Source organism: Cervus canadensis, chromosome 2 (assembly GCF_019320065.1).
Source record: "Cervus canadensis isolate Bull #8, Minnesota chromosome 2, ASM1932006v1, whole genome shotgun sequence".
Taxonomy (NCBI): domain Eukaryota; kingdom Metazoa; phylum Chordata; class Mammalia; order Artiodactyla; family Cervidae; genus Cervus; species Cervus canadensis.
In genome coordinates this window covers 5,622,495-5,694,583 of record NC_057387.1, presented here as the reverse complement: position 1 = coordinate 5,694,583, position 72,089 = coordinate 5,622,495, and the positions used below count along the sequence as shown (strand labels likewise).

General features: G+C 39.3%; 1 protein-coding gene across 1 annotated transcript; it reads right to left on the bottom strand.

Moving 5' to 3' along the window:
* Nucleotides 1–12,767: 12,767 nt before the first annotated feature.
* RGS5 (regulator of G protein signaling 5) lies at nt 12,768–68,331 on the bottom strand. Its single transcript, XM_043450662.1, has 5 exons — nt 68,180–68,331; nt 38,831–38,941; nt 31,685–31,746; nt 22,681–22,847; nt 12,768–17,732 (listed from the first exon to the last, which is right to left on the bottom strand). Exons 1-5 carry the CDS (start codon nt 68,221–68,223, stop codon nt 17,571–17,573), a joined length of 546 nt encoding a protein of 181 aa, XP_043306597.1. The 5' UTR covers nt 68,224–68,331; the 3' UTR covers nt 12,768–17,570.
* Nucleotides 68,332–72,089: the final 3,758 nt, after the last annotated feature.

Below are 72,089 nucleotides of genomic sequence, written 5' to 3'. Positions count from 1 at the left end.
TACACTTATTTACTGAATTCTATGTGCCAGGTCCTATGCTAGTTATGAACACAAATATGGGTTAAACCTAGCCCTTGTTCTCCTAAGGGCCTGGAATCTAGATGGGGGACAAATGCATTAATAGAGTTCTCAAAGGTGACAAGTGACATGGTAGAGATCATGAATGTAGAATCCTAGAAGAAGGAGCCCCCATCTTGCTATGATAGAGCACAGTGGGTGAATTTGATCGTACATTCATACCACGTGGTCACTATCTTTTATCTTCTACATGAATGAGCTCTTCAAAGAGGTATACACTGCACACAACCACATCCATCCTCTTCAACATAATGCCTTCTCCCCATCTTTACCCAACTGAGCCATTTTTAAAAGACTCAGCTTGAAGGCCACTTATGAGTGGTGTTATTCTGACCACACCTTCTACAAAGTAAGATTAATTCCTTTTGCTTAATATTTTCTAAGACATTGATATTGATAATAATAATAAAATAATTTTTGATAGGCATTTTGCCCAGCTCTTTCTGTCCATTATCATAATAGCCTCAAGAAATAAACAGGAGATATGTGTTAGCATTCCAATTTTGGAAATGAGAGAAGAGACTTAGTAACTTGCCCAAGACTGCAGTCCTTCATATATGCATCTAAACTATGAACTCTATGACTTATTTAATTGTGTAACCCAAGGAACATAAAACAGGACCGTGCCTATGATAAATTATAATTTTAAGAGATGTTTGTGGAAAAAAATTAATGATTGAATGCTAGACAAAAGTGAAGCTCAATTCACCTTCATAGTAACTTTGTGAGGTGGGTGTGGGGAAATTGACAGGATGGTGCCAGTCAGGCTCTGTCACCCCATGCTCTCATGTCTCCTTGCCCCATGTTCTGTAAACAATGACTTTGCACAGTTATGTAACAACTGAGGTCATCTGTAGCCCCGTGCATGTGCATCACAAGGTACTCACTCGGTCGCGGACTGCTGTGTGCCGCTCACCTGTATGAGCTTCACCATGAAAGCCCTGGCTGCTGCTGCTTTGGGGCTACACTGGAGCGACACCATGTTTATGTTATATGAGGTTATGTTATGGCTCCATTATGATTATGTTGTGACTGCTGCTATGGTTGCTGAGTCAGCCAGGAGAGATGCTGTTAAGGCTGCCATGCCAGCCAGGAGAGAATAAATGTGTCTGCAGCTCCTTGAGTCTCCTTCCAGTCTCCGAGCTCACGCCTTGCCTACCCTGGGTTCAGGGAACAGGGCGGACAGTGTGAGCAGAGAGACAATTGGTCCTGTGAGCAGGATCAGCAGTACAGTAGGAAAAGCACATGCCATTATCCCCACTTTATAGTTGAGGGAGATTAAGTAACCTGTCCAAGTCCCACAAGCAGAAAAGGCCAGACATCCATGTCAGGACTCCTAGCCCAAGACCTGCATACCACCATTCCTTCATGCAACAAATGCGTTTTCATTACGTCTTCACATGTCCAAAAGCAGAGTAAAGTTATGCCAACCCTAAAAAGTTAAGCTGAGTTCTAGGATTTCATTATTTGTGATCTCCTATCCACAGAATGTTGAATGTTATATTGATTAATCACAAATATTCATCAGTCACTCACTGCTCTCGGTTCTGGGCTGTTAAGAAACAGTCCTGGCTGAAAAGGATTTCCCTGGTATAGAGCAAATGGCATCTGATCAAAACTCCTTTTGGTCCCTATATCTGTGAGCCTACTTCTTTTTCGTTATGGTCCCTAGTTATATTTTTTATATTCTACATATGAATGATATCATACAGTATTTGTCTTTGTTTGACTTTATTTCACTTAATGTAAGGTCCTTCAAGGCTGCTCATGTTGCTGAAAATGGCAAATTTTCATTTATTTTTATGGCTGAATAGTATTCCATTGACTACAACACATCTGTATTCCTTCACCTGTTGATAAACACTAAAAATATTGTAAACTAGTGAGTATAACAAAAAAGAAGCAGAGTCACAGATATAGAGAACAAGCTAGTTGTCACCAGGGGGAGGAGAGGAAGGGGGAGGGGCAATATAAGGATAGAGTATCTAAAAGGTGCAAGCTATTTGGTGTAAAATCCGCTACAAAGATATATTGTACACCATAGGGAATGTAACAAATATTTTATAATAACTATAATTGGAGTATTTCCTTTAAAAATTGTGAATCACTGTATTGTACACCTGTAATATAATATTATACATCAACTCCATTTCAGTGTAAAAAAAAAACTCCTTTTAGGTTTTTCAGTTCTTGATACTAGGTCATCACTAAAGGATGGTTTAGAAAATAAGTTTTTACCACTTTTAATAGACTTTTAATAAGTAATAATTGATTACTATTTCCTTAAGTTAGAGAGACCAAACTCCTCAAGCAGCGGTGGAAGAACATGTTTTACTAGTGAGAAGGCTCAAGCAAATTTTGATGTTCAAGTCTGTGACTTCATCATTCATGATGATGGGGAAACACTGGAAACAGTGACAGACTTTATTTTGGGGGGCTCCAAAATCACTGGAGATTGTGACTGCAGCCATGAATTTAAAAGACGCTTACTCTGTGGAACAAAAGTTATGAACAAACTAGACAGCATATGAAAAGCAGAGACATTACTTTGCCAACAAAGGTCCATCTAGTCAAGGCTATGGTTTTTCCAGTAGTCTTGTACAGATGTGAGAGTTGGACTATAAAGAAAGCTGAGCGCTGAAGAATTGATGCTTTTGAACTGTGATGTTGGAGAAGACTCAAGAGTCCCTTGGCCTGCAAGGGGATCCAATCAGTCCATCCTAAAGGAAATCAGTCCTGACTGCTCATTGGAAGGACTGATGTTGAAGCTGAAGCTCCAATACTTTGGCCACCTGATTCGAAGTGTTGACTCATTTGAAAAGACCCTGATGCTGGGAAAGATTGAAGGTGGAAGGAGAAGGGGACAACAGAGGAAGAGATGGTTGGATGGCATCATCAACTCAATGGACATGAGTTTGAGTAAACTCCAGGAGTTGGTGATGGACAGGGAGGCTTGGCATGCTGCAGTTCATGGGGTCGCAAAGAGTCAGACACAACTGAGTGACTGAACTGAACTGAACTGAAGAAGTCAAAGAGAAAATCCAGACATTCTTCAGGATAAATCAACCTGATTTGACGTAAAAGGAGGGAGAAGAAAACTAAAGAAGAAAGGGAAGGGAAAACACCAAGCTCAGTATTGACAGCTATCATCTATCCCAATGTGGTCCCTTTCTAGCTGTGTGACCACAAACATGACTGACTCTCCTTGAGTATTATTAGTTCCTCATAGGAAAAAGTGGAGTAAAAGTTCTGATATCATAAAATCATATATATATTCACCAAGAATATAAGCAAATTAAATTTGGGGTAAGATGAAAGTTGCATTATATTGCATTTTTCAAACTTTTTATTGAAATGTAGTTTATTTACAAAGGTGTGTTAGTTTTTGGTGTATAGCAAACTGATTTAGTTATATTCTTTTCCCTTATATGATATTACAAAATATTGAGTATAGTTCCTTGTGCTATACAATAATTCCTGTTGGTAATCTACTTTATACATAGTAGTGTGCAACCTTCTAACTTCTCCTTGCCCACCCCTCCCCCCTTTGGTAACCATAAGTTTGGTTTCTATGTCTATGGGTCTATTTCTGCTTTGTTAATAAGTTCAATTGTATCTTTTTTTTTTTTTTTAAGATTCCACATATAAGTGATATCATATGATACTTGTCTTTCTCTGTCTGGCTTACTTCGCATAGTGTGGTCATCTCTAGTTCCATCCATGTAGCTGCAAATGTCATTATTTCATTCTTTTCATGGCCGAGTAATATTCCATTGTGTATATATGCATACACAATGAAATATGTATATTAAGATATATATCACATCTTCTGTATCCATTCATCTGTTGATGGACATTTAGTTTGGAAAACTGTGTGATAGAAATTAAAAAGAAGTAGTAGAAAGGAGTCAAAGAAGAGGAAAAAAGAGCAAGTTCAAAAAAAGACAAGAAGAAATTAATCCCAACAATGAATGATATAATCTGATCTCAAAACAGAATTGCTCACACCAGAGATAGAGTAAGATATCTCATATGTAATGTGACCATTTAAATTCTACCTACTTTAACCACTTCACAGAGTTATGATGACAATCAAGTGAAATAAGGTTTAGAAAATCTATACAAACAGCATTTATTATTAGGTCATTGAGTAGAGTATTGTACTGAAGAGGTTAAAGTATCTCATGTAGATATTTGGTGAGCCTGATTATATTCTAGACTCTCAAGACACAAAGATGCTGAGGAATAAGATATGGCCTCAGCCTTTATGCAGCTCACAGGAATTGGCTGGAAGAAGGAAGCAATGCAATGGAGATAAGGACATATTATTGTTTTTTCTTCTGGCTATCCTACAGAACTGCTTACCTCCTCTGCTCATGCCTCTGATGATTGACATTAGCAAGACATATCAAGGAACAAACTAACCTGAATGAGAACAGGAGAAAAGAGCCTTAGTTTACAGATTTCAAAATCTTTTCACCCATAATATTTTATTTACTCCTCATCACCTCTTTGTGTTATAGAAAATCTAGGTAGTCCTGCTTTTGCACACAAGAGCCTCAGGGAGTTACTTCTGCTGCCCAAGATGGTATAAATGAAGAACCTAGCCTACAGCTCAAATTTTGTGATTCTAAACCATATATATTGAGCCCACAAGAGAGAAATGATGGTTGTAACTAGAAAAGCCACTTTTTCATTTCTAAAACCTAATATTATCTACACACAATTTTCTGAAGTTTGCATTCATAGTTTAAAAAGACATTGATTTAGGTTTTATCAAAATATGCCATCTGTATCTTTAAAAACCTCTTGAAGTCTATTGCCTATCTTGAGGAGCTAAGATCAGAGTAAATACTTTCATTTGGATTTCAGATGCTTTTATCTTCACGATGCAGACACTCAGGAGGTAGCCAATAAATAAAATAGAAGGTCCCTCACCCAAGCTAAAAATATACACTCTTTTGCTTCTTCTACCTATTTTTGTTCATCCTCAAAAGACTCAGTTGAGAATATTTGTCAAGATAAGAAACATGCAACCCTCAAATGCCACTAAGTGTTTTTAGAGGAATGAAGTGTAGTTTTAAAAGGGTGAGATTAGCCTGCTCTTCCAGCTTCTCTCTTAAAGTGAAACAGAAATGTTATTAGAATGAAAAGTCACAACAGCTATCCACCATTAAAAAATCAATAATTACCCATTTCTTTTCTCTGTTTTTTTAAAACAGTTAGCAAATTGTCTGAGATTGTGGAGAAATAAAGAACCTAAGAGATGTCTGACCTGCTTATACGGAAAATGAGCAAAGCCAGAGAGTCAAGGAAATTCAATGCATAGCTGCCTTGAAAGAGATGAGTAGGCGGCCACTTATCTGGAGGGTCTAAGGTGACAGGTTCCACAGACTTCCTGTCTGTCTTGGTGCCAGCCTCCCCTTCTCTCAGACTTGGTATTTATCACATTGGACACCAAAAGTGATGGGTTTTGGGAGGAATACTGTTTCTGAAGGGCATAATTAAAAGCCAAATCATTTCCTTTCATGGATTGTCCAAGGAATTTGGGGAGAAAGGGGTATCAGGAAGTTTTCATGTCCATACTTTTTCAGAAGCTAAAATACCAGACCTTTGCTTTTCCAACACTTGTCAAAGAGGAGAATCTCCTAACTGTTCCACATGATTACCCTATCCAGTGGTTAGGGATGTGTCTTTGATGGGTGTAATGGAAGTCTCCCAGGGAAGATGGTATCTCTACTCTAATTCTTTAAAAACATGTACGTGGTAACCAGGTGATTCAGAAAGAATCTGAGAAAAATACTGTCCCATAAGCCTACAGCATATGGAAGCACGGTGAACTGGAGCTCTGCAAGATGTCACCTAAGACTGGCTGGTCTAGAGAATTTTGTGTATTAGGCTAAGGATTCAGGATACTCTTCTTTAGGGCAGTGGCAAGCGAAATTTTAGAGTTACAACACATTTTTAAGAGTAAAAGCAATGTGTAAAGCATCCATATGAGAGAGGATGTAATACCATATGGATGTAATACCATTACCTATTAATTTAAAATATTTGAAATGACAAGCTAGGAAACTCAGGTGTGTTTCTAAGTGAACTTGCATTTGCTTTTAAAACTTGAGTATTTGAAATAGCTCAGCAGATAAAGAATCCGACTATAATACAAGAGACATAGGAAACATGGGTTCAATCCTTGGGTCAGGCAGATTCTCCTCCTAGAAGAGGAAATGATAAGCTACTCTAGTATTCTTGCCTGAAAAATCTCATAGACAGAGGAGTCTGGCGGACTATAGTTCAAAGAGTCACAAAGAGTTGGACATGACTGAGCGACTAAGCACAAATTTAAAATATCACATGAATATGGAGGTGTAATTCAATCAATGAATAGTGAACAGGGCACATGTGTCTAAAAACTCAACAAGACTCCTTCTGTGCCCTGTACCCTGGGGCTGGAACCCAAGAGCATGGAAAGTCACTGAAAGGTTTTAGAAAGAGGATGAGATGGTTGGATGGCATCACCGACTCAATGGATATGAGTTTGAGCAAACTCTGGGAGATGGTGAAGGACAGGGAAGCCTGGTGTGTGGTGGTCTATGGGGCAGCAAAGAGTTGGACACTACTTAGTGACTGAACAACAACAAAGAGAGGAATAGCATAGCATGATCAGATAAATCATGAGAGAAGTAATATGATCAGATAAATACTCTAAGCCATTAAAGAATTTTTATTACTCTTCCTTGGAGAATCTACATTTAAGAAGGAACAATGATGGACATGCTTAATGCAATGGGATAAATTGAAAATGGTAGTTTGCGATTGGTAGTTAAGGAATTTGGCAAGAGAATTTTGCAAGTTCTTCAAACCTCAGTAAACAGTAAGTCAATACTTAATAGTTGCTAGAATAATACATAGGATAAAACACTTGTATGCTGGGTAATAAGAAAAGAATCATCTTCTCTTATTACCCAGCACTGTCAGGGAAGGGGGCCATATATAACACATATGGATGATCAGGTTTCAAAAAATGTTATAGAGACAGACCTCTATCTCCCTCAGTCAATGCTACCATTTTCTGAATCAAAACACCCTTTTCCCCTGGCTGTCTTCAGGAAAGTCAAGAATTAAACAACATGTATCATCCTATTGAATTTAGTCACATTAAAGTATGAATAGCTAATAACTCTCTAACAGGATATCTTACTTTTAAAGGAGTTGTTCATTCATTCAGTCATGTCTGACTCTTTGCGACCCCATGGACTGCAGCACGCCAGGCCTCCCTATCCATCACCAACTCCCAGAGTTTACTCAAACTCATGTCCGTTGAGTCAGTGATGCCATCCAGCCATCTCATCCTCTGCCATCCCCTTTTCCTCCTGCCTTCACTCTTTCCCAGAACCAGGGCCTTTTCTAAAGAGTTAACCCTTTGCATCAAGTGGTCAAAGCATTGGAGATTCAGCTGCAGCATCAGTCCTTCCAATGAATATTCAAGACTGATTTCCTTTAGGATTGACTGGTTTGATCTGCTTAAGGTCCAAGGGACTCTCAAGAGTCTTCTCTAACACCACAGGTCAAAAGCATCAATTCTTTGGTGCTCAGCCTTCTTTGTGGTCCAACTCTCACATCCATATATGACTACTGGAAAAATCATAGCTTTGGCTATATGGAATTTTGTAGACAATATAATGTCTCTGCTTTTTAATACGCTGTCTAGGTTGGTCATCGCTTTTCTTCCACGAATAAAGTGTCTTTTAATTTCATGGCTGCAGTCACCATCTGCAGTTATTTTGGAGCCCCCCAAAATAAAGTCTGTCACTGTTTCTATTGTTTCCCCATCTATTTGCCATGAAGTAATGGGACCAGATGCCATGATCTTTGATTTTTGAATGTTGAGTTTTAAGCCAGGTTTTTCACTCTCCTCTTTCACCTTCATCAAGAGGGCTTTTAGTTTCTTTTTGCTTTCTGCCTTAAGGGTACTGTCACCTGCATTTCTGAGGCTACTAGTATTTCTCTCCCAGCAATCTCGACTTCAACTTGTGCTTCATCCAGCCTGGCATTTCACATGATGTGCTCTGCATATAAGTTAAATCAGCAGGGTGACAACATATAGCCTTGATGCACTCCTTTCCCAATTTGGAACCAGTCCATTGTTTCAGGTCCCATTCTAAATGTTTCTTCTTGACCTGCATGCAGGTTTCTCAGGAGGCAGATAAGGTGGTCTGGTATTCCCATCTCTTAAAGAATTTTCCAGTTTGTTGTGGTCCACACAGTCAAAGTCTTTAGTGTAGTCAGTGAAGCAGAAGTAGATAGCTTTTCTGGAATTCTCTTGCATTTTCTATGATCTAACAGCAATTTGATCTCTGGTTCTTCCCTCTTTTCTAAATCAAACTGAAACATCTGGAAGTTTTTGGTTCACATACTGTCGAAGCCTGGCTTGGAGAATTTTGAGCATTACTTTGTTAGTGTGTGAAATGAGTGCAATCGTGTGTTAGCTTGAACATTCTTTGGCACTGCCTTTCTTTGGGATTGGAATGAAAACTGACCTTTTCTAGTCCTGTGGCCACTGCTGAGTTTTCCAAATTTGCTGGCATATTGAGTACAGTAGTTTATTAGCATCACCTTTTAAGATTTGAAATACCTCAGCTGTAATTTCATCACCTCCACTAGCTTTGTTTATAGTGACGCTTCCTAAGGCCCATTTGACATCACACTATAGGATGTCTGGCTCTAGGTGAGTGATCACACCTTCGTGGTTATCCAGGTCATGAAGATCTTTTTGTATAGTTCTTCTGTGTATTCTTGCCACCTCTTCTTAGTTTTTGTTAGGTTCATACAATTTATGTTTATTGTGCCTTCTAACCTTTTGTTAGGTTCATACCATTTATGTCTATTGTGCCCATCTTTGCATGAAATGTTCCCTTGGTATCTCTAATTTTCTTGAAGAGATCTCTAGTCTTTCCCATTCTATGTTTTCCTCTATTTCTTTGCATTGATCACTTAGGAAGGCTTTCTTATCTCTCTTTGCTATTCTTTGGAATTCTGCATTCAGATGTTAAAGGAGTAGTTGTTAAGCATGAAGGATATCTCTTTGGGAAAATTATTATAGGGATAATGGAAAGGAGTATAGTGGCTCATATGGTAAAGAATCCGCCTGCAATGCAGGAGACCCAGGTTCAGTCCCTGGATTGGGGAAATCCCCTGGAGAAGGGAATGGCTACCCACTCCAGTATTCTTGCCTGGAGAATCCCATGGACAGAGGGGCCTGACAGTCTATAGGCCACAGGGTCACAAGAGTCAGACATGACGGGGCAACTAACATTTTCACTCTTTATACTTTTGAAAAGTAGTTTTTCTGGACTAATCCTACCCTACCATTTCTCTAGTATCTTGCAGTTCTTTGATAGCAACTTTAAGAACACCTATTATTATAGACATGTGAATAAGGCATAACATGAATACTGTTCCAAAGAAAAAATACCACAGAATGCAAACCAGATCCTTCGTAAGTAGTATGTTGTTATCCAGACCCATAACTTTGGACAAATCATTTCAGCTTAATGGGCCTCAGTTTTCTCATCTCTAGAACAAAGATGGAGAAGAATAATTTCTGAGGCCAGCAGGGTGGCTTTTAGTGTGTGTGACGTGTATTACTGGACTGGTTATCGCAGGCAGTTCATTGATCTGACTGACCAGGCAAGGGGATGCCCCCTCTGCCCCAGGGCTTCAAGTGCTTTTGCTCCCAGCCTGCTAGCTGCTGGTATCTCTGCTGAAGAGAAGCTGTGTGGAGAGAGGAGGACTGGATCTTTTTTAATAATTTATTTTAATTGGAGGATAAGTACCTTACAGTATTTGTGATCGTTTTTGCCATACATCAACATGAGTCGGCCATAGGTATACAGGTGTACCCTCCATCCTGACCGCCGCTCCCATCTCCCAGCCCACCCTACCCCTCCAGATTGTCACAGAGCACTGGCTTTGTGTGGGCTGCATGATACATCAAAGTCACACTGGTTATCTGTTTTACATATGGTAATGTATATGCTTCAATGTTACTCTCTCAAATCATCCCACCCTCTTCTTCTCCCACCGAGTCCAAAATCTGTTCTTTACATCTGTGTCTCCTTTGCTGCCCTGCACCTGGGACTGTTGGCACTATCTTTCTAGAATCATGTATAGATTCATATCTATACATGAATATATGGTATTTGTCTTCTTCTTTATGACTTACTTCACTCTGTATCATAGGCTCTAGGTTCATCCACCTCATTAGAACGGACTCAAATGTGTTCCTTTTTATGGGGACTGGACTTTCATCCTGAGCATGTGAGAGGATTTGTAATGTCTGTTCCAGTTCTGACATTTTCTGAACCTGGATTTTTCTTGTCACCCTGAAACCATGCCTCATAGACATGACAGAAGCTGATGGATAACAGGCATTCTTGAGCTGGTCTTGCAGAGCAACAGATACTTGTTAAAATTCCACAGAGGAATCTAGAGCCTGTTATACAGAGTGAAGTTAGAAAGAAAAAGACAAATATTGTACACTAATGTTTATATACCAGCTTCCCAAATGGCTCAGCAGGTGAAGAATCTGCCTGCCAGTGTAGGAGATACAAAGCAGGCGGATTTGCTCCCTAGGTCAGGAAGATCCCTAGAGTAGGAAATGGCAACTCACTCAATTATTCTTGCCTGGAAAATTCCAAGGACAGAGGAGCCTGGTCAGCTACAGTCCATGGGGTCAAAAAGAGGCAAAAACTCATATATAGAAATCTAGAAAAATAGTACTGATGAATCTACTTGCAGGGAAGGAATGAAAATGCAGAACAAACTTATGGACCCGGTGGGGGAAGGAGAGGGTGTGATAAATGGAGAAAGTAGGATTGACATATATATACTATCAAGTGTAAAACAGGTAACTGGTGGGACTGTCTGTGAGGTTTTCAATGGTACAATCTGAGGTAAGCATCTATTTCTCATAGGTCACAGACAGGTCCTTCCTGTGGCAGACAAGACACCACTTCTTCAAAATATAATGAAGTCTTCCAAAGTCTCCTGCAGGAGGTGACTGCCTGTCTGTCTCACACCTAGGATTCTCTCAAGGTGAGAGCACTTTGAAAATGTGACCTCATTAAATGAGAGACCTGGCAGCCTGGCCATGTGGGGCTGGCTGCCAAGGATTGAGCAAAGACTGCCTCCTCATAAGCTTGATGTTCTAACATAATTTTAATCCGTGTTTTTTATTTGTTTCAATACACTTAAACACTTGAGAAAGTAGAAATTGACTGAAAAGTGGAAAAGCATGGAATTTGAGGCAGGAATTTGCCAAATAAGAACTAATTTAAATGTAGAATGCACTGAGGCATTGGAAAGCCATCTGAAGAGTTAAAGGTGTTTGGAAAGTGGTTTGTGAGCAAAATAATTTTCAAAATACTACTGATTCAGAAAATGTAAAATTAGCAAAAGATCTTGGAGATCACATAGCTTGGAGAATATGGCTTACATCACTAACAGGTGATAGAATGGACTCCCACTAGGGCAGGGGTGAATTTAGCCAATTTTAGTCAAATTAGAATCAGTGATCTTAATGTTTTGAGGAGTCACGTGTGGTTCCTTTGGTCTAGTGAACTGACGGGTATCTGAGAGGCAATCTGACCTCTAAACTTTATCCTGCCACTGATTCACATACTGACCTGAGACTTCACTTATTCTCTATGGGGGAGACTAAAGGATTAGTGATCTTTGCTCTAATAAATGTTTCTTAGTGGAAACTCTCAGAAAATCATCCAAGATAATGACAATAAAAAAAAAAGAGAATAGATGGTACGGAAATGATTCAGAGTGCTAGCATCTACATTCAAGCATCTACAGTAAATATACCTAGGCTTTATTGGAATTGTTAATGAGAACTTACAAAGCAGACATTCTCTAACCTCTCAACTCCCCCTCCCACTCTCCCTTCACGTGAATTCTCATCAGTGTCTCTCTGTAAACTAATTTTATTTATGCCCCTTTTCTGCATGAACAACTTCCCTGGTGGCTCAGAGGGTAAAGCATCTGCCTACAATGCTGGAGACCCAAGTTCGATCCCTGGGTTGGGAAGATCTCCTGGAGAAGGAAATGGCACCCCACTCCAGTACTCTTGCCAGGAAAATCCCATAGACGGAGGAGCCTGGTAGGCTACAGTCCATGGGGTCGCAAAGAGTTGGACACGACTGAGGGACTTCATTTTCTGCATACCAATTTTCCCTTTCGCCCAGTCCCAGTCTCACTTGTATAATCTGAGCCCATTACGTAAACTATCTGAGCACCAAATCTAAGGTCATAGAACTAAGCTGTTTGCAGTGGCTCATGGATTTCAGGTCTTTCATAAGTTCAGGAAGAGAAAGGAATAAATATGCTCACTATTTCAGGATCCAAATGATATAATGAGCTGAGCCAACGCTAACAGAGAATACCTACATCAATACGTTGTTGCCATCTGAATCCAGGGGAATGTAGTGAACAGTGTATGAATATCAGACACTTTGTTATCTCCCTTTCTGAGTTTTGCATGTCAAGCTATATTACAGTTGAGGTTTACTAGGAGAGGGATCTTCCCACCTGTTGTTGTAAGGAGCATAGTGAATAAACAAGCCTATCTTAAGGGAGAGATTCACATCAAGAATGTTCAGGAGTCAAGAAGGAATCAGAGATTGTTATGTAGATCCATATTTAATATAATAAATGTGATTGTGGTTACAGATACATATTTGGTGCTTTATCAAGTAGCATGGGTTACAGAGTACACAACACATTGGATACAAAATTTGAAGATAAACACAATTATTCCTAAATGAAAAACATGGGATACATGCTGATGAATGGACTTCCAAACTTTCATTTCCACTCTTTTCTCCAGGCTGGTCTCCTGAAGATGAGTTGCGAGTTGTAGCAGTCTGAAAAAAGCTCAGTCTCCCAAATTCTGGTAACATATGATATGAAAAGATCTTTTGGCAAAAATTATCCAGATTACTTCTCTCCATTGGAAAAATGTTCAACATTTCCCATTATTTTGTTTATGCCTTAGTTTATACATGTTTCTAGATAGGGAGTTAAATGCTTTAATTGTATTCATTAGTAGATAGATGTGGTTAGACTCAACTATTTTAAATGTATTCTCATGCTGGAGGAGAAGAGAAATGGAGACAGGTGTGAAAGAGAAAGGAAAATTTTCTCAGGTGAGAAAAGAAGAGACTTAGCAAACTAGATATAAATGTTGAGTTGAATTTGTAGCTTCTCTACTAGACGATAAGATTATTGTTAAACTGTGAGGTGAGGATAGTACTCCAAAGTTTGGTTATCTGTCTTTTCCCTTTACTCTCTGCTGTGAGTTTCCATTCAAAGCTATTAATGTCTTAGTTGGAAGACTTGATCTTCTCAGTTACAGGATGGTGGGGGAAGCCTTTCTTTCTATGGCTCTGATCTGCCACATGACCTGTTTGGGTGAAAATACGTTTAACACAGGGAGTGGTTGCTAAATTGCTAAGGAGCCTTGTCCAAAGCAACTATTAAACACACACTTATCTAATAGAATGGAAAGGCTGGAAAACCCATAAACCGAGATATAGTAAGACCTCATGTCCAGAACCTACAGAGTTGTCTGGCCCTTGGGTTTGGACATTTAGATATTAGAAACTGCGTTCTCCATGCTCTGCTCTCTGGCACATGCAAACCCTCTGGGGAAAGGATGGCCTCCGTGTTTCTTCTTTTATCTAATCAAGACTCCCTAGGATTTTAAAGTGGAGTTTCATATCTAGCTTCCCTTTTAGTCAAGAAATGCCTTCCTGCAGATCTTGGTGGTGACGCCAAAAGGCTGTTTGATTTTCAATCAAGTGGAGATGCTCTTAAATGTTTCCTAGTGAATGGACTCACTTTGTAGCTAAGTCTAGGCACTTACTTCTCAACACTTCTCACTCCTCCTTTCTGCCCTTTCTTTTCTCATGACCCTATTTCTACCAAACTTGCTAAATTACCAGGAAACAAAGAAAATGGCTATGAGAAGGAATGATTTCAAGAGTAAAAATCATTTCCCTGAAATACAAATAGCCTTTGAAATGATTCTCAAATTATCAAATTTGTGATGGGACAGATAGCTTGACAAATTCCTGACAAAGAATTTTTATTAGTTTACCAACTGATTTATTATACTTTTTGAAATAATAATAACTCCACCGTATTGAAAAGGAGTGTATACAAAGAACAACAACCAAGCAAAATCGATGGCTCTGTAGAAGGCAAAAATTAAAGCAATTTCTTTAACAAATTCTTCTCCTTATGCACTGAAAACTGAAACCTGCTTAAAGAATAATTTTACAGTAGAGAATGAGGACACGGGTGGTTTTGGGAGTGGGGCGCAAAATGTGTTTATAAATTTGCTTCTACTGATTTGAAAACAAAATTACTGAAACACATCAGTTCTACATTTCAGAAGGTGTCTATTTGTGTGTGTGTGTATGTGTGTGTTGGTGGTTGCTCATATGAACAAGCACTGCTTTAGCAGATAAACATGGAACACAGCCTCCTAACTTACTCTAGAATAGGTAGTGTTCCTCTTTGTTCTGGTCAGATTTAAATACTAATCTGATGCCAAGCTCAAACTATATCAGACACAAGCAAAGAAACGGCATGGCGGTTACCCGGCCTCCCTAATCTTAGGTTTCTCTCAAGGATGAGAAGCATGTACTCCTGTTCCCATTGACCACCTCCCTACATCCCAGATCTACACAGGGCTGTGTTACATTTTCTCAAGCTAGGAACACATCAGCGCCAAGGGCTCCTCCACTGAGCTTCGTACTTGCCCAGGCAATTTACTCAAGGGAGACTGGGGAGGAAGGGGAGGAGGGAAAGGGAGTGATAACAGACATTACACATTCTTTTCCTGGAAAGATCACCCTAGTTTTCCTAACTTCCCAAAATTTAAAAGAATGCTGTTTTGTTTGTTTTACCGTGGAAATTTTTGGTAGCTCAGGTTTTTCTCTTCAAAGTTTAAAAACACTCTCAAAATATGTCAAAGAACTTTCTAGGACAATGTTTATATATTTGCTTTTTCATTTGGGGCTGTGATATTTATATTCCTTTTAATTTTTTACTTAGAAGAGTGTCTAATGTGTATGTTCATACTGCTTTCAATTTAAAATCATGTTTACTTATATATTACACGTCACCAGTTGACTGCAAGGCATTCATGCTTCTTGTAGTCTTCACAACTCTGCCCTCCTGGTGCTTTTCCTGCTTTTTCTGCCTCCTGTGTTTTCAGCTTATGAAAAGGCAAAGGACCTTTTTATCCTCCACTGACAAGTCTACCCACTTACATAGGATGTGCAGTCAGTTTGTGAATACGGTAAGCTTGAGTCTTTGTAACATCAACCATCTTGGTGAACTTTCTAGTCTCTAGTCAATTCTCTGGGTATTTGTAAACATTTGGTTAGTTCAAATAATACGAATAAAATATTTGAAATTTTAATGACATTCAAATTTTTCTTAAAAATGTTTTAGCATTTAAGAAAAGACAACTCACCTAGATTCTTTGGTTCTTAAATTTTCTAGCTGCTTGAGCAAGTATAGGGTTGGTGGTTTTATACCCCTTTGGGGCAACATAGACAGATGCTGAGAAAGGTTGTGCTGGGCATTCTTGCTGTGAGTTGCTTGTCACTCCTACACAAATAGACACGGTGAGAACTTCTCTTATATGCTCACAATGTTGACCTGGCCTGTCAACCTCTTGACAATGCAGTTTCTTTGAAGTGAGCAATATTGACAAATATGAAGGAACTCATACCAGACTAGCAATTGTTGGCACTAGACCCAGTCACATTTTCAGAGTTTGAAATGGCAAGTATTCAGGAAGGGCACATTAGTCTTTGAAATAACAAAAATAAGAAAAACCCAACAAATGTGGTCAGTGTTTACTCAAAGAATACAGCCATATAGTTGCTTTACTTTCAATATTTTTGGGAAATAACTGAATTAATAGGTTACAGACATGTGAAACTAAGAGCCTGTAAATGAAAGAAAGAAACAAAAGGAGGAAATACAAGACTGAACAATGTAATCTTCTACTTAAACATTTAAGATGTTTATTAATCCCTTAAAAATCACTTTTTTAATTAACTCAGTATCCTCACTTGGTTACCCTCATACACAGTTGGACTCTTTATTACTAGATTATGTATTGCTTAATCAAATCTACTAAAGATAACAAGAAATGCTAGTAAGACTTATAATAATGAGATACAGCATTAAAAGTTTAAACCTACTCAAAATTGGCTATGTGTAAGGCATGTTAGGGGTATAAATGTGTGTTTTGACTATAATACAATTCATTACTATGGTGAGCAAAATAAGGAGGGGAATGAGCAGTTGCTAGAAGATCAGATCATTTTGCAAAATGCAGGGTACTATAAAGCTCTATCTCACTCAGAAAGTCTCTGCATTTTGTCAAATTATTTTCTGAAGACAATTTGCTATTTTGAAGGTAATCATCATTTACTTAACAAACTGATTGCACCGTAGGACGACTACCCCTTTTAGGTCTGACAAGATCCCCCATTGTAGTGGATAGCCCTCTTGATACGGAGGTGGAAGACCACTGCAATGAGCAGCATGTTTTTGGTTTACATGATTGGAGTTAGCAATTTTGGAATTTTACACTCACACAAATTTTAACTAATTTGAAAATGGAAACTTTGGGCCTACATATTAGAGGCATAGATACATTTATAAAGTAGTCCATTGTCAATCTCAGGTTACTGATTTAGTACAGAATTTGGTAACTTTATGTGTGGGAAGGTCTGAGGGAATTATAAGAAACCCCATGGATTGTGTTCAGATTGATTTTATACAAACACAATATATTCTTGGCTGTATCTCTTGTTTATAATCTCTAGTTAACACAAAGATGGTGTCAGAGGAAGACCAATGTTTTGAACAATGTATTTGCTTAAAAATAGTGGTTGCCTCTTTTATAAAGTGCTTACCACCTTTTACTAACCAAATTCAGAAAATAATGAGTGGCCTCCCTGGATCAGAATTAAAGCAACAAATGAGATCAGTTAATCTCACTTGAAATTGGTTTTTCCATGTCCATATTCTTTTTCATCCCAATTTAGATGGCGATCCATTACTAAGTGGAGCCACATTCAATGATATCATACTTCTGCGTTATATTTCCCTAAGTAGAGTTTTTCTGTTGTTCTGACTGAGTTTCACAACAACCTACAAGAGTAGAGCTTAATTGAGAATGGGGGCAGGAAGGGGAAACTGGAAAAGGAAGACATTGGGGCAGTAGATAATCATCCAAAACAACGTGGGCAAAACAGTAAGCAGCCCTCCCTGGGGTTTTCCGTCTCAGAATCTTTGAGCAAGTTGCTACAGGAAGATACGTGGGTTGCTGGAAAGTGCAGGGTGATTATGGACGAAATAACTCTCAGGACGATTCTCACGGCCTGACTGCATTGCTACTTGATGAACTCCTGGTAGAATTCAGAGCGCACAAAGCGAGGCAGAGAATCCTTCTCCATCAGAGCATGGACTCTCTTCTGGGCCACATCAAAGCTACTTGTGGAAGGTTCCACCAAATTCTTCACTGTGATTTCCTTCGTGAAGTGATCAATATTCACCTGTGAGCCAGAAAACAGGGTCACTGAGTCAGCCCACGTTGTGGGATTTGAGGAGGGGTAGGGAGAAAAGTGTCTCTCACATAACACATGAGGGGAAGAGAGGCATAGGAAATTAGAATAGCTTATCACTTCTATTTTATATACAGTAGGGTAAGGCAACTGGTGCTTCAACAAATGCATGACTCAGATTACAATCTAACCAGTATTAGGCACCCAGTGTTAGAAATAAACAACTGATTCAGACAGACCTCATATAAGCTTCTCAATAACCCTAAAAAAATGAGTCTTTCCTTTTCTAGGTGAAAGGCAGATAGATAGGGACTTCAAGATCACAGAGCTAATAAATGTATTTGAAGGCAGAGACTCAGAATTTGAATCTAGGTATCCTGACGCCTAATCCCATAGTCTTCCTAACACAGCATTTGGTTTCACCCCTAATGGGGAGAATGAAGAGAGAGAAATTCTGATCAGGGATCCAAGACTTTATGCATGTCTCTAGAAGAATAAGGAAACTTGTTTTTTTCCTGAAACAAACAAAGACACAATGGTTTTAGCACCACATTCATAACAATAGCAACTAACATTTATTGAGTGCTGAGAACTTTACTTTCACCAGCACTGTGCTGTGCTCCTTGAATCTTACAACTCTGAGAGGCAATACTGACATCCACATTTTACAACTGAGGAGCAGAGGAGTCACAGTGATTTGCCCAAGATCATAAGTGGTAGATAGAAGATTCCAAAGCCCAGCAATGTTGCTTTGCCCAGGAGACTGGAGTGTTGGGAGGCATCATGGCTTATTTGGCCTGAATGCGGGGCTACTACATTGTGTCACTGCCAGGGACACCATCCGTGTTAGGGTCCCTGTGAATGGTCCCCTGGGCTGGTGCAATATACAGCCTTGCTGGGCTTGCCTGAGTATGATTTGAGAAAAATCACTGTTTATCACGTTGTTATACCAATGACTCTTGTATCTGAGTGTAAAGAAGAAGCAAAACCCAAATCAACCAATGGTTCTGAACTGAAACGTTAGGAAGTGCTTGGGTCTCTCCTGGGCTGCTAAAGTTTCTTGATACTGAGAAAAGCTATTTGGGCTCAAAGAATTATGGAGTGTCTTTAGGTCAGAGCCAGGGACAAAGGCGTGACTGGGGACGGCCAGGCCGGAACAGACAGGAGTGACTGTGATCGAAGGTCCAGGACTACGTGAGTTGAGGCTATGATATTTTTCCACAGGTGAGAGCAACCTGTGTGTCTTATGCAGGGATGGTGGAAACTTCACAGGTTGCACTGGAAACAGCCTCACAGGGGAGGTAAGATGTCTGTCTTCACAGGTGAAGACTCCAAGATCCAAAGAGGTCAATTTACATGCCTACAAGCAGCTAGTGAGGAACAGTCTGTTCTTCCTGCCACACTAAAGCAATGCTTCTTTATCTTTCTGGCTTACTTCACTCTGTATGATGGGCTCCAGTTTCATCCATCCCATTAGAACTGATTCAAATGAATTCTTTTTTAATGGCTGAGTAATATTCCATGGTATATATGTACCACAGCTTCCTTATCCATTCGTCTGCTGATGGGCATCTAGGTTGCTTCCAGAAACAGATCACCAGCCCAGGTTGGATGCATGAGACAAGTGCTCGGGCCTGGTGCACTGGGAAGACCCAGAGGGAGCAGGTAGAGAGGGAGGTGGGAGGGGGGATCGGGATGGGGAATACATGTAAAACCATGGCTGATTCATGTCAATGTATGACAAAACCCACTACAATATTGTAAAGTAATTAGCCTCCAACTAATAAAATTAAATGAAAAAAAAAATAAAGCAATGCTTCTTCCTTCTCTTAAATATATACTGAACTAGATGAGCAGTCAGCCTTACTCAAAATAGTTGAAAATTATAAAGCTAAAAATTATAAAATTTCTAACAATTATAAAATTTTCTAACAAAAATAAAGAATTATAAATTTTTAACAATTATAAATTATAAAATTTCTAACAATTATAATTTTTTAAAAGAATTGATATGTTTTTTAAAGAAGTGATACATATTTTAACCTCTGTAATACATAAATAGCAAATAACAGCTATTTTTCTTATTATTTTTATGTACATGGGCTCCTCTAATGAATCATTTTGATATATACTCATCTGTATACTACTGAGCAAAGAAAAAAATTTTTAGTAAGATATGGACATAACAATTTTTAGTATACAAATTATCTGTTTATCAAACTATACAAGGTAAATTCTCATTTTTAAATCTCAGTTCCAATTTTTTACCACTGTATCTCTCCTTCAGTTCCTGATATTAAAGAACTGAAGTGAATATTCAGATAAAGAAAATTTAGATTACTATTTGCCTGGGTAAACTTGTTATACAGGTCATTCTGGTATTCATCGAAATGAAATAGTAGGCCTTCCCTGGTGGTACAGTGGATAAGAATCTGCCTGCTAACACAGGAGACACCGGTTCAGTCCCTGGTATGGGAAGATTCTGCATGCAGCAGAGCAACTAAGACTGTGCATCACAACAATGGAGCCTGTATTCAAGAGCCTGCAAGGCGCAACTACTGAGCCTGTGTGCTTCAACTACAGAAGTCTGCACCAAGAGCCTGTGCTCTACAAGAGAAGCTATCGCAATGCACTGCAAGGAAGAGCTGCTCCTGCTTGTCACAACTAGGGCAAGCCCACACACAGCAACAAAGACCCAGTGCAACCAAAAATAAATAGTAAAAAATAGGTAAATAAATAAAAACATGTGTCTAAAAGTGAAATCTCAAATTTTTGTCAAAATGCAAGCTAATTTTCAAAACAATAGCTACAATTTATTAAACATCCTCTGGGTATACACACACACACCACACACATACATGAAATTATTACAATTAAAGAGAATTGAGAATTAGAAGGCTTTAGCTAGAAACTTGCCCAAAGTCATACATCAAGAAAGGTCTGGAGTCGGTATACCTGTATCCATTCATCTCACAAACATTCACAGAGTGTTTATTATATAACAGGAGTGGGATTTACACCCCTCTGATGCTCAACTCAGAGGCTGGAGGCCAAAGCTATTTTAATTAGAGCCCAGAGGTCCTTATAATGAGGCCATCATTTGTGTGTTCTAGTAACTCAGCAAGGGTTTTATTGATTTTGAAACTCCATTCTTAATTTCTCATATTTTCATGATACCCATGAGTGTTCTAGCAAGGAACTTTGAGAACAGTGTTTTCCTAGAGCTCAGAGCACCTAGCAATAGCCTGGATGGGTCTCCATCATCTGCATATATTCAAATCCTAGACTTCTGTGAAGAGGAATGAAGGTGGTAAGAAGATAGGTTGGAAATGGGAAATCAATCAAAGTTAGGAAATTGTGTCACATTTAATACTAATAGTGCATTAATGTCCTTGGTAACATCACAAATAGAGATTCCTTGCTGACAGAACAGCCCAGCACAAATGGCATCAGAATACATATGCATGGGGTGCGAGATTGAGGCGTGGAAGAGGGGTTCTAGAGAGGATTCCAAAATAATTCCCACAGTAAGACTAAACCCAGGCTCATGATTCTCACTTTCCCCACCTTGACCTGTAGTACTCTATAGTCTCTGCTCCTTACCTCCACCGCCTGTGTCATGGAGGTGGCTCATCTGTTGGCATTAGATATATAATCTAATTTGATTATTAGATTATAATAATCCATTCGGATAAAAGTGAAAATGAAAGTGAAGTCGTGTCCGGCTCTTTGCGACCCCATACACTATAGCCTATCAGGGTCCTCTGTCCATGGGATTCTCCAGGCAAGAATACTGGAGTGGGTTGCCATTTCCTTCTCCAGGGGATCTTCCCAACCCAGGGATTGAACCCTGGTCTCCCGCATTGCGGGCAGACGCTTTACCGTCTGAGCCACCAGGGAAGCCAAAAGTTGCCCTTTAAAAAGGATCAGTGATGAGTAGTGCGTTACCAAAGGAATAAATATCAAATGGTAGACCCTCAAGAGTCTTGAACACCTGTGAGAGAAAAAGGATATGAGGGTTTCCCTCTCTCAAATCATCTTAAGTTAATTACTGCCTGCCTAGAGGGTTTGCTCAGATCACCTCTACCTCACCTCAAATTTTGATGAAATGTTTGATGTCCAGATTGGATTATAGTGTGCAATGTGAAATCAGTGACCTGACCAAAATATGATGAATGGGTCTTGCTGAGGTCATCCTGAATTCCACAAAAAATCTTTTCAATTCAGTTTCACAAGTAGGAAAGGGCAGATAAACTACCCTAAAGCCTCTTTGAAATCAACACACATCTTTAACAGTTAATTAATATTATATTGTCCTCCAACATCTGTAGCACTGTCATCACGTAATCATTTGATTTTCATGAGTAGAAACCTTGTCCAGACCAGAGAATAAATGAAAAAGCCCTAGGGGAAACCAGGGAGTGGCGGAGAATAGGATGGAAAAGAGAGAATTTTCACCAAAAATGAAAAGGAAGAGAGGAAAGGGGAAAAGTGAAAAGATGAAGTGATAGAAACATTCATCATACATTGATTTGTTCAAATGCTGAGATATATATTTTCACATCCACTGTTTAATTTCATTCTCACAACAATCCGGCAAAATAGTCTTCATTATCCTCATTTTCCCAAAGAAATAAACTAAGTTCAGAGAGACTGAGTACTTCATCCGAGATCATACTGCCTGTATTATCCTCATTTGTGATTACATGCTACTGAAGAGAGACCTATACTGCTTAGAAAGTGGTTTAAGCAGAGTTCAAGTTCATATCTGCTTGATTGTACTGCTCTGCTTTTTCAGTAGGTGTTTAAGAAAGGTGGCCCACTCTCAAATAGGAATAACCTTTAGCTGCAAACTGTATTGCAGATGGAAATCCTTCCTGGGAAGTTGTTGAGCTGACCCCCATAGACCACTCTCACCCACTTTCCAATCAGGACCAACCTCTTTAGGAGCCTCCGCTTGGATGAATTCTTCATAAATTTTCTTTGCCATCTCAGCCATCTTGACAGGGGACTTGATCTTCTTGTAATCTTCACAGGCCATCCAGAACTCAAGATTCTCCTCACTGAATTCAGACTTCAGGAAACTTTTGAAGCTGGCAAGTCCATCTAGCAAGGAAAAAGGTTATTTGAGGAAATGTATTCTATCTATCTATCATTATAGCCCATGTTGTAGCCTAGGTTTATTTATAACACATTTCTGTTATCTGTGTAATAACCTTACTAAAGTTAACTCATTTGTTAATCATTACAAACCTAAGAGGCAGAGGCTGCTATATCCTATTTACACATGAGGTCAGAGAGATCAAGTAACTTTCTATTAGTTAACCAACTGGAAAAAGTGGCAGAACTGGGATTCAAATACAGACAGCCTATATGTGGGTGATAAAAGTTTAACCGTACAGAGCATTGAGGAACACTGCGAACACTAACGCCATTCTGGATACTGATCAGTTACCAAAAAGAAAAAACTACACTTAAAACTTGATTTGGTAGTGTAAGTAATATTAATGTTGATTCTTGCATATCAACTATTTAGTTTTTTTCTCTCTAAAGTTGATTTTTGGAGTAAATATTATGTTTGAGGAATTACGGTAAATAAAATAGACATGATACCTGCCCCAGTGAAGATTCTGGGGAGGTAGACAAGAAAATGAAGAAACATACACAAAAAATGTATACACAACAAAAGAAAGCAATATGAAGGATAGTAAGAGTAACAAAAGGGTCCTAACCTGATTTTACATTTAAAGAAAGCCTATATGAGAAAGTGAGACCTGAGACCTGAAGGAGGAGTGGTAGGGGCCTGATGAAGGGGCCCACATGTAGAGCAGTTACTACACCCATCAATGAAGCATCGGTCTTTAGAACATATTAAATTAAGTGTAATTATCACTGCTGTGGTTCTGTTTTCAGAGTACTGTTGCTCATATAGAATATATTTCACTTGTAAACCCAGGTCTCCTGCATTGAGGGCAGATTCTTTACTGTCTGAACCACCAGGGAAGCCCATATATATGTACATCTTATGCAAATATGTATATTAGAGATTCTTGGGTCTGATCCTTTTGTTTTCTTTTTCTTTCTTCTAACCTTGTTCTGCAGCTCTAAGCTCCAAAGTGGTAGGTAAGTTGAAGGCAAGGTCAGGAATCAGGAAGCAAATGAAGAGGAACAAAGGAAAAATCACTTTATATCTTCAATATTTTCCTCCTTTTAAAGCTGACATAGATAGATAGTTAGATATATATCTAGCTAGATAGAGAGAGAGAGATAGATAGATGATAGATAGATAGATACTTCTTTTCAACCTAAATTCCAACAAATCTGTATGTACTGAGAGAGAATCCATGCATATTTATTATGTAAGGTAAGTGGACTTCTAAAGGAAGGAGAGAAAATTTTATTTCTCCACAGACTATATCAGAGTCACAGGCATGCCTGGCCTGGCATTTGCCTCCCAGGCCGAAGGCTGGACTGACTGGTACATCAAGGTCTACATTTCCTCTAACTTGTTCCTCCTCAGAAGACACTTCTACAATTCATTAGTTTTACTTGGAGAACATATTCATGCACTGAATTCATTTCCTTTGACCTAATTTCTATTTCCATTCCTCTTGAATATTTCTCCCTACTTCTTTTTATAGATTCTAATTTTCATTCATTAGTCATTGCTCAAAACAACGATTTCAAACAATATGCACAAAATATAATGATTAAGCCAGAAATATAACATTGTCTTTTTTCAATTTTCCTTCTATACATTTTGTCTTTCTATCCCTCACAGTTCCCAGCAATTGCACTCAGCTTTAAAGAAACAGAATTGCTAAGTTATAATTAACTTGAATTAAGGTCACTGACAATTCTGTATCCAAACAAGAAACTTTGCATTTTAAACCCTTCTCCCTGTACTTAACATAAACACATTTTTTTTTTTTTAATTGAGCAACACTGAAAAATACATTGGGAAGTGATGGTAGGTATGATAAACAATTGTCTCTAGTAACCGACCTAGAAGAACTGCTTTAAAACCACTTGATAATGTTCACCAGGATAAGATCAGATGTATTTTCCCTCACTCCTGCCCATATTTCCAGCACTATGTGCTCTCATAGGCCATTCAGGCATGACCTAAATCAAATCCCTTACAATTATACAGTGGAGGTGACAAATAGATTCAGGGGACTAAATCTGATACACAGAGTGCCTGAATAACTATGGACGGAGGTTCGTGACATTGTACAGGAGGCAGTGATCAAGACCATCCCCAAGGAAAAGAAATGCAAAAAGGCAAAATGGTTGTCCAAGGAGGCCTTACAAATGCTGAGAGAAGACAAGATGGGAAAGGCAAAGGAGAAAAGGAAAGATATACCCATTTGAATGCAGAGTTCCAAAGAATAGCCAGGAGAGATAAGAAAGCCTTTTTAACGATCAATGCAAAGAAATACAGGAAAACAATAGAATGAGAAAGACTATAGATGTCTTCAAGAAAATTAGAGATACCAAGGGAACATGTCATGCAAAGGTGGGCTCAATAAAGGACAGAAATGGTATGGACCTAACAAAAGCAGAATATATTAAGAAGAGGTGGCAAGAATATCCAGAAAACCTATACAAAAAAGATCTTCATGACCCAGATAACCACGATGGTGTAATCATTTACCTAGAGCCAGACATTCTGGAATGTGAAGTCAAGTGGGCCATAGGAATCATCACTGTGAACAGAGCTAGTGGAGGTGATGGAATTCCAGTTGAGCTATTTCAAATCCTAAAAGATGATGCTGTGAAAGTGATGCACTCAATATGCCAGCAAATTTGGAAAACTCAGCAGTGGCCACAGGACTGGAAAAGGTCAGTTTTCATTCCAATCCCAAAGAAAGGCAATGCCGAAGAATGCACAAACTACAACACAATTGCACTCATCTCACATGCTAGCAAAGTAGTGCTCAAAACTCTCCAAGCCAGGCTTCAACAGTACATGATCCGTGAGCTTCCAGATGTTCGGATTTAAAAAAGCCGGAGGAACCAGTGATCCAACTGCCAACATCCACTGGATCATCAAAAATGCAAGAGAGTTTCAGAAAAATATCTACTTCTGCTTCATTGACTACACTAAAGCCTTTCACTGTGTGGATCACAACAAACTGGAAAATTCTGAAAGCAATGGGAATACCAGACCACCTGACCTGCCTTCCAAGAAATCTGTATGCAGGTCAAGAAGCAACAGTTAGAACTGGATATGGAACAACAGACTGGTTCCAAATTAGGAAAGGAGTACATCAAGGTTGTATATTGTCATCCTGCTTGTCTAACTTATATGCAGAGTACATCATGAAAAACACTGGGCTGGATGAAGCACAAGCTGGAATCAAGATTGCCAGGAGAAATATCAATAACCTCAGATATGCAGATGACACCAACCTGATGGTAGAAAGTGAAGAGGAGCTAAAGAGCCTCTTGACAAAAGTGAAAGAGGAGAGTGAAAAAGTTGGCTTAAAGCTCAACATTCAGAAAACTAGATCACAGCAACCAGTCCCATCACTTCATGGCAAATAGGTGGGGAAACAATGGAAACAGTGACAGACTTTATTTTGGGGGGCTCCCAAATCACTGCAGATGGTGACTGCAGCCATGAAATTAAAAGACGCTTGCTCCTTGGAAGAAAAGTTATGACCAACCTAGACAGCATGTTAAAAAGCAACGACATTACTTTGCCAGCAAAGGTCCATCTAGTCAAAGCTATGGTTTTTCCAGTAGTCATGTGTGGATGTGAGAGTTGGACTCTAAGGAAAGCTGAGTGCCAAAGAATTGATGCTTTTGAACTGTGGTGTTGGAGAAGACTCTTGAGAGCCCCATGGACTGCAGTGAGATTCAACCAGTCCATCCTAAAGGAGATCAGTCCTGAATATTCACTGGAAGAACTGATGCTGAAGCTGAAACTCCAATACTTTGCCCACCTAATGCAAAGAACTGACTCATTGGAAAAGACCCTGATGCTGGGAAAAATTGAGGGCAGGAGGAGAAGGGGACAACAGGGGAGGAGATAGCTGGATGGCATCACTGACTCGATGGACATGTGTTTGAGTAAGCTCCAGGAGTTGGTGATGAACAGGGAAGCCTGTCGCGCTGTAATCTATGGGGTCGCAAAGAGTCAGACATGACTGAGCGACTGAACTGAATGAACTGAACTGATGTGTTATCATTTAGTGACATAGGAATCAATAGTACATGCTGAAAGAAGAAACAAAGACTGAGTTCTCTGTCATCCTTAAAGTTTTTATTGTTTCTTAAACAAAAGGTGTTCGTTAGTCTCTGCTGAAATGAGAAAATTTCCAGGCACTTTCTAGCTGCTAGGAAATGATGGTAGGAATAAAGCCTAATGAGCTCCCACACTATCAGGTGTAAGACTGCAGAGGAAGCAATAACTTCACACAATAAGTGTAGGGCCAATTAACTCTCATTAGCCTCATGTCCCCATAACATAGTGATTCAGGCATTCTGAATCACCCTTTCCACATCCTTGAAAAAGGTAGAGCTAAAATTCTAGTCTTCCAAAACATTGTTATTTATGACCTGAGGATACATTCCAGGATGCCACAACAATAACATTTACCACATTACCAAGACATCCTAGCCAAGGAATGAGCTCAGAAAATAATTTCCAGTGTACTGAATCCATTTCCTGGATTCGTATAAGAGAAGTGATTACTTTTTTTTTTCTCATGGGATTATTTGCTACTATGACTCTTTCTCCCAGGATGCTGTTGATTATCTGAGTTCAAGGTTCGAGTTTCATTTATCTTTTCCCCTCTCTCAAAAGCATCCCACCTCTTAGTATAAATCTGTGGACCTAATATTTAATAAAGGTGCAAACTGAATAAAATAAGACTCACTGAGATAAAAATTTCCTCCTACATCTCAAAACTGAACAGCACAACATTAAGGAAAAATAAATTAACTGATTTTGCTATTGCTGTAGTATTTTATTTCATGGGCAAGTTACCTAAACTGTCTCTGTCTCAGTTGCTTTTTCTGAAAAATATAAATTGTTTGCATATCTAAGTGCTAAAATTATTGAAATCATTAGATAAGCTAATATATGTGAAATCTATAGAACAGTGACTGGCATATGATGAATAATAAATGTAAGCTACTGCTTTTTTATAACTATTGCTTTAAAGAAAGTTGTGACTACTAGTGAGTAAGATGATGATAAAGAACAGCCAGACAAAAGAAGGGAGAAAATTGGAAATCAAAGAAGAGAAGTAAAGAAGAATGCAGACAGAAACAAAAAGAGGAGCCCAGATCCAGCCTATTCCATTCCCCATGTGAGAGTCCAAATCTCAAAGATGTTTCAAGAAAATGCTCTGATCTTTTGGAACTCCTGAGGCAAAGAGATTCACATAAAAACTCTGTGGCTACTGGGTTATGCTTCATTCTTCCTCTGCTCTTGAAAATAGTCGCGTGGAAGAGTTTAAGGTCACTGTCTCATTTAAACGCCCACATACAATCTGTGTTTGTGTTTAAAAAGCAATGCATCAGTTATACAACCCATGGACCTTCAAAAAGAAAACAGATGGTTCTGTATAGAAAACTGGAGACGAAAACATAAGAAATTGGTGTTTTTTCGGAACAGAGTCAAATATACTGGGCAATTAAAAAAAGATTTTGAATAGGTTGTTAGGTAAGGCCTATTAGGTTTTAATAGGCTTAATATAATCAGTAAAAAAAAAAAATTATTCTGTACACAACACAATATTGTAAATAAATTATATATCAATAAAGAATATTTTCTTGAAAGAAAAAATAAATAATCTTGTGGAAGAGAAAAGATTGAGTAGCAGCTTAACGGTCTTAGTTTTTTAAAGGTTTGGTACCAAATGATTTCATTTTCACTCAAAAAAATTTAAGTAAAACATGGATTTAAGGAAGGCTTGGGGGACTGTATCAATGATGAGAATCAATATCCTACATTAGCACAAGAGAATGTCAAATGTTCCTCATAAGCCAACAAACATGACACTCTCTGAGGTTAAATGATTTAATTTATCAAACAAACATGCAAGAAGGAGTCATGATGTTTCTAGTGCATATTTTTCAAATGTATCTTTCTTTATTATGTATTCTGAGTCAATCATAGCTAATGTCAGAACCATAATAGTTCTGGTTATAGACCATTAGTTTTTGCAGATTCAAAGAGTATCTCATAAGAACTGAGTTGCCAAAGTTTGGCTTAGTTATCCACAATGCATGAAAGCTAGTGTTTGGGGAAATATGACAAAAACTGTTTCTTTTAGGTGGATGGTGTTGGGGTAGAATTATTTGGGCACACGTCCTTCTTTAGAAATAGACAGAGAGAAGCAGAGACAAAGTGGCAAGAGAGATGGTGTCGTAGAAGCAGAGAGAGGTGGGGAAATGGAAAGACAGAAAGGAAGAGAGGCAGAAACGTGGACAGAGAAACAAGGTGGAGGGAGGCAGAGGCTGCGCTACGTGCCCAGGGCACCACCTCCTACAGGGTCTGGTTCTTTTTAATTTCTGTGAGATCTCTGTGTCCATACCAGAAACCCTTTTTATTATTTGTGCTAGTTTGAATGGATAAATACCCTTTCAAGGAAAGACTTCTGACTAGAGCAGTTATCAAATGTTTTCCCAATTATTACTTGGCGGAAATTGTCCAAATCTTAAAACTCTTAATTACTTAAGAAGATAATGATGTGGAACTTAAGATTATACACACACACATACATACTCAAGACACACACATAGTATATACAATTTAAAAATATTATATATAATTAAATAAAATTTGAATCTTACATATATATTTGCACACACATATATAAGCATATACATATTTCCCCTTTAAGAAGCAGAAAACATTACTGCAAGAATATCAGATCTCAGGCTTACACCATGGAAATCAACTACTTGCAAGCTGAAAAACTTCAGTCCCAAAATGCTAGGTGTTAACAGGAAGTGCCTCTGGCTTAACTTATTCTAATAGTTCTCTATCTCCTAAAAGCCTGAAACATATAAACATGTGGCCCTAAGGATTAGTGTGACTGAAAAGGATAGTGAATGGGCATATAAATTCATATCTTTCTCCTTAATAGTTTTAAAAACATGACAACAGTTCTTCTAATTTTGTTTATTGATAGTAGCAATAAATACATGTACCCAGGGTATGCATAATTCATTTGTCAGGTATTGGCCCTAAAACCACAGGTAACACAATAAATAAGTCAACTGATAAACATAAATATTTTTCTCCTAGTTGACTTCATGAAATTTCTGTGTCCAAGAAGGATAATGAAGTCATTTATTAACCCAGTTATTCAATAAACATTTGTTGAACACTTTATATGCATCAGGGCTGAGTATTCTGTTTAGCATAAGAAATAAAAAGAAAGTCAGATAACTGAATCACTTTGCAGTAAAGCAGAAACACAGCATTATAAATCAACTATACTTCAATAAAGTAAATTTTTTAAAAAAGAAAATCAAAAGTGGATAATATTGAGAGGGAATACATGTAAATCCATGGCTGATTCATGTCAATGTATGGCAAAAACCACTACAATATTGTAAAGTAATTAGCCTCCAACTAAAAAAAATAAATGGGAAAAAGAAAAGAAAGTTTCAAATTAGTGACTTTGGTCACTATCTGCCTCCAGATATTAGATATTGATTCTACTGGGGTAAACAGGTTGCCTCACCAAAAACAAGACAAAAAATGTTTGTATACAGTTCAACATACATCCTTTGCCACCTACTCTATGTCTCTGAATCTTGATGGTCCTGTGGGAAATATTTTCTAAATTCTTATTTTTGCAAAGCATTGAACAAAGTTTCATAGTCAATTTTTATAGTGAAAATGGAAAAATGTGAGTTAGATAATTTACATAAATACTATTTTTAGGGAGAACGATTCAACATTTTTGTATTACTGTGCACTTCATGTTGTGAAATTATCCAGATGAAAAAGACTAAGTCCTGGTTGTTAATGAGTTTATATTCTGTTATAGGAGGAAGATGCTGTGATCAGAGCACAATGTAGCAAATAACAAGTGGCGTAAAAACAAACAAATGCAAACAAAATGCACTGGAAACTCAGAGGGAACATAAATCATTTTGGATGGTCAAGAAAAACTAGGCATTTAGTATTTAGATTCGCTCTAACAGGAGAGGAGAATTTCAACTGATAGAGATATAAATACAAAATATTCTAGTCAAAGGGATTACACATAGAAATGGAGGGGAGAACAGTTCAGTTTGACTGCAGACCAGCAATATAAGTACTATGGAGAATTCTAAGAACTAGAAATTTAAACTTGATACTTCAGACCTTGGGAATCAGTAAGGATTTTGGATTGGGCAAAGGCAAATAGTGCTTAGGTATATTGGTATTAGCTTGGGGAGGAGTTCTTGCTTTCACTTTCGTCATGTCTTGAATGAAGGTATAAAAGGCATGCTGCCAGAAGAGGAAAATAAGGCTCAGTGAGGTTAACAACCTGTGGCTGGTTACAAGAGCAATTAATAGCAATTTGAAATACCACCCAACCCATGCCTCAGAGTTTAGTGATATGTACACTGTTATACCCAATCCATATCAAGCCACTATGAGGCCAAGATGGAAGATGCAGTGTGTCTATTTTACTGATGGAAATTTTAAGAAGAACAGAGGTCGAACTACCAGCTCTGCTCATTCAAGTGAGCAGGACAGATGGGAATACAACCTGCACTCAGGAGCCCTCCAGACAACTCATTTTCACATTCTCCCAAAGTGAGCTAGATAATCATACTCCCTTGGCATCCTTCCAAAGTTGAAGAAATGTCAAAATTTGAGAAGAAGGCACTGGCAACCTAAAGCTGCCTCTTTTTGGCCTCTTTCCCCTGACCTTTATAAAGATAATTCAAATTTACGATTGCTCTTTTTTCCCCAGACTTACAATTGTTCTGCAGGAGCTTGTCCAGGGAATCACGCCACTGCAGGGCCTCGTCCAGCGAGGGTCTAAATTAAGCATTAGGAAAGAAAAAGGAGACAGAAAAAGATGCATTAGAAGGAAGTTAACCACATACACAAACAATGACTTGGACCTGCTTTTCTTTGAAATGTTATAGTTGATGACATTCTCAGAAAAAGAGAGTTACAGTTGTTTTATTCTGATCAAGTGGGTTTGATGAGCTGGGTTTGATTTCCTACATCTATCTTGCATATTTTCATCTTTGTTGAACAATTTGGTTAGGGTTGTCCCTTTTCAGAATTAGAGAGTATTTGTCTTGCAGCTATGTCTTGATATTCTTGAGTATCCCATGACAGTGTCTCCAACTGTGGTCTTTTCCTTCCAGATGTAACTGAATAAAATCCAGTTTTCCTACTATGGGTCTTGAACTCACGTTCTCTGCTTCATCAGGGCTACACTTTATACACCAATTTAACCCACAGAGATCATTTTTTTTCTGATCATTGCAGGATTTATTCATTTCACACATGCCTTTTCTCCCTGGCTTACAAGGAAATCTTATTAAAACTACAGAACTCACAGTGGGAGATTATATGCTGACAACCAAAATTTTAGAATCCAATAAAAAATAGATAAAGCTGAATCTCAAATAATACAAACAAATCATCTCTACAAACTAAAGCATACATTTAGGAAGAAGTTTGTACTGCACATTTATAACCAGGGGCTGTGAGGCTCAGCCCTAACCTGAGGTCACTCAAAGAGCATTTCTTTCACATTGACAGGGAATTGCCATCTCACTGGGGCTGATGGAAGATGCAAGGTGTGAAGTTGCCTCCTGGTGGGAATATTATCATAGCAGGTCTACAATTTTAAAAATCTGGAATTAAAAAAAAATGTGGGGGGTACATCTCTGGTGGTCCAGAGGTTAAGACTCCGTGCTTCCAGTGCTGGGAATGTGGTTCGATCCTAGACAGGGGATGTGGTTCGATCCCTACTAAGGTCCCATATGCTGCATATCATGGCCAAAACTTTTTATAAAACCCAGGTGCATTTTCCTGGACAAACAGAACAGGATAATGGGTTTTTGTTTTGTTTTGTTTTGTTTTTAAAATTTACTCTTTCTGAGAAGAAAAGTGGTGAGACTGTGAATAGGAATGTTGTATACAAACATTCTGGATCCTGATTCAAAGGAGAAGTAATGGTCAACATAGGATTTCCCCTTCAGTCAGTCAGTCAGTTCAGTCTCTCAGTTGTGTCCAACCCCATGAGTCGCAGCACACCAGGCCTCCCTGTCCATCACCAACTCCTGGAGTTTGCCCATCGAGTCGGTGATGCCACCCAGCCATCTCATCCTCTGTCATCCCCTTCTCCTCCTGCCCGCAACCCCTCCCAGCATCAGGGTCTTTTCCAATGAGTCAACTCTTCACATAAGGTGACCAAAGTATTGGAGTTTCAGGTTCAGCATCAGTCCTTCCAATGAACACCCAGGACTGATCTCCTTTAGGATGGACTGGTTGGATCTCCTTGCAGTCCAAGGGACTCTCAAGAGTCTTCTCCAACACCACAGTTCAAAAGCATCAATTCTTCAGTGCTCAGCTTTCTTTATAGTCGAACTCTCACACCCATACATGACCACTGGAAAAACCATAGCCTAAACCAGAAGGACCTTTGTTGGCAAAGTAATGTCTCTGCTTTTTAATATGCTATCTAGGTTGGTCATAACGTTCCTTCCAAGGAGTAAGCATCTTTTAATTTCATGGCTGCAATCACCATCTGCAGTGATTTTGGAGCCCCCAAAAATAAAGTCTGACACTGTTTCCACTGTCTCCCCATGTATTTTCCATGAAGTGATGGGACCAGATGCCATGATCTTAGTTTTCTGAATGTTGAGCTTTAGGCTTTTTATTTTAGCATTTATATTTGCAGAAACTCTGTAGCTACCTTGTTTTAACTACCAGTTTTTCTCTCACAGCAGGATTGTGTCAAGTTGGGCAGGTGACGCCTGAGGAAAATAGCTGACTGTGCTCTCCCGGGGCTCACCGGCTCTAATTTTTGTGTGATGATGTGAGTTTTTCATTGTCAGATCAAAACAGACTAACAAGGCATTTATTAAAACATTAAGGCCAATGAAGGTGTCTTTCCTAAATTGAAATTCCTTTAACTCTTAATTGTTTAGCAATTGTTCAAATAACCCAGGAAGATTCCTGCATCATAAAAATAATATCTTAGGGGTTTAATCACTTAGAATAGAAGAGACGTTGATAAGACAATTGCTGATTCTACTTCTTGTTTGAACCTCTCCAGGCTCAGAGTTAGCCTCGATATTATCTAAGGAGTGCAAGATGGCAGTAGATTTTTTGACTAAAATACTGAGAAATTCCTTCACTTCTCTATTCCTCATTGCAGAACATGTGTAGATTTTGAGTCTTAATTATATGATTTTTCATATTTTTTTTTGTTTTTATGTTTTTAGTATTTGAAGGTTAAAATAAGCCAAAAATGGGAGTAACAAACCTGATTAAATAATCTTTAGTGGTTTCATTTTCCTGACTAGAAACACGGAAACAATGGATCAAAAACTCAACAAGAATTCCTTGGAAATTTATTTTTAACAGGGAGCTACCTCCTTACTTCCCTTTTTCTTTTGGTTAGTATAAAGGAACACAGGAAGGAGAGGAGAAATGACATGAGGAAGGAATTACAAGCATGCCCCTATATTTTTCTGCCTCATTTTATTTCTAACCAGAAAAGGAACTATTTTCTACAGATCAATAAATAACTCCTCTAGGCTCTTCTATACTACCTCATACCAAGAATTTTTCCTTTGCATTTACTATTTTGTACCTACATGTTTTCACATGTGGCCTTATCCATCTTAATTTTTTCACTACAGTGGGTTTGTGGTATGCATATAACACCCACCAAGTCTTTATTGATTGCTGACAGAAACAAGACATTAAATAATTGAACAAAAGAGACAGAACAAAGGGAAGACTGAATTGCCTTCTGATTTTATAAACACCTTTGTGAGATGAAGTCACCTTCCTGTCCTGCATCTCCTCAGGCGAGTGTGGAGGGGCGCAGGGAGAAGAAACGGCAAGAGCAGGCGCACCAAACCCAAGCACGTTACCACGTCCAATTTGTCTCAAATGGTCTTGTTAGAATGAGACTAATGGTCACTATCAGCAGCACATCACAGCCGAGATTAAATTCCTGAAAAGGATGTGTGCAGAACTTGCTTGGGGGTAATATTAGTCCAAATTGATTCAAGGACACAGTCAAGCAGAACACATCCCCCACAGCATGAAGCCCAGCACTCTGATTACCAGCCTAGGAGATGCCACAGGTTCATCCTGTCCTGATTCTCAGAATTTGCCATTAAGTCTGACTTCTCTGAAACAAGATAGGTGCAGATCTAAATGACCAGTAAGTATCCTGGTTCACAGTGTCATTGCTGACCACAGAGAGCAGGCATGGAGTTTCTGTCTGTGGATGTGGAGGAGAGGAGGAAACCAGTCCAAATGAAAGGCAAGATAAACATTTATCGAGATGCTTAACTGTTTTATAATAGCCAGTGTAAATGCCTCTTGGTCCAGGAAGTGATGATCTCAACTGGAAGAGCTCTCTCCCTCTGCTGAACTCTGATCACATTTGCTTTTTGAAAATCCTACACATCAATGATACTCACTGCCTAGATGAGTATACTCACTGCCTAGATGCCATAGCTTGTCAGTCACAGAGAGATTTTTCCATTCTACTTGTCTGGCGGTGCATTCCCTGAAGCATTAATCTACCCTGCAATATGCATGTCAGATTAATGCGTAAATTAATAATGGTTCAGCTGGCCCAAGTTTAGTCTAATTGATGAAAGCTACAAATAACTCAAAAACTTAGAGTACAAATATTTTTACCCCATGAACCGTGACTATAGCTATAAGCAACTCTGGCACTTCCTTAACTAGAACCATGGGAGAATATTTTATTCTAAGCACTCGTGGTTTTCTTCTTTATTTTCTTCATAAAAAAAAAAAAAATCTGCATAGTCCCTGACACGCATTTAAACTTGCTTGATAATGTTCTGGCTCTTGACAAGAAAAATGAAATTCAGGTAATTTATTGGCATTTAAGTGCCTGTTCAGCACTCCCTTCTTTCCTGCGATATGTCTGCTCATGTCCAGCCTCAAGTTCATAGACATTTATTGAGCTCTCACCCCAGGACCAACAGTAACCTGAGCACTGTGGATGGGGATACAAATAAATACACCTGCCACTTTTTGATGTCTATTCATGGGTCAGACATTGTGCATCCATCTTTAATCCTCTCAATAAAGCTCACTCTGCAGTTTACCAGGCTAGAGTATGTATAGGACAACACTTTATAATTATTCTCCCCTATGCAGAGGCTAGGGACTGTTTACATGTACAGGTCATTCTAGAGTTATAAAGTGGTAAAACAATAACAAAAACACAGTTAAAAATTAGTGACCTTGACAGAGAGAAAAGGAACATCTAGAATATAAAATAAACTATAAAAATATCTACATCAGCTCCTGAACATTTTGCAACTGATTATTTCATGAGCCATGATAACAGTTTTTGTAAACTATATTTTCATGGTTTCATAGCATGTTTATTGTTCATTATGAGGACCTATAGTGGAGTCTTAGGGAATGCTCACATATAGAGGGTGCGCAAAAGTGGGCGCCCTTAGAGAGAGAGAGGGCAGGGGGAGAATTTAAAGTTAGAAGTTACGGAAGAGAGATATAAGATGGCCAACTGGTGAGCAGCGTCAAACTCAGCCCACAAGTCAGGAGTTCGACCTTAATGATAACAGTTTCAGTGAAGTAGTAAGTAAGGTTTAGACCTGATAAAGGGAGTTAAAGAAGAAATGGAAAGCAGTAACTTTCCATCCCTAGAGTTATCCAATGAAAGCAAAAGGAAGGGATAAGAATAGAAGAGGTGAAGTGCTTGGGGTTGGGGGTGGCAGGGTGCATAGTTTTCAGACTGGAGCATGACACTTGTTTTTTCTAGTAGAAAACAGTCCAGAGCGGAGGAAAAAGCAGTTAAGAGTACTAAAATGGTAACAGAAGCTGGCCTTGGGCAGGAGGGATATAGGAAACTTTTTTTCTATTTTTTCCAACGGTTCAATTTTCTTTTTCCTAATGAGAGGAATGAAATTATATTTAAAAAAGAGAAAATGCTTTTTTTAAAGGGATTGCTTTTTTTAAAAAAATGATAGGAGTTAAAAATACCTTCCATCCGGAGAAAGTCTTTTTTCTCCTCTGAGATTTATTTTCTTCTCCTTGAGAAGAACGTGGGTAAAAAGAAAAAAATACAGAGAATCTTGAAAGTGAGGAGAACAGAGATCAATTGAGCTCATGCAGAACACAGTCTTCTGCTAATTAAAAGGCATGGAAATGCACCAAATATAAGGTGGTGAATGGGGTTTAGGAGTTTGGAAGAACATGGGAAATCTTTGCAGTGGTCACTGTTAAAAATGCGGTAAGAGACACACAAATATTCTCTAGGGATAAGAAGGATTTTTTCCAAAACAATTCAAACTTCTGGAAGAAGAAGGGGGCTGGAAGACAAGAGAAGAAAATAATCCAGTAAATGTCAGCCTCAGGTTTTCTTCCAAAACTGCCTCTCTCTGAATCCCTGTTCAGCCAAATAATTCAAATATCTATGTGGGATATTAAAGCTGAGAATCAAAGCAGAAATGTAGCACTATATTTATTTTTTTAAAGTTAATTCCAACAGATCAATAACCTCCACATTGTTTATTTCAAAATAGACTTTTTGATCTTCTGTTATAATGAAATATGGTTCTTATTCTCTCCCAGTGCCTGGTTCCTGTTGCTCCACATTAAATTAACTTCCCTTTTTCTAAATGCAGAAAACTCAATTATGCCTCACTTCCGGCTTGGGATCACTTTGAAGTAATAAAAGGAGGAGAGTGGAAATATCCACTTAGGTCGATGAAAAAAAATTTAAAAGGAATAACCCATCTCTCTAGCTCCCAACCAATCCAGCTACATGAGTGTAAAGGTCATTTGGAGAAAAGATTGGCCAATTTATACAAATGCTAAATTTTAAAAGAAATGGAGTTTCAAAGGCATTCCTCTATTTTTACCACACTTCTGTGATCTCTGCAAAGCTTTTAGGTAGTAGAGTGAAGGGTCTTGAATACATTTAGCTCTTCTTCTCACTTTCCTTTCTTGATATCAGGGCTGTCGTTGTTTTAAAGAGAAGATGGAGTGTATTTGTCTAGTCAGTCATGGGCTGTGTAGTTAGTGGACCTACAGTGAACATCGTGAATACTGTGAGTAGTGACATTAAGTTACATTAATGTCAACGAAATTGTGGATTACGATCACTGCCATAACATCTTGAAACTTTGGAATTTTAGTTTCCCTCCATGCCTAAATAAATAGACGTATGTGGGGGCGGTGGGGGAGGACCGCAGAAGTCCTATAGAATATTAATTTATGGACTAGGGAAGAACTGTTTGATGTGCTTTAAATAGAAGCATCTGGTCAAGTATTCGTTCCTGCACCAAGGAACAGTCTTCATTTCCTCTGTTGGACCTTGAAGGGACAATGTGTTGGAGAAGAAACTATTAGACTTAATTGTCTGTCTTGATATCAGCCTCTTCTTGAGGGACCTGTTCCCACTTATATCTCCCTGCTGAGGAAGCAGTCTTGTATTATTTCCTGAGCAGGTGAGCATCCGGTCATTGTAATTAATTGGATCAAGAATGCTCACGTCACCCAAGGACAGCAAGTGAACAGGTATTTTTAACCATACTTTTGGGTCAGAAATAACTGATGAGGTGGCTGGTGCCATTTTATAAGATATGGCCCATCTCTCCAACGATGTCCCAAGATGGGGGTCTTATCTTTTTTTGTTTAAGCATCCTGCCAGTAAGCAATATTATGCTCCATATACAGGAGAGTGTTAAAAAAAAAAAAAAGAAATCCTGTTTATCAATACAAACCAACTCTCTGAGGACTTTTATGATCCTTGATGAGTCACTGAAGGGGGTAGTTCTACAGAGGGATGGTTCTCTCCACTTGAAGAATAGCCATCCTCCAGAGGTAGAAAGTGGAATCCATAATCATGACTCACTTCTGGGTCTTGGCTGGCTTCTCCGGCTTCTCATTGTATGGAATGACAAGGTCAATGGCAGACTCTGGCTTCTGGAGGAGAATTCCCAACTTGATCTTAATCTCCTTCGCCCTGAAAAAAGAGACACACGAGAGGAAAAGGACACTGCATGAACATAGAGATCTAAGAAAGAGATTTCTTTCCACGTCAGAGAAATAAAAATGAAGAAAAAACCATTTCACTGTGGTGGTGGGAAGAATACTAAAGTAGAAATTGGGATACATAAGTTCTAATAACACTTATCAAGCTCTTAATACATCCCTGGATAATATGTGTTCTCTCATTTTAATCTCAATTGTTTCATATGTATTTTTTCACATTCTATATAACAGATACTATAGTATTCCCACTTTACAGATGAAGAAACTAATGACAGAGAATTCAAATAACTTAAGATAACCCAGTCAGTATGTGATAGAAATGGACTTGACCCCAGGCTGTCTGATTTTAAATTCACAAGTGCAACTCACCAGTCTTCTGGGGGCTCTGGTCCTAGCTCTGCCACTAATTAGACACGTAACATTTGGAAAAAGGTAATCTTTTTGTTTATTTTTTTTTCTTGCTAGACCTCAGTTCCCTCATCTGCAAAATGGCAGTTAACCTAGATGCTTCCTTTAGCCATTTCCAGCTATAAAGTTAAATTACTCTGCTTTACGATTAATTCTCTATAAAATGTTCTTCTTTTACACGCATTTGATTTTTTGCAACCCCTTGCCCATTGTTCCACAACGGTTCTGGTAGTAGTATCCTACATGCAGTAAGCCTTCATTAGATGAGTGTTAATTATCAATGGTCTGACTGTAACAGCATTATACTACTCCTTTCCGTCTTCAACATTTTAGTGAATATATGTGGTCAGAAGTCTGGGCACTTCTGCATCCTAGGATACAACTCTTTTTGTGCCCAGTTTCAAAACTAACTTCCTAAATTACTCATTGTTTTTTCACAAGTCTGAATTCATAAAGCACCAAGCAGATCTTAAAAATTAATCCATATGACAAGCCACTGCATATTGGGAGACCCAAAACGCTGTCCTTTCACTGCCATTTAGCACTTCACTCATACTTTTAAGATATGGTTTATCATATTGCAGGACTTCCCTGGTGGCTCACTGGGTAAGAATCTGCCTGCCAGGATAGGAAATGCAGACTTGATCCCTGTCTGGGAAGATGCCTGGAGAAGGAAATGGCAAGCCGCTTCAGTATTCTTGTCCAGGAAAATCCTATGATCAAGAGGAGCAGGGCAGACTACAGTACATGCATGAGATTGCAAAGAGATAGCAAAATTAGCGACTGAACAATTATCATATTGCATTATGGTTACTGACTTATGTGTCTGTTTCCCACACCATAAGACCTCTTTGCAGGAGGGGATTGAGTCTTAAATATCTTTTAACACCTGTGCATAGCATGAAGCTTGGCAGCATAGTCAACTTTCAAAAATATTTGCTAACGTGAACTAAACATATCTTGATTTTTTTTCCTTACAAATCTGCTAACATTTATCTTCCAGTCAATGCTGATCATAATCAAAGTCTCAGAGAGCTGTAATGGGGTTGTGATGTCAAGTTGTGGTCTGATAGAGTTGTGTTACTATAAACACACAAGACTTTCTTCATCCATTCACATGAAGACAGTGCTGAGGCAATTAAAAACTATAAAATGCATGAGATTAGCAATTATGGATACTAGGGAGAAAAAGGAAATATACTATATAACTTTATAAAATCATAGATATTCAATCATATCATAGGTTCCTTTAGTATAGTAAATGTGATTTTGGAACTGTTGGTCACTTCCACAGTGTCTTTTCCTTTTCAGTTCCTCCTGCTTCTCTTCTTTCCCTGGGACCCACTGTTTGGTAGAAACCAACTCGGGTACCACACTATAGCAGATTGAACTCAGCTGTGCCCAACATTATGGCGGAGCTGAGAATGTTCTGCCAAGCGAGCTTATATAAAACAGAAGAAGAAGAATAAGCATCAGTTTGATTCCGGACTTTACAAGTTGCTTAAATTATCTAATGCTTAGTTTTTTGCCTAGAAATTGGGACTAATAAAATACTACATGCTCATAGATTTTGTGATGATTTAATACATTAATGCATGTGAATCACTTAGAGCGGCATGTAATACTGCTTCTTCAAAGTTAGTTCTAACTACACAATCATTCTATTTCAGCCAAATTCAAGCCATGTTCCCTAGCTTTGAGTACCAAAGTAAAACGTTCAAAAACTTCCCACATGTTACTAAGAATGAATACATCCACTTCCTCCCATATTCTACCTCTAGAGACAAGAACTGCCAATTTTATATTTATCTGAAGAAAGAAAACAGTATTTGGCTGTGAAAATGCATGCAGTATGTGTGGCTACCCTCTGCTGGCCAGTGTGTAGAACTGCAACCAGAAACACTAGGCTCACCTTTTCCATCAAGACAGGATAACCGACGTAGACCTTGAAGAGTTCCATCCAGGATACCTCTCCTCCTGGTCCCATACGCCCCTCACTTCTTGACCATAGGAGAAGGCATGACGCTACTGTTTCACTAGACCCAATAGTTCACTGTGCTGTTCTTGTGTCCGACTCTCTGCGACCCCAAGGACTATAGCCCACCAGGCTCCTCTGTCCATGCGGTTCTCCAGGCAAGAACACTGGAGTGGGCTGCCATGCCCTCCTCCAGGGGATCTTCCCAATCGAACCGAGGTCTCCGGCATTGCAGGCGGCTCTGTTCCCATCTGAGCCACCAGGGAATGGTTCTCATGCTTTGCTTTTTCCCCCTCTCAACTTCTATTTCTTTTTCTCTTTAGCCCCACTTGCTTTTGTAAAAGGCAGAGATATTTGTGTTTGATTGCCTAGTGAAAGAGTAAGTTGGATATGAAGAGGTTATTAGAATGAAGGTGTTCAACGTTTTTAAATTTCATTTATTCGTAACTACTTTGCTCCTTGATCGTGTTTACCGTGTCATCAGTATGCAGAAAACACTCAGAGAGTTTTGCCTTTACCTGCCAGGTGCTAACAGCCTATTGACGTCCCAAGCTTGTGAACTAGCACAAGCGGCTGTTGAAGAAGAAGGCAGCAGAGCACTGGTGGAGGAGCCCAGCGCTCGCAGGAGGGGCCAGGAGGGCTTCGCGGAAAAGGCAAGGGTGGAATAGCAGTCAGCAAGGTGGACAAGAAAAGGCTGGGACTTCTGGACTAGGAAGAGAATGTTCATATCATTTGAAAGTGTGAGTCGCTCAGTCATGTCCGACTCTTTGTGACCCCATGGACTGTAGCCCTCCAGGCTCCTCTGTCCATGGAATTCTCCAGGCAAGAATACTGGAGTGGGTAGCCATTCCCTTCTCCAGGGGGTCTTCCTGACCCGGGGACTAGCCTGAGTCTCCCACGTTGCAGGCTGATTCTTTACCAAGCCACTAGGGAAGTTCATTTGAAGGGATGCAAAAGAGCATCTGCATTGCCTGAGTGTAAAGTGATTGGAGAGAGCAGAAAGCAGTATTGATGAAGTCTGTTCACTCTGTCTCCCCTTTCTAATAGAAGGATGGGTGAGGGAGGAACCTCTGCAGCCTTCAGCAAATTCTGTATGAAAGACCGAAAAGAGGTAAAATTATTGAAAGCTGCCTTCAAAGAGGTGGCATCCTATCTTATAAACCCATTTCCAATGTTTCTTTGCTAAGTTTTTCAGATGCATTTACTCATTTAAAAATACTGTCTATAAATGGTGGTTAAATTCTCCAAGACATCCTACAAAAGCCTTTTAAAACCAGAGTGAATCAGAACCCTTGTATAATTTTATCTGCATCATTATTTAAAATTGTCTTTTTGAAAGATACTCTAGAAATCAACTGCCATTTATAACACTGCCTATAGAAAATCATATTTCACTTCCTCAAAGTAGAGAAACACATGCGAACTTAAGATTACTCTTTTCCTCATACTTGCCCTGGGGATGTAAGGGAGAAAGGAAAAGCAGTGCTTCAGAAAATACTTCCTCCTATGGTTCAGTGTAGGTTCACATGTATGACGTTAAAATGTCAGTGTACTTGAGAAGTCCATTTGATTGAATTAGGACTTTGAGAGAATACAGAGAGTGAACAATATTACTGCTTCTCTTCTAAAACAATAAAAGTTTAAAAGCTGAACAGTTTGACTGATGCTAAAGTAGAAACCACTTGAAATACCTTACTCTCTTTGTAAGAATAAACAGCATTATTACATTGGTTTTTCTCCTTAAGACTCCTGGATTACTTTCATTCCACTTTCACCCCTTTCTCCCCACCACAGTGACACATACAGCTATGGGAACGAAAAAACAATAACAACAACAACAAATGGAAAATCAAGCAAAACAAAAGCTCAAACTTTCTATTTATTCTCCCCTTTAAAAACACAAGGCTTCCCTGTGGCTCAGCTGGTAAAGAATCTGCCTGCAATACGGAAGACCTGGATTCGATCCCTGGGTTGGGAAGATCCCCTGGAGAAGGGAAAGGCTACCCACTCCAGTATTCTGGCCTGGAGAATTCCACGGACTGGATAGTTCATGGGGTTGCAAAGAGTCGGACATGACTGAGCAACTTTCACTTCACTTTAAAAACAAGCTTTAATGTATCCGACATTCATTTAATGTCAAAACAACTCCATCCAGAAAAGGAAACTTTCTTTTTTTTTTTTTTTTAATTTTTTTATTAGTTGGAGGCTAATTACTTCACAACATTTCAGTGGGTTTTGTCATACATTGATATGAATCAGCCATAGATTTACACTTATTCCCCATCCCGATCCCCCCTCCCATCTCCCTCTCCACCCGATTCCTCTGGGTCTTCCCAGTGCACCAGGCCGGAGCACTTGTCTCATGCATCCCACCTGCGCTGGTGATCTGTTTCACCATAGATAGTATACATGCTGTTCTTTTGAAACATCCCACCCTCACCTTCTCCCACAGAGTTCAAAAGTCTGTTCTGTATTTCTGTGTCTCTTTTTCTGTTTTGCATATAGGGTTATCGTTACCATCTTTCTAAATTCCATATATATGTGTTAGTATGCTGTAATGTTCTTTATCTTTCTGGCTTACTTCACTCTGTATAAGGGGCTCCAGTTTCATCCATCTCATTAGGACTGGTTCAAATGGATGCCCATCAGCAGATGAATGGATAAGGAAGCTGTGGTACATATACACCATGGAATTTTACTCAGCCGTCAGAAAAGGAAACTTTCTAACATGACTTCAACTCAGTCCTTGGCTCTATTTGACCGCCCACCAGGCAGTTTCCCGTTATGTTACATTAAGGCTTGTTAACAGGAACCAATTCATATCTCCTCTCGTCTCACCCCCAACCTTGCTATCCTTTGGTTTTACAAAGAAAAACTTGTTTTGAAATAAAATCATTGGAAATGCCTGGGTGAAAATTTTAATTAAGTGTTCAGAGGAAGATAATCTTTTCCCTAGATGACTCACATTAGTGATTTCAAACTGAAAAGAGATTGAATAATTGTATGGTTGTGAAATTTTAAATCCGTCCCTTGTGTGGGTATGTTTTCAAAAGGCCCTGGGCCACCTCAGTCCTTCCGACTAATTGGTGAATTGAGGGAAAGCTGTTACCTTTTAAGGTGAATAAGTGTGGAAAACAGTACAGGCAATCACTAAAACAAAAATATAGCAGAATTAAAATTGCATTAAAAATGCACTTATGTTCAAATAAACTTTGTCAATAACCAACTATATATAAAGTCCTGTGCTGGGTGTTTCAAGGGTTGCAAAGACATCCCTTGCCTAAGAGACACGTGGGACAGGTGAGTGTCGGACACATACGTGTAAACTATTTGCTAGATACTTTTCTAATCATGGATAAAAGTGGAGGGCATATATTAAAAAAAAATAAAATTGGGCCCTAGCCTCAAGGAGCGCCAATGTGATGCCATGAAAACAGTGTAGTGGTAGGCACACGCGCTACAGCCGCTCCTCCTATATTCTCTAAGCCCTCTGTGTTCTTCATTTGTGGTCTTTATCCATTTACATTATATCTCTGTATATTTATTAGTCTGTCCCTCTCCCACTAGAATGTCAGGTCCCAAGAAGAGGGTTAATATCTGTTTTGTTCACAGCTTCAGGTTCAGTACTTAGCCCAGGGCCAGGCACTTAACAGGCATGTCATAAGGATTTACTACATAAACTGATGAATCAGCAAATGAATGAATGAATTTCTAGGTTATAGTAAAACTGCATTTTGGAGTGGGTGGGTGAAATACTGGGATGAAGCACAGAATAAGTCATCAAGGACTAGGCTGTCTCTGCTTTGGTTAACTGGGGAGAGGTTAAAGTCATTAAATGACTGAAAGGACTCTAGCTGAATTCAATTTCTGTCTGAGAACTTGGAAATAGACAAGTGAGGACTCAAACTGAAGTGCTCTTCAGTCCCTCACACCAGGGAGAAAAGGCAGACTCATTAACAGTCTGATTAGAATCCATTATGAGGCCAAAATTTATCAGGTTTTACGTAAACAGAAGTAGCCCCGAGGCACGGACTAGTTCTGAGGTTGGACGTATGTTTCGAACAACCAGGGAAGAAGACAGGATGGAAGAAAATCGGGAAGTCTAGGACAGGATTTTACAACACATTTCCGAAAGAAGTGTTCTAACCTGTCCCCTGTCGAGGACAATCCAATTTAAGACCCATCCAACTTAAATCTGTGTGGCTGGACATAGGAAGCTGTGTGCATCAGTGAAGCACATCTGTTCCAGGCTGCTGCCTCCTGAAGAAACACTACAAACCTTGTTTCTACAGGGGCAAAAAGGACATGACCTTTCTTGGCTCAAAAAAAAAAAAATGTAATAAATACACATGAAAGATAAATAAAAATTCCTAAAGCACTCGTTTACAATAAGACCACAGCTGGAGTGTACTGGCAACTGGATCTGAAAAGCAGAGGAAGAAAGGAGCTCTCTGAGTTCTTGCTGCTGAGATCCGAGTCATGTAGACAGAAGCCCAGCAGAGGCTGATGGAGAGAAGGGGGCCCAGGGTGTGTGTGCTCACTGCGCTGGACCCTCCTAGAGAGATTCACTTGGTTCAAGACTGGACAAGCCTCCTTGTTGGCTGTTCATTGAAAACTGGATATCAGTAGAGTTTGTTACTGATAGGTGGCTCATGAGAGACAAGGGTGATCTTGAAAAACCACAGAAGAACATAAGGAAACATCACTGGAAAATCAGGTCAATTCTCAAACTCCACAGGATCCCCCTTAAAATCAAGATTGATTCTCATGTGCGGGGAGAAGGCCCTCCGGGGTCATTTTGGTGGAGAGAGAATGTATAAATTTGGCATCTACCATTTTCCTGAAATAATCTTCTTCTATCTGAACTAAAGAAAATCCACTCATTGCTTATCAGAAAGTGGAAGAGTAATTTACTAACGCAATAAGATACCATGTTAAAGCATGCATTTTTTTTTTTACCTGATATATATTATTAATATGATACATTATGGAAAATGACTCTAGGTTACTTAATGTGAAATACTGCTTAGTGGTCCAAAAGATAGAATGATGAAGAAAATGCTAAAGAATACACAGTATTATTATTACTCATGCATTAGGATATAACTCCAAAACAACAGCTCTGTTTCCAGACACAGTTGAATCATTCCCTGGTGCTTTAAGTTTTCACTTATATTAAGTGAATTAAATAGCTAGCACTGTAACACTATAAGATGAATAAAAAAAATTGAATTGACGATGTCAGTTGCACCCAATGGATGCATACAAGTTACATTTGTCTATTGTAACCTCTCAACATTTAATGTTTTCTGATCTCTTAATTTGGGCTTCCCAAGTGGGGCAAGTGGTAAAGAATCCACCTGCTAATGAAGGGGACCCAAGACATTGGTTCGATCCCTGGGTGGGGAAGATCTTCTGGAGAAGGAAATAGCAATCCACTCCAGTAATTATTGCCTTGAAAAATCCCATGGACAGAGGAGCCTGGCGGGCTGCAGTCCACAGGGTCACAAAGAGTCGAACACGACCGAGCACACACACATGCACACACGCACACAACCTCTTCTTTCAGTAAGTTTTTGTAATAACAGCCACTTTCATTCTTATGTTCAAGTTCTTAACTGCCCAGATTAGCTCAGCATCAGGGCCCCAGACAGGCAACCTGCAGAAAAAGACTATGGATCTCATCTACAAGCTGACTGACTTTATTTCATAGATTCACATTGAGGTAGAAAAGACTGGCCTTAGTAGCTTCTCCTTTTGCTCACGTATTTATTCAACAAAATAAAAGTATGTTTATTAAATGCTTGCCATGTGCCATAGACCATTACAGGTTTTGAAATTCTTGTGAAACAAAAAGACAAGATCTTCTCACAGAGTTTATGTTTCAGTTGGGCGAGACAAACACAACATCAGGAATCCAAACAGTGAAATGAAAACTTTCCGCTGCTTGTAATTGCTACAGTGTGGCACTGTGTAAGCATTAGCTTCAACTGTTTGCCCTAATCACAGTGGTCAGCAGGCTTGTGAAAAAACCACGGTCCAGGGGGCGCTGCTGTAGGTGCCTTAGCGGTCCTTACAGAGAGCAGGCACCACCAGATGCTTGTCAATTACCAGAGCACGTTAGAAGTGAGTTTTCACTCATAGATTTGTTCATTAGAGAATGGGCTCTCTACAGTCACAATGATAGTCAAGTCATTTGCACTGGTGATACTGTTGTGGAAACTCACAACCACCCCATAGAAAGGTTGTAAGGATGTAAATAGCTCTTCACTCTTAGAGATGGCACTTGTGACTTCATTCCTAAGTAGTCCTATATCCCCTTGATTCAGAGGTTTCTTGTTGACTGATACCAGCTACAAAGGTATTAGAATCCCACCTCAGGGGCTTCCCTGGTAGCTCAGGGGTGAAGAATCCACCAGCCAATGCAGGAGACACAGGTTCGATCCCTGGTCTGGGAAGATCCCACATGCTGGGGGCAACTAAGCCCATGCGCTACAAATACTGAGCCTGTATTCTAGAGCCCTGGAGCCCAACTACTGTGCCCTGCATCACAGCTACTGCGCCCTGAACCACAGCTACTGCGCCCTGAACCGCAGCTACTGCGCCCTGAACCGCAGCTACTGCGCCCTGCATCACAGCTACTGCGCCCTGAACCGCAGCTAATGCGCCCTGAACCGCAACTAATGTGCCCTGCATCGCAGCTAATGCGCCCTGAACCGCAGCTAATGCGCCCTGCATCGCAGCTAATGCGCCCTGAACCGCAGCTAATGCGCCCTGAACAGCAGCTACTGCGCCCTGAACCACACAGCTAATGCGCCCTGAACCGCAGCTAATGCGCCCTGCATCACAGCTACTGCGCCCTGAACCGCAGCTAATGCGCCTTGAACCGCAGCTAATGCGCCCTGAACCGCAGCTAATGCGCCCTGAACTACAGCTACTGCGCCCTGAACCGCAGCTAATGCGCCCTGAACCACGACTACTGCGGCTGGTGCACCCTGGAGCCCACGCGTCAGAGTGAGAGAAGCCTCTGTGATGGGAAACCCATGCGCCACAACTAAAGAAAGGCCTGTGCAGCAATGAAGCCCTAGCCAGCCAAACATAAACTTTAAAAATTAAAAATCCCACCTCAGAATTTTATTGTTAGAGTGAAATCTTCCTACAAGTTATAGTCAGAGCACCAAGAATAAGCCTTTATTAAAAGTACAGAATAAGTTGTATAAATATTTTGCACCAATATTAACGATAATATACCTAAGTAAGTATGGAACATTGGGTTTCATTATACATATGGTGATCTTGCTTTTTATAAGCTGGTAGGGAAGCTGTGCAGAAAGAACTAAGCATCATCCAGCACTAAGCAGTAATAGCTAGCTACAATTATCTACAAAAAGAACCTAAGAAGAGTGACAGGAGTAAATTGATTTAGGCTAGTTTTCAATAGCCACTTACAATCCATGACATCTTAGGCAAGTTATACAATGTCTCTTGGCCCCTGTTGCATCATCTGTAAAATGAGGAAAACATTAGTACGTATGTGCTGTAAAAAGTTTCCATGTGGGGTGTATGAGATGATGCATGCAAAAGTTAGCCCAGTGCCTAGCACATAAATAGCATGCAATGCATGGTAACCATCATCATCATCTCTGCTTAACACCCATCTTGTTTCACCTAGTATTACAGTTTATAGCAGTTACTCTCAACTTCTGGGATATTAGTATTTGATTTCATTAAGCTCATTTTCTCTTCATTGGATGAGTGAATTATATGCCCTAAACACTACTTTCTTGGTGAAATCACAAAGATACTAAAGCATGAGAACTGGAAAAAGTCAGAAGCAATTTCTGATGACTCTATACTGGGGAAGATAGAAGGAAAGCTCCATGTTGAAAGCCAAGAAGATATTTGGGCTGCAAAGCAATGATGAAAACAGAAAGTGAGGCCTTCACTCACTTAGAAGCAGTTGGGGAAAGTCTATCTTTGCAGCACCTTTGTTTGTTCCCTGTCGGTCAAATGCAGGCAGATCGATAGAGCCTGATGATGCATTCTCTTCCTCCGTCACTTGAGGGAGAAACACGCTCTGTCTCTCCACACCCCTGATATTTCCAAGTGTCACTGGACTTTGATTGTAATCACACGATCCCTGAGTCTAGGTGCAAAGACTCTAGCTGTGGGCAAGAGTTCCCTCTTCATGGTACACAGGCAGAGAACAAGTGGTCTGCAGCAACTCTTAAAAATAGTGATGATAACATATAAAATATTAATGAATTGAGGTGTTAATTCATGCTTTTCTATACTAATAGTTTTTCTTCTGACTTTCAAGAAGGTAGGTAGGCATTTGTGCTTTCTTACTTCTGAAGGAATTGTGTTGTAAGGCCAAAAGCAGGTATTGATTGAAGATAATATCTCATTTCTGGCTTTTGTTTTCTAAGACCCTAAACTCACTGGGGAGATAACGCTGGCTCGATCCTCAAGAGAAATGTTGCTTTTAATGAGTAATAAAGAAAGAGGCAGAGAAATGGAGGGGAAATGACAGAATCTCTGAGACAAGTTTACAGGACTCTGGTTTAGGGTTCTCTAGCTAATCACCACCCCTACTGTCCCCTGCCTCACACACACTTTTGTGGGACTCCAGGGAAATGCCAGGATCACAGAGAGGGATAGCTATATGGTGCTCATAATGAGACTTGACCTTTTCAGTCCTAAAGCACCCAGCTTCACTCAGGCTAATGCCCAGACACAAGCAACGATTCTTGGAATGACTTCAAGGCATTATGATGCTTCAAAAAAGAGGTATATAAATAACCATGCTGTTGTTGTTCAGCCACTAAATTGTGTCTGACTCTTTTCAACCCCATGGACTGTGGCATGCCAGACAGACTCCTCTGTCCTCCACTGTCTCCCAGAGTTTGCTCAAATTTATGTCCATTGAATCATAAATAACGATATCTGCCTTTTGAAAATTGTTCAAAAGTCATCCTTCTATAAGTGTGAAAAAAAACCATAACAAAAAAACCAGGAAGTGTTCAAGAGAACTTACTAACCATATGGTTGATGAAACCATGGAAACTGAACTAAATGTGGCCAACTTTCCATTGCTGAAGAAAATTCACCAAGAAAAGACAAAACCAGCTGTTTTGGATAAGCTCTAAGTCATATGACATCTGGATCGGTCCAGATGATTTCATAAGATACTTTCCAGATCTCGAGTTCTTTATTGTAGTCACAAGCAACATGTTGGATTGCATTCAATCTTTCCCCTGCCCTTGGCAGAGAAAATGCCCAACTCCTAACTGCAGCAAAACTCGCATCTCAGGTTATATAACTGAAAGAGTTTGCCAAGCAAGTAGGATACCGGTCAAAGAGGCTGTTCTGAGAGAGAAAGTGAAGTGAAACTCTTCCCAGGGGAATCTGGCTAATGCCAAAATTAAGCAATTCTTTTTTTCCTAAAAGGCAATAGCCAGTATAGCACAGTGGTTAAGAGAATGGAGGTTGAAGTCAAACCGACCAGATTTATCTTACTATGTGTGTGACTTTTGGCAGATTTCTAAACCTTACCTTGCCTCAGTTTTCTCATCTATAAACTAGAGATAATAATGATAACCTATCTCAAAAGTTTTTCATGGTGATGAAATTAGTTATTTTATATGAGGTGCTTATAGTATTGCCTAGCACAGACAATGTAATCCATAAATGACAGGGACTGTTATTATTATTATTTGCTAACTCCTGTGCTAACGAAGGAACATGTCTAGCTTATTTACACCCAAAAACGACAACTGTCAACATATAACAGTAGGAAGGAAACTTAAGAAAGAAATAGTAAACAGTAACATTTGCCATTGACTAAACCCTGTTTTCAACTCTGTCACTAATTTGCTGGGTGAGCTTAAGAAATTTGAGTTCTCTTGTCTTTAGTCAAAAATAAGCAGAGAGGAAGGAAGCAAGTTTAGTGGTAAAACCTCTAATATCTTCTTTAGCTATTATAAACTAAGACTTAAGGATTATCATACTCAACATTTTGAGAATATAGACGAGAAAGCAAGGACTTGAGATGTGAAATGACTTGTGAATGGTACCATGGATTCCTTTTCTCTTCCATCCTCCTTCCCAACATCTCATCAGTGCAGTTCAGTTCACTCGCTCAGTCATGTCTGACTCTTTGTGACCCCATGTACCGCAGCACGCCAGGCCTCCCTGTCCATCACCAACTCCCAGAATTTACTCAAACCCATGCCCATTGAGTCACTGATGCCATCTAATCATCTGATCCTCTGTCATCCACTTCTCCTCCTGCCCTCAATCTTTCCCAGCATCAGGGTCTTTTCAAATGAGTCATTTCTTCGCATCAGGTAGCCAAAGTATTGGAGTTTCAGCTTCAGCATCAGTCCTTCAAATGAACATTCAGGACTGATTATCCCATTATCCCATGTTTATCCATAATTAGAATATTCTCCTTCTCATAATTTATAAGCTCTCTGATTCAAATTTGACTGTGTGTCTTCTTCATTTCCAATAGCTAATCTGTCACAAATATTGTTCAGTCTTCCTAGAAAATCCTTTTACATGTGCCTTTTCTTCTCCATATCTAAATTTAGCACCTTTCTCCAGGCCTGAACTAGGATTCCCACCTCACCATTTCCATCTTTCTTCTGGAATGTATCCCATATTCACTATTAGAGTACCAACAATTTTCTCCTTGTTTGTAGTGGCTCTCTAGTATTTACGATGGTTCTCAAACTTGAATATGCAGCCCAGTCACCAGCATGTCTGGTTAAAACACAGATTTCTCAGACCCATCCCAGAATTTCTCATTCAAGAGGTCTGAAGTGTGACCAAATATATAAATTCTCTGCTCCCAGGACCACACTTTGGAGTATCTCTGATCAGCTGTATCAATTTCAAACATCACTTTCTTGCTTCCAAAGTCCTTCACTTCTAAGCTTCTTTCCCTTGGTTCCCCACAACTACTTGTATATCTAACCCCAGTGGCCTACTCTTTAACCCCCAAGCACACAATCTCTGCCTTCTTCCACTCATATGACAATTAAAACTCTTCTAATGCTCTAAGACCAGAACAATCTCATTTTTTAAATCCTGAAACCTCTGTAACTACTCCAGTCTGTAATGATTTATCTTTTCTCTAGCATCAGATCACAAAACAGGCATATTTGATGGACCTTACAGAGCTTTTAATTTGCTCTTCCCTTATTTTAAAAGTAAAAAACTGAGGTTTGTATAAGATCTTATCCTTAGATCTCCAGTAAGTTATGGAGCAAAGGATAGAATGCTTTTCTTCAGCTGAACTTATGGACAGCACATTTTCACCCAATTACCCTAGTTTATCATCAGTGCATATCTAAGAGTTCCATGTATATGTACTCCCAGTGACATAACAAGCTCATCGAGGGTGGGGACCACTTTTTATTTCCTCGGTCTCCCAAAGCATCTTGGATAATAGTTAAGTACTTTAAAGCTGCTTTAACTCCTAGGATGGTGTAAAGGATAAAAGCACAAGTCTATACTGGTTTGTTTATTTATCTTACTTACTAGCTGAGTGACTTTGGGCAAGTTACTTGAAGTTTAAGCTTCCAATTTTCTACATAAAATAGTGATAATATAGTTCTACCTCATTTATGTGTATATACATATGTTTATATATGTTGATCATTTGCTCAGCCGTGTCCTATTCCTTGCAACCCCATAGACTCCAGCACACCAGGCTTCCATTTTTCACTATCTCCCGAGGTTTGTTCAAAGTCCTGTCCACTGAGTTGATGATGCCATCCAACCATGTCATCTTCTGTCACCCTTTCTCCAGCCCTCAATCTTTCCAAAGCATCAGATATATGTATACATATACATATATAGATAGATAGATAGATGCATAGACATATATATATTTATATATATAGGTATATAATGGTGGAGAAGTACTCTTGCCTGGGAAATCCCATGGATGGAAGAGCCTGGTGGGCTGCAGTCCATGGGGTCACTAAGAATCAGACACAACTAAGTGACTTCACTTTCACTTTCATGCATTGGAGAAGGAAATGGCAACCCACTCTAGTGTTCTTGCCTAGAGAATCCCAGGGACGGGGGAACCTGGTGGGCTGCCATCTATGGGGTCGCACAGAGTCAGACATGACTGAAGTGACTTAGCAGCAGCATGTATATAATGGAGCTAAATACATCAAGGCATTAACAAGTTTAGGAGAGCACTTGTGACTCTATGGACATGTAGCCCGCCAGCCGCCTCTGTCTATGGAATGCCCCAGACAAGAATACTGGAGTAGGTTGCCATGCCCTCTTCCAGGGGATCTTTCCGACCCTGGGATCAAACCCACATCTCTTATGTCTCTGCATTGCTAAGAGAGTTCTTTACTATTAGGGCCAACTGGGAGGCCCCTATGAGAGCACTTACCACATATTAAATATTCCTTAAATATTACTTATTACTATTACTGTTCTACTGTGTTTGTTGTACTCTCCTATCACAGCATCTTGCACATGGGTGTTGGAAAACAATTGCTTATTAAATAAATAGAATAGAATAGAATTCAACAAAGATCCTTTTCACTGACATACAAGATAGACTCCTTTCAGAAGCTTTTCACCTTGAAATAATGCAACTCATTCTGAAAGCATAGAGAATATACATTTCTGGGCAACAATCCCACAGAGAGACAAAGAAAGCAAATTTGGAGACCTTTGCTGCTGCCTCCCACAGCTCAGAGTTATATTAGAATATCACCAACCTTGTGCTGCTATTTTAAAATGAAAATAATAACAGTATTGTTTTTCCCAAGCACTGGCTGCGCCCTACCCGAGGATTCCCATGGAAACTGAGATCACTCCCATGCTGTTACGGCCTGCCTCTGACACAGTCGTCGCTCAGAGCAGGTTATGGGGTGATGAGACAGTGGGGGACAAGACAGACAGAGCAGAGGTCTTTTCCCCTTTGACCTTCAGTTCTCTGTCTTACTCGAATGTTGTTGGCAGGATTTCTGGGCTTTTTGTAATTCAGTTCGGAAGCCAGATAATAAACAGTGGGAAAATGGTCTTCAAGTTGAGGAAGACAGAAATTTGTGGTTTATTTTGAGTTCCAAAGGTGGAGGGGTCAGAAGGCATTCCCACGAGAGCCTCTCTGGCTTTTGAATATCTCCATCTCATTCTGCTTTAAATTATAAAGAAGGACTTTCTAGAATGAAATTTTCTAGCTGTCCATGAACTCTAGTGGTTTTATATCTTACAAAAGCAGGAAATAAAAGTGGCAATAAGGGGTACTGGAAAAGAAGAGAAAGAAAGAGAAGTAAAGTAAAATTTACTTAAAACTTAATGAACGTATAAATGACATCACTTAGTAATACTATGATTCTCAGAATTAATGTGTGCTCTGGTAATGAATTTATACAATAGACACAAATTCATTAGCTCAGATTATAAGAACGCTTGGTCAATATTTGTCTTTGCCAAATTATTATGCGTGCAGCAAAGCAATGACAGAACCATGAGGAATAAGAGGACTGTTACTGGTCTGAAGTATAGAAGTACATTTCAGACCATTTCTTCTCTCCTTCCCTCAGTATATTGTAATAGTACCCTATTATTCTCAAGATTTCTATTTTTAAGAACTATCTATTTATTGCTTCACAAATTCGTTTATCCATTCACTCATCAGACTCTAATAGAGTAACCACTGTTTGTCAGGCACCATGCCAGACAGCATGGAGAATGCTTTACAAAATTAAAGAGAGATTGTTCCAGACCTTAAGCAATTCCCATTTTACAAAGAAGATGTCTGTACAGTTGCCCCTGGTATCCATGGAAGATTGGTTCCAGGGCCACCCCCACTTCCCATGGATACCAAAATCTGCAAATGCTTAAGTTTCATATAAAATAGTGTAATACTCACATATAACCTATACACATTCTCCTATATACTTTAAATCATCTCTAGATTACTTACATTACCTAATACAAAGTACATGTCATGTCAATAGTTGTGAATACAATATAAATGCTCTGAAAATAGTTTTCCAGCATGCAGTAGATCCAAGCATTGCTTTTTAGAGCTTCCTGGATTTTTTTTCAAATACTTTAAAAAAATTTATTGGAGGATAGTTGATTTGCAGTGTTGGGTTAGTTTCAGGTGAAGAGCAAAGTGAATCAGCTATCTGTATACACATATCCACTCTTATTTATACTCTTTTCCCATACAGGCCATCACAAAGTACTGAGTAGAGTTCCCTGTGCCATGCAGCAGGTCCTTATTGGCTATCTGTTTCCTATATATCACTGTGTATGCGTCAACCTCAATCTCCCAGTTTATCCCTCGCCTTTAAGCCCGCAGTAATCACGAGTTTGTTTTCCACATCTGCAACTCTATTTCTGTTTGTAGATAGGTTCATCTCTGCTCTTTTTTTTTTTTTTTTTTTTTAGATTCCGTCTTTCTCCCTCTGACTTACTTCTGATCCCTGATTGGTTGAATCTGTAGAACCTCCGGGGACTATGGGCCAACGATGTGCATAGCTTTATTTGATGCAGCTACGACAGGGTGGAATGAGTCCCAGGTTTGAACCTGGGACACCAGAGCTCACTGTATCAGTGTATGCAGTGTCTCATCAGACCTTGGGCCAAGCATTTAACTCATCTGTGCTTCTCTTTTGGTAAAACGGTGATGTTGATAATACCTACCTTGCAGTGTTAGAATAAGAATTAAGTGAGGTCATGTCAAATACACAACCAAAGTTGAATCTGAGGAAAGCTGCTTAGGAAGTGATACAAAATACAAGGAAGATGAAAAAGCTCTGGGAGTTCAATGGATGGAGAATCAGTTTCTCTTTGAGGGAGAAAAGAGAAGGCTTCTCAGAGGGTTGAGGATTGAGGACATATGATTTAGCTGGACTGCTGTATGACCCGGGAGGAGAGGTTATTGGTTTGGATCCCAAAAGCAGGTGCTCACCCCCTGTCCCTCTCCCGGGTCCCCCAGAGACCCTTCCCAAAGTTTAATATGGAAGCCTCCATCTTCCTCATATATTTTCTAAAAGTTCCAAAGAAACTTTTGAAGTCCATGCATATATCACAGGGGCATAATCTTGGAAGCTTTTCTTTTCAGCATCCTTAGGGCATGCCCTCATTTTTCTCCCAAAGAGCAATGAATCCTGACCTGAGGTACTGATACATCATGACTTGGTGAACAGGGATCCCTCCAATTATGTGTTTACTGAGATAGCAGTTACTAAGGTAGAAGTCTATATGTCAACATTTAGTTATCTAAATTTCCTCCCTGGACAAGTTATTCTTCTCTAATCTTGCTCCTTCTCTCCTAGCCCCCAAAGCTCAAACCAGACATAGTGTCCTGTTGGCTTCATTATTATGGCGTAACTCTCTAGGAGTTATTATCTAGGGTCTTCTTTTTCTCTAGAGTCTTGCATATAGCATTTACAGTCAGTTTTTTTAAATCAAATTAATTTGGTAACTATAAAACTATCAGGAAAGTCAGGATAAGGTGTTCTGACTTGACATCATCTAAGATTTCCCAAAGAAGACCAGGTAATACCAGGTAAAGAGGAATAACCTCATTACCTACCCTAGGCAAACATATTCTGTCAATAGTCCATTTGTTCTACCAACCCCAGGCTCGGAGCTGTTACCTGTGGTCCTCCTTCTCTCCTGCTCCCTCTTAACTGCTGTCTCATTTGCTGTCAAATTTTTTTTTTTTTTTTGCAATGTGTTCTTCCATTTGAGTCCCTTTTCCATACTTCTTATCTAACTTTGTAGGGAGATGAAGGTAGTTTTTGGATGCAGACTCTTCTGATTTGGCTGCAAGCGTCTCTCAACATAAAAATAACTAAGAAAAATCACACACTTAGAGAAAGCCCATGTTCCCCAGGTAACTAAATGTTTTACTGAATCCATATAATACATAACCCTATTTGGTGTTTATAACAATCCTGAGGGAAGTATAAATGTTGTTCCCATCTTGCACATGACAAAACGGAGTCACAGAGAGGTTAAATGATCCACCCCAAAATCACCCAGTAAATGAGCCAGACCCATCTCACCTCAACTCCTGAGCTCCTAATTACTATGCAATATCACCTCTCTTGTGAGTTCAGACGTTGTAATTGGCAGCTATAGACATAGAAATTTTTCAGAAATCATTTTTTTCTTAAAGACTATAGTTTGTTTCCTAAGCAACACCTTTTGAAAGATGATGCCTTGTGTAATAATAAATATTTAAAAGTGTAGACACAAAATTTATAAATTAAAGTTCATCAGACAAAGTGAAATGAAGATGATATGTAAATCCAGAGACCTTGAAGTATCTGCCATGTAACTAGCTACGTGGTCTTGGACAAGTCGCCAAAGAGTTTGGTGACATCACATCTCATCTCAAGGGGCAGAATCCATGAATCTGAATCACTAAGCCTTTATTATGTGTGTGTACATAATCAAAATTGTGCCAGACACTCAGTTCTACAACTGTCACAATTGTTGGTTGTCTTTGCTAATCTTGTCTTTTGCATTCTCTTAAGCTGGTATCCATTTGACAAAATATGTTCCTTAAGTAGCTAATGAAAGTTACATATTCCTTTCCTTCAGCTGCAGTCCAGCCATCTGCACTCACATTTCAGCATAATTGCAAACAACAAGACCCTGTCTGAACCAGGAAGGGAGGCAAAGGTTAAGCTATTCTTAGAGGATCTGGAAGATAAAAACTAGAAGGCAATTGGAAAAAAAAAATAATTTAAGGCTTTTCGAACTGTCAAATTTGAATTTTGAGACAATCCCAAGTTACTAAAAGTGTTTTTCTTCACTGTTGCCAGCTAAAGGAAAAAGTGTAAAATTCAACCTGTGAGGAGAAGAAAAAAATCCCGGTTGATCTACAATGAATCTATATGAAAAAAAAAAATTGCTTCCTCTTAGACAATGCAGACACTTTCAAGCTGTCTACATGGATCTCTGATTTCAACCAAGTCATCTTTTCTCCAAGTCATCAAAAAATCAGGTGTGTGTGGGTGTGCACATGTGCACAAGCATGCATGTATGTGTCCAAGTGATATACTGTTTGGTCTTGGGGGATTCAGAAACAAGGTCCAAGACTCTGGAAACTTGTCATCAGAAAGAAAGCATCAGAGCTTAGACAGTGGGCTCTTCTGGGAAAGTCTGCAAGTCTTGGTCCGCATTGCTGACCTTGTCCCAAAGTGCCCAGATCATTCAGTCCCATGCTCCTGTCGACCCAGGTATCTCTTGAAAACTATTACTTAAAATAAGTTACCAAATACAACAAAGTACTTTATTAATGAAGCATCTTGATTCTTTCTGAACTTCCTGAATCCTCACAGACAAGTGCCTCATCAAGAAACACATGGTTTTCACAAAATTTGTCAAACAGCAGCAGCTTGGCAAAAGCACCCCACTCAGTTCACTGCCAACGATGAGCGTGTACGCAGTGTATCACTTCACACTGTTCAAGTATTATATTTTGTCTCTTCTCTTCCTCTGAGTCTAACATGATAGTTCTAACATCTTTCTAGAATGTAGAGTTTAGGAATCTGAGCGGTATTTTATCTAGTGGGTTAGATATTATTTTGAGAAGTGTCTGGAGAAGCAGTTGGAAAATAGAAAGGAAAGCATACAGAATATAGAATAATGGTCTTAGCCTTATTTGCTGTTTATGAAGCCTGCTGATTATCAGGTATCTACGAACAAAGCATTAGCTGAATCTTTTCAATCCTGCAATATTTTCTTTTTGAAAGAGAAGAAATGTCTGGCCAAGGTATTTTATCTCAACGTGTCAACTGAATAGTATGCTTTGTAAGGAAATATCTCATCTGGACTTTCCAAGAGAATGATGGTCAGGGTGATTGAGCCCAAAGTCACATGTGCCTTAGCTCTGTTAGTGATGCATGTATGTTATGATTCAGCTGGCCTTATCTACATATTTTCCAAAAAAGGCCCAATTTCTAATGCCTTGTCTACAGGCAAGGTATATGTCCTCATTCTAGCCAGAAATTGCAGTCACTGGGCATACATGTGCCTGACCTGGATTCATGCAGTCAGAAGTAGTATTCATGCCACTTTAAGAACTGCCTATACTCCATGATCTACTCAACTGGTAGATGAAAATTAGCTAATTATATAAAAGCCAAGAAACCCCAAACACCCTTCTTATTGCAGCCTTCCTAGTGGCTCAGATGGTAAAGAATGCAGAAGACCCAGGTTCGATTCCTTGGTTGGGAAGTTCCCCTGGAGGAGAGAATGGCTATCCACACCAGTATTCTTGCCTGGAAAATCCCGTGGACAGAGGAACCTGGTCTACAGCCCATGAGTTTGCAAAGAGTCAGACACAACTGAGCAGCTAACACTAGACTAACACTTGAACTTCACTTCATTGCAGCCTCAGGATGGAAACTCACTGTGAAGTCAAAGGATGAGTCTCCTTCTGGGCAGCTTTCAGAAGAGCCTGAGTGGACCGCCAGTCCCACTCTCTGGGGGAACATGTGACTCAGTGTGAATGCAGTCAGGAGCACCGCACACCAGAGGCGAGGTGTATCTGTGTCCTCATTTCACTTTTCCTCCCCTGCCTTGAGGAACTTATGCTCCAGAGATGAGACAGAACTAAATTAACTATAAACAAAATACCCTTGAACGACAAGGATTTGAACTGCACAGGTCCACTTAGATGTGGATTTTTTTCAGTAGTAAATACTACAGTACTACACCATCTGTGGTTGGCTGAGTCAGCAAAGAGGCAGATCCATGGATATTGAGGAGCCAGTGGATTTTTCATTCCAAGGAGGTTGGTACCCATAACCCTCGAGTGGTTCAAGGGTCAACTGCACAAGAATTTTAGATTGTTAGAACCCATGATCTCTGATCCTAATTCACCCTTGAAATGTGTCAAAAACTGAAACCATTTGTTTCTTTCATGGAATTCACCAAAGTAAAGACCAAGTCACTTTTCACTACTTATAAATATATGTTTTTCATAAATTAAGAGTTTATTCTGAATTTGGTATGAATTTTTTTAAGAAACATAGGGTACTGAAATTAGTCCATTGAGATTCTAAGCAACTAGAAAAATATTTCATACTTCTAATTGGTGCTTTCAAGGTACAATACATTGAGAAGCTAGTTCCCAGGCCTTTCTGAGGACCTGGGAAGTGTAGAAAATTAGAATAAAAGTACAATCTTTCTTTAGAACACACAGTGTCCAAATCAAGAACAATGAAGTAGTGGAGCTGGAAGGAGTGCAGAGGACTATATAATTGGATTTCTCAGCCTTTTACAAATACAATAATGAGGAGGAGGAAGAGAGGGAACTGATTTCATGACTCGCCTCTGTTATTTAGTAGAACCTAAGGACACAGCTCAGAATCCCTGGATTCCCCACCCAGTATCATTTCCACTTGTTACATGGCCTTTTATATTTAACTGAAAGAAAAAGAGAAATAAAAACAGGAAGCCCACTGATCAGGAGAGACTGAAGAGACTCTGAATCAGTCTCAGTGTGTGACCTCGGTGCCTGGGTGGTGACTTGGGGTTGCTCATTCAGTCTTGAGGGGAGGGTGACTTGTGTGTGAACCTCAGGATTCAACCTCAGTTGAACAGTACCTCAGGGAAGATGGGCTAGTTCCCTCACTGTTCAGAAGTAGAACGGAGAAAGGATCTGTGCCCCAACAGGCTTCCAGCCCTGGGTGTGGTGTGCTGCATGCAGTGGGAGCTTAGTAAACATGATTTGATGTGGAAGAGTCAGTGGGGAGCCCAGGGAGCAGCTTCCTGCAGTTAATAAAGGAATGTGCGAGGTGGGTGAAGGGCACTTGAGACAAACCCCTCAGGTCATCTAGCTAAGAACCATGGATGCCTCACTGCTCGCCACTCTATCAAACCACTCCAAACTAAGGCAGCTAATGTGTCCCTGGCTTCCAGGTAGTGCTAGTGGTCAAGAACCCACCTGCCAATGCAGGAGACATAAGAAATGTGAATTTAATCCCTGGAGGAGGGAACGGCAACCCACACCCACCAGGTAGAAGACATTTGTCTTTCAGTTTCTAGGGGTTCTTAAAGGACATTTGCAAGAAGGGCCTCTCTGCAATTAGGGCCCAATTAATTGTAGGAAGAACACTAGCCTGAGACTTCCCTGGCAGTCCAGTGGTTAAGACTCCATCCTTTCAGTGCATGAAATTACTTACTAGTGTTTATCAGTCTAATAATAAAATTTAATAGCAGTCCCCAAAAATGTGTGACCCTCATTTAAACTCTGAGGGGTCAAACAATCCAACTACCAAAAGATCATTGAGGATATTGGGATACTTACTGAATATTTAAGGATATTAAAGAATTGTTAATTTGTCAGTATAATCATGGTTTTTAATGTTTTGTTAAGAGCTCTGCAAAGGGATACCTGCTAAAAGAATTATGGGTGAAATGGTAAAAATAGTATACTATTATGCAAACTCATCATTATTGTTTTTAAAAGTGAGATTATTATGTTTTTCTGACTACCCATAAAGAAGGAAGGGCTTCCCTGGTGGCTCAGACCATAACGAATCTGCCTGCAATGCAGGAAACTCGGGTTTGATCCCTGGGTCAGGAAGATTCCCTGGAGGAGGGCATGGCAACCCACTCCAGTATTCTTGCCAGGAGAACTCTATAGACAGAGGAGCCTGGCAGCTGAAGTCCATAGGGTCTCAAAGAGTTGAACAAGACGAAAAGACTAATACACATACATACACACAAACACACAAAGGGAAAGAAGGATGGAGGGCAATTTGATAGTTAATAGTTGTCCACCTACAAAAACCTAGTTACCTTATATTATTTCATTTGTTATTTATAGCATCTCTCCTCAACAAGATAAATATCCTCATTTATGGATAAGGATGTGAAGCTCAGAGAGGCTTAGATTTTCAAGTTTATACAACTAAGGAAGTAATAGAGGTGGAGTTACCACATCCATTTTTTTTTCACTCCACTACATTGCTGATGTTAAGGCAGGGAATATAGACTGTGAATTTACATCCTTTCTTATTCTGGGTTTTCTTTAATATCCCTGAAATGTGTAACCTTAGGAGTTATTTTCTCAGTCAAAAACAATCAGGCTTTCATTATCTTTATCCTCTGGGTGACTCAGCCTTTAAAATAGAGTGCGGGTTTAATGTTATCTAATGAACTTTAAAGGAAGAAAGATATAAGAGCCTGTTATCTTCTTAGCCTCCAGCCACATTCCGGTTCCTGTTACTAATGATTGATCCTGACTGAACTAGGTAAAGTTTAGTTCCTTTGCTTTCCGGCCAGCAAGACAGACAAAAGCTATTAACACTGGCCCCAGAAATATAAACTCCTTCCCTAGATATCATCTATCCCATAACAGTCTTTGCTAAAGAAGGAGAAACAAATTAGATTATCTTTCAGGGATCCTTCCAAATTTAAGATTCCGGAGTCTAGAAATGTTGTGTATTGGTGTTTCAACAGGCAAAATGAAAGAAAGACTAGGAAGAGGCAACAGTTAGAATATAGAATAAAATTCCTTAAAGAAGCTGGGACAGGAACTGTATGAGGAACAAGTGTTACAATTTCATGAGGTTTACCAGTAGCTAAAAGCTATCATTAGAAGCAAAAAAAGATTCACCTCTTTAACAAGGTTTTTCCTGATGAAATTATAGAAAAGCTTTTTTTCCCACTTCCTACCTCGTCCACTGCCCCTTCTCAAGAATCCCTCTTTATTTTCCAAGATAGACTCTTTCATCCTATTTCAGCCAAAAAGTCACTGCTATTGCCCTTCTTGATCCTTTGGAAACAGAGAGAGCCAAGACGGCCTGCAAGCAGATCTGTCTCTACTTGCTGCACATTTATTTGTGGATTCTTTTGACAAAATATTTGTTAAGTGCCTACTACTTTCCAAATACAGATTATCTTTTTAGTAATTGAAGTCTTTAGGCAAAAGAAGGAAAAATCTTTTTCATGAACAGATCTTTTCAATCTTCAGATTCGAAGTGGATGGGCACTGGATAAGTCCCAAGGAGACAGTATGAAGGACAAACCGTGCAGGAGGTTAACTGTGATTGTAAATTCAAAACTGTCTCCCTGCTTGCCTGGGAGAGGCAGTACGGACTGCACAAAGATGTTAAACATCAATCAGACTCTCTGGAGCCTCTCACCCCCTGCCTTTGCACATGCTTGGAAAGTCTTCCTTCTCTCTCTTCTTCCTCCTCTCTGGACCTAACCAACTCCTTGGTCCTTTCAGGCTTAGTTCATAAACAGGCATCATCCCCTGTGACTTTGTACACAGTTTTGCATGAATACCCAAAGCTCTATTAGTTTCCTGCCCACTTCCCCTACTTTTGTGCTTCTTGGCACTCAGTTCATTTATTCCTCCATAGCTGGTCTCAACAGAGAATTACTTTATTCTTATTTGTTTCCCTTGTTATTTCTTTGTCACTAAGTCATGTCTGACTCTTCTGTGATCCCATGGACTATAGCCTGCCAGACTCTTCCATACATGGGATTTCCCAGGCAAGAATACTGGAATAGATTGCCATTTCCTTCTCCAAAGGATCTTTCTGAAGCAGGATCAAACCCATATCTGCAGTGGCAGACAGATTCTTTACCCCTGAGCTACTAGAGAAGCCTAGATTTATCTCCCTACCTGAACTGCAATTTCCCAGAGAGATATTTTATCCTTATGTCTATGGCAAGTATGGAGATTTGAAAAGCAATCCAGAGAAACGGTCAAAATTGTTTCATCAGTAAGAACTGAAACAAAGTTTTTCTTAGGCACACCTCCTCCCTATTTTATTATCTACTGTATTCACTTCCTTAAGATTACAGAGTTTCTCTGAAATATTTGCCAGTAAGTGTCACACGACTCAGCAACAGCAAGCTTCAAATTCACACTTGTTCCCAGAGAGCATGATCTCAAACTCTACTATCTCTTTAGGCTTCTTTGATGATCCTGTATTCATTCTGACTCATTTATCATTTATTCAAGCTCATTGCTACAGTGTTTCAATTGTTTATGTACTTATCTTTTCTCTATAATTTGCCCAAGGATTTGCTCATGCCTTTGGAAAAAGCTGTATTTACTTAATTCTGTGACAGAGAAGGCAATGGCACCCCACTCCAGTCCTCTTGCCTGGAAAATCCCATGGATGGAGGAGCCTGGTGGGCTGCAGTCCATGGGGTCGCTAAGAGTCAGACAGGACTGAGCGAGTTCATTTTCACTTTTCACTTTCATGCATTGGAGAAGGAAATGGCAACGCACTCCAGTGTTCTTGCCTGGAGAATCCCAGGGATGGAGGAGCCTGGTGGGCTGCCGTCTATGGGGTTGCACAGAGTCGGACACGACTGAAGTGATTTAGCAGCAGCAGCGGCAGCACTTAATTCTGTGAACCCAGGAGTCTTGATCCATTCTATTTGTTGCTTCTGTGCGGCTTGAAAACCTTAAAATATTACTTGATTAGGCACCTTTCTTCTCTAAATTGTCAGCGCTTAGACCCACATAAATTAAAGAAGATGGGGAAAACTGAATGTTTAGTAAAATGATAATAAACAACAAGATGAAGCACCACTCTCCCCATCTACTTTCTATAGCTCCTGAAATTCCCAGCATTGCCACACATTTGAGACGACCAGAAGCACCTGTGTGAACTATGGATTAAACACACTCATCATTAGCAACCCACAAAAATAAGATGCATGTCAGATATGTCAAACACTTTATTAACAGTTTGGGAAAATTCTTGGTCAGTAGTTGCTGTCTTCATTACTGTTTTACTCCCCTTTATTTAGCTTAGTAGAGACTCTAAATTTGGTATCAGGAGTAATCAACACCACCAGAGTAAATAACCACATTTGTTGCTTTATATAATGGTAATAACTTCTGGGAATCATAATAATACTTTTTATTTCAGAAGACTTTCATGTTTTTCTGAAGAGCAATACTTAAAAATTAAACTTGTTCAGAGACATTCAAGAGACTTAAAATAAATGAATTTTTAAAAGAAGCCTAAAATTCATAGTTGAATATCACTGGTAAAAATAAGTCTTTCAGTTGATTCAGTTCTTTCCTTTTCCGTTGACTCTCTAATATTCCCACCCACACAGTGTTAGGTTTCAGTATAACAGAAGGTAAAAGTTTTGGGGTGGTGGTCATTCATTTCTCAAATGTTTATTATAGGCTTTTTTAGATATATAACAGTATCTGAGGCCAACTGTGAGTTTAAATGAGTAGTAGTCTTAAAAATCTAAATAAATAGTAGAAGAAGTTTCTACAAATACATCAAAGTTGACTCTGGCTTAATGCTTTCCTAAACATTGAGAAAGAACTATTTTCTAAAGCTTCCTTTACATGAAGTAAATGTTACTTTCTTGTAAGTCAGATTCTCACTGAGTAGATTACTTCTGCCACAGCCATGATTTCAAGACAGGGTTGAATTCTTGATGATTTTCACTAACTGACTTCCAAGCTTTCAGAAAGAAAGAAAGAAAGAAAACCTTCCTTCTAATTGTAACTCTTGCTAGTCACTGAAACCAGGTGTATCTCACTTTATTTAAATTACAGAACAACTAATCCAACATTCATTTACTAAGAAAGAAAATAAAATTCCAGGAAAGTGAAATAAATTGCTCAGGGACACAAGTTAGTTAATGACAAAACTAAGTCTGTTCCTTACTCCCTAACCTTTCCGTTACGAGCAGAGCCAAGGAAAGCAGATCTGGAAGGATTTATTCAAGTATCATTTTCCCCTTAGAATAAACAATCTTTCCAAAAACATTTTCTAACAGCTCCCCAGCTCCACAATTCTACTTCTCCAAATCACTCATTACAGGTAGCACTTAATTGGAAATGTGACTGTAATGGTAACAGATCATGAAAAAAAAAGTAATATGACACCATAATTGCAGGATTCTACCATATACCTTAAAAGTTTCCGGTAATCTATGCAAAAAAAGCTTGCTCCTTGGTTGCTCTATAATATTCGATGTGAACATTAGTTATATCCTGAAGCATAAGAATTTACTGTAACTTAAAATAACTATAAAGTGAATCAATAACAATGTAGGTAGTAAATTAGTGAATCAGATATGAAAGTTATAGGAATCAATTAAAGAAATGTTCAATCCATGTGTCTCAGTAAAGACTATGCATATGTATAAGAACAAATAGGGAAATATTAGTAACAGTGCCAAACGTTCAATAAAATTTATTGAGCATTCACTAAATGTGAAGCACTAGATCATAGGATCACACAATGACCAGCAGATCAATGATAAAATCATTCTGAGTAAAGAGTCCATCAATTAGTAAGGTAAGATTTATCCATTACAGGAAAGTACATGATTTCAGACAATAAATGGACTAAAGATATATATTAAAATTGTGGTAAAAGTCAAATATGCAATCTCAGAGTTGAAAAAATGGAAAAGGAAAGAATTATGCATCATGTCATGTTCTAGGAAAAGTCTTTTACCCTGGTGTTGTTCTTTGGGCTTTCTATAGAGGGAGAGGTAGGCTGAGATCAGTAAATGGTATCCAGCATTGAAATCTGTCTCCCTCCCCAGGTTTGGTCCAATGACCAAATGGCCTAGTTACCATCTCACTACTAATTACTTAAGCCCTACTTCTCTCTCTCTTTTTTTTGAAATATCCATATATACTACATCTTTAAAAAAAATAATCTGTGCTTTTGACGGTACAAAGAGTAGGCTTTATTCCCAGTCACTTTTCAGTATTGTTGGAGACAAATTACTTTGTTAGGATGTTATCTCTTTAAAATCATTTTGAGATTATTTCTAAGGTTGAAGTCATCAAAAAGAAAACCTGAGCTTGTTAGAGACAGAGTATAGATCTACCGAACAGCACAACCTTCTTTGGCAAACATTGCCACTGCCTTTAGGAATGATGTTAGGCTGTACAAGGATCATCTTTATTTCCTTCAAATAATATAGGATCAAACAAAATGTAATCAGATTCCTTATTAAGAAAGGAGAACCCTACTTCTTCGGTAGGATTGTTGGGTTAAATTCTCTAACATGTCAGATGTTTCTTCTCCTTCAGTTTACTTAGTCTAGATACTTAGGATTCCCTCTAGGATATTGCCCAGTCTAAGGATAACCACAGAGCCTCAAAGGTGTTCCTCTATATCTAAAAAAAAAAAAAAAAAAATCACAATGTTAGCTAATAAACAATCTCTATGTCCCAAGGACTGTCTTCTGTCCAGCAACCCAGCTGCTTCTGATGGTATCTAGCTAGAAGACAAACAGCAATGAGAAGTCCTCTCTGCTTCATTGCAAATCTGAGTCTTCCTCTCTGAGTTCATGTACATTAATAAAACTTAACATTTATGCAGTTCTAATATGTGCCAGACAGTGTTCTGAGAGTTTCACACACAGTAATTCATTCAGCCCTCATAATCAGCTAGTGAGATAGACACATAGACCCATTTTACCAATAGGGACCCTGAGATACAGAGAGTTCAAATAAGTTACCCAAGACCACACAAATAATAAGTAATGGAAGCAGGATTCAAACCCAAGCAGTTTGATGTTGGAATCCATGCTCTTAACCATACTTTTGAGTCTGCACAAACACCTATAAAATAGGAGGAAATCCTTGGAGGAAGTGATGTTCTGGATACAAACGATGTATGCTATATCTCATATTGTATCAGTCTCCTAGCTCAGATCTTAAACTTTGTCATTTAACAGAGGAGACAATCCCCAGTCTACAATCAACTACCTGTTTTGCCACAAACCGCAGTGACCCCTGAGTGAAGAGTCTCCTTATCTCCATCTCAAACCGAAATCAGTCATTCTCACCTTTCCAGGCATGAGTGGGGCAAGGCTGCAAGTCCTTTGCACATTTTGGCAAGTGGCTTAGCTCCTCAGCTTTGAACACAAGTCCTTATCAGCAGAGCAAGTCTTTGAAAACTTCGGAACCGTCTGAGACTGCCTTTTACTCCGGGGAATATATAGAGGCTCTCTTCCAGCCCTCTGTCCCTCTGTGGGCCAATCCAGAGCCTTAGAGGAAATTGCAGGCTGGAGAGCAACAGTGCTCGTGTGGGAGGAGGGGGCTGGAATCTTTCCTCTGTGGCAGGCACTGCCAGTTAGGTTTTCAACTGCTCTTATCAGAACACTTCTTCTGCCAGGGCAGGGGTAGTCCCTAAACTGTGCACAGGCTGCTCATGCTTTGGCTCATAAATTTGAACCCATCACAGCAAAGATGAGTGATTTTGTTATGAAGCAGAGTGCTTTGGGCTACTTCAGATGTGTCTAAGTCACAAGACTGTTAGGACTACAAGGGCCCTTGCCGATCATGTAGCCCAGCTGTGTTCTGCAGTAGAGGAAACAGTTTTAGAGAACTCTGGGGGACATGTATGTGAATCCCTACGGTGTTCCAGGCACTCAGCTGGATGCTGGAAATTAAAATAAAAAGATACTCTATGCTCTCACGATCCCAAACGTCATATAAATATAGTATAGGTGAGTGATGGAGGCAGGTCCAGAATGCTGTGAGCTTTTAGGCACCAGAAAATATTTTTTTTTGGAGGAAATAACACCTGAGCTGAGTGATGAAAGAGATAAAATACCTTACATGATTCTATCTACTAGATTTTATCCTCTGTTCCCCTAATTCTGTAAATGGTCTTCTGATTGTCCTTTTACTTTGATGACTAGGTTAGGTTATTCTCTGGAGCAACACCCCCGTGGACCCACTGGTCCTTGGCTGGGTTTATCATGCTTTCCCCTTCAACATTTTCCTGTTTCCTATCATTGAAGGATTATTTTCACCAAAATTTACCGTGCTTGTGTTTCACCCTGTTAGGATTCAAGGGGCTAATACATTAATAAGTGCATGCCTGCTAAGTTGCTTCAGTCATGTCTGACTCTTTGCTACCCTCTGGATTGTTGCCTGCCAGGCTCCTCTGTTCATGAGATTTTCCAGGTAGGAATACTGGGGTGGGTTATCATGCCCTCCTCCAGGGAATCTTCTGGACCCAGGGATTGAAGCTCTGTCTCTTATGTCTCCTGCATTTGTAGGCAATTTTTTTTTCTTTTTTTCTTTTTACCACTAACGCCACCTGGGAAGCCCTGAATTTATCATTAGTATATAATGATATTTATCATTAATGTAATGATATTTATCATTAGTATGTAAATGCAAATGCCTAAGGGGTTGGCATGAGTCTAAGATAAAAATAAGCAGCATCATATAATCTGTAAGAAAAGCTCTAAACTTGGAATTAAAGGTGATTCTCATAACGTTCCACATTATCTGAAATTGTTTTATACTGTTTTAACTATTGATCAGGATTTGTAAAGTTAATATAGTGTATTATAACCTGGTGCTTTAAAGCAAATAAATAGAATATAATACACAAATATTCAACTGTATTGTGTGAAGAAAGTTAGACACTGTTTTCTGAAATTTTTGCTTTAATTAACCATATATATGGGTGAATAGGATCATTAGTTAAACTGTATCTCTGACTATAAATCTTGATCATAAAGCTTTGAAAGCTATAACTCTATACCATACTTTTTTTTTTTAGATTTTTAAAATGTGGACCATTTTTAAAGCCTTTATTGAATTTGTTACAATATTGCTTCTTGTTTTTTTTGTTTTGTTTTGTTTTAATGTTTTTCTTTTTAAGCCAGGGATCCAACCCATACTTCCTGTATTGGAAGGAAAAGTCTTAACCACTGGACCACCAGGGAAGTCCCTACCATACATTTTTTAAAAATAGGGAACCCTATTCTAGTCAATTCTGACTTTGTACAACATCAGGCACATAGACATTTACAAAGATTGCTTGAACTATATACAGCTGTCCAAGTTCTGCCATTACTGGCCACTCAAAGATGAGCAAATCAATTAATCTGAGTGATGGAGTATTCAGTGTTCGTAGAAATATAAACACTGTTATTGATGACTGAGTCTCATAGTGGGAATATGTGTAAAGCTAGCAGAAGAAACTCCTTAGAGCCAAAGCCTAAATTACTGTTTGATACACAAGTGGCCTTGAGGAGAAAATAATATGAAAAAAAATATGTAGAACATTGGAGAGGGATGCTTTGGCTAGGGCTGAAGATCAAAGCAGGTTTCTGACTATCCCAGAAGAGTGATGAGTGGAGTTATTCAAAACTCAAAATTATATCCATTATTGTAAATGATGAACTAGAACACAAAATGAAAAAAAAAAGCAAGCTCAAATAGAAAATAAATATTAATCCAGCATATATTTGTTTTAAAAATTTCATAAAGACGGCATGTAAAAGAGTTTGCTCACTGTATTAGGGTTCTGAGGAGATATCTACAGAGATGCGTTATAAGGAATTGGCTCATTTGGTTCTGGACATTGAGAAGTTCCAAGATCTGCCGTCAGAAAGCTGAAGACCCAGGGGAGCCAAGGTTTGTGCTCCTAGTCCAGAGGTCTGAGAAGCAGAAGCAATGGTATAAGTTCCAATCTGAGTCCAAGTCCTAGTCTGAAGGCAGGAGATGATCCACGTTCCAATGAAGACAGGAAGAAAGGATGAAATGTCCCTTCCTCTGCTGTATGTTCTATTCAGGCTATCAGTGGATCAGTTGAGGCTCACTCACATTGGGGAAGGCGATCAGATTTACTCCATCTTCTGATTCAAATGTTTGTTTCATTCAGAAACACCCTCACAGACACACTCAAGATAACGTTTGACCAACTGTCTGGGATCCTAGTGGTCCAGTCACCTTGACATATAAATAGAGTCATAGATGTAGGAGAAAAAAAACAAAACTTACAGCTATTGAGGATGAGAGGAAAGGGGAGGGCAGGGATAAATTGGAAGACTGGGATTCACACACACACACACACACACACACAGACACACACATGCACACCCACACATAGTAAAATATATAACTGTGCTATAGTTATAGGTCCTTATTGGCTATCCACTCTAAATACAGCAGTATGTACCTGTCCATCCCAAACTCCCTAACTATTCCTCCCCCAACCCTCCTCTATAACCATAAATTTGCTCTCTTTGTGACTCTGCTTCTGTTTTGTAAATAAGTTCATTTGTATCTTTTTTTTTTTAGATTCCACATACAACGGATATCATACAATATTTCTTGTTCTCTGTTTGACTTACTTCACTCGGTGTGACAATATCTAGGTCCATCCATGTTTCAGCAAATGGTTCAGTATTATGTAACAACCTAAGTGGGAAAAGAATTTGAAAAAGAATAGGTACACTATGCTTGCATGCTAAGTCATTTCAGTCCTGTCTGACTCTTTGCACCCCAAAGGACTGTAGCCGGAAAGGCTCCTCTGTGCATGGGATTCTGCAGGCGAGAATGCTGGAGTGGGTTGTCATGCCCTCTACTACTCGATCTTCCTTACCCAGGGATCAAATATGTTATCTTATGTCTCAAGCATTGACAGGCGGATTCTTAGCCTGTGTTAGTTCAGTTCAGTTCAGTTACTCAGTCGTGTCCGACTCTTTGCAAAATCATGGACACCAGGCTTCCCAGTCCATCACCAACTCCCAGAGCTTCCTCAAACTTATGTCCATTGAGTCGGTGATGCCATCCATACACCTCATCCTCTGTCATCAGCTTCTCCTACTGCCTTCTATCTTTTCCAGCATCAGGGTCTTTTCAAATGAGTCAGTTCTTCACATCAGGTGGGCAAAGTATTGGAGTTTCAGCTTCAGCATCAGTCCTTCCAATGAATATTCAGGACTGATT

What these genes read in the sequence shown, in the direction of transcription:
- RGS5 (XM_043450662.1), bottom strand. Translation starts at nt 68,223, where the DNA reads ATGTGCAAAGGACTTGCAGCCTTGCCCCACTCATGCCTGGAAAG. An exon ending in AAGCCAGCCAAGACCCAGAA is followed by an intron (nt 31,747 to 38,830) that starts GTGAGTCATGAT and finishes TGCTTAATTTAG; the next exon opens with ACCCTCGCTGGACGAGGCCC. An exon ending in CAAGCTCCTGCAGAACAATT is followed by an intron (nt 22,848 to 31,684) that starts GTAAGTCTGGGG and finishes TTTCCTTGCTAG; the next exon opens with ATGGACTTGCCAGCTTCAAA.